At 41.1% G+C, this 72,089-nt stretch overlaps 2 protein-coding genes across 3 annotated transcripts in view; one reads left to right on the top strand and one right to left on the bottom strand.

The window, feature by feature from the left end:
* The window catches only part of LOC110510244 (relaxin receptor 2), a 185,448-nt gene extending 170,861 nt beyond the window's left edge, over positions 1–14,587 (top strand). For both annotated transcript variants that reach the window (XM_090226478.1, XM_036967526.2), the window contains one exon: positions 12,840–14,587. In XM_090226478.1, coding sequence (XP_090082604.1) covers positions 12,840–12,989 — 150 coding nt within the window. In that variant the 3' untranslated portion in view covers positions 12,990–14,587. The remainder of the gene's footprint in view (positions 1–12,839) is intronic.
* Positions 14,588–42,353: 27,766 nt separating this feature from the next.
* On the bottom strand, positions 42,354–58,904 carry LOC110509390 (NEDD4-binding protein 2-like 1). Its single transcript, XM_036967879.2, has 5 exons — positions 58,685–58,904; positions 47,206–47,333; positions 45,883–45,971; positions 45,742–45,809; positions 42,354–45,553 (listed from the first exon to the last, which is right to left on the bottom strand). The coding sequence occupies exons 1-5, from the start codon at positions 58,756–58,758 to the stop codon at positions 45,409–45,411; spliced, it is 504 nt and encodes a 167-aa protein (XP_036823774.1). The 5' UTR covers positions 58,759–58,904; the 3' UTR covers positions 42,354–45,408.
* Between the last annotated feature and the right edge of the window lie 13,185 nt (positions 58,905–72,089).

The following is a 72,089-nucleotide window of genomic DNA, read 5'->3' as shown; positions in this document are numbered from 1 at the left end:
TTATTCACTATTTTTGATGAACAAATAAGGTTTCATATGTAAGATGGCTAAATAAAGAGCAAAATTAATTATTATTATTATATTATTATTTGTGCCCTGGTCCTATAAGAGCTCTTTGTCACTTCCCACGAGCCGGGTTGTGACAAACTCACACTCATTCTTACGTTTAATAAATGCATCGTATAGTGTGTGTGTGTGTGTGTGAGTGTGTGTGAGTGTGTGTGAGTGTGTGTGTGTGTGTGTGTGTGTGTGTGTGTGTGTGTGTGTGTGGCAGGCTTACAATGATGGCAAAAAAACAACATTTGAGAGTGCACTGACCATGGTGCTAGAGGTGGTACGCAGCTGGAGGCGGAATGGTGGAAGGGGAACGGGACTATAAAAAGTTTGGGAACCACTGCTCTACACGCAATACCCCATAATGACTAAGCAAAAACAGGTTTTTAGAAATTGAAAAAAACGGAAATATCACATTTACATAAGTATTCAGACCTTTTACTCAGTACTTTGTTGAAGCACCTTTGGCAGCGATTACAGCCTAGAGCCTTGTCTGGTATGACGCTACAAGCTTGGCACAGCTGTATTTGGGGAGTTTCTCTCGTTCTTCTCTGCAGATACTCAAGCTCTGTCAGGCTGAATGGGGAGAGTCGCTCCAGAGATGTTCAATCTGGTTCAAGTCCTGGCTCTGGATGGGCCCCCCAAGGACATTCAGAGACTTGTCCCGAAGCCACGCCTGCGTTGTCTTGGCTGTGTGCTTATGGTCGTTGTCCTACTGGAAGAAAAACCTTTGCCCCAGTCTGAGGTCCTGAGTGCACTGGAGCATGTTGTCATCAAGGATCTCACTATACTTTGCTCTGTTCATTTGTCCCTTGATCCTGATTAGTCTCCCAGTCACTGCCGCTGAAAAACATCCTCACAGCATGATGCCACCACCATGTGTCACCGTAGGGATGGTGCCAGGTTTCATCCAGATGTGACGCTTGGCATTCAAGCCAAGTTCAATCTTGGTTTCATCAGACCAGAGAATCTTGCTTCTCATGGTCTGAGAGTCTTTAGATGCCTTTTGGGAAACTCTAAGTGGGGTTGTGCCTTTTACTGAGGAGTGACTCTACCATAAAGGCCTGATTTCTGCAGAGATGGTTGTCCTTCTGGAATGTTCTCCCATCTCCACAAAGGAACTCTGGAGCTCTAGGAAGAGTCTAGGTGCTTCCAAACTTCTTCCATTTAAGAAAGATTTAGGCCACTGTGTTCTTGGGGACCTTCAATGCTGCATAAATGTTTTGGTACCCTTCCACAGATCTGTGCCTCGACACAATCCTGTCTCGGAGCTCTACAGACAATTCCTTCGACCTCATGGCTTGGTTTTTGCTCTGACATGCACTGTCAACTGTGGGACTTAATATGGACAGGTGTGTGCCTTTCCAAATCATGTTCAATCAATTGAGTTTACCACAGGTGGACTCTGATCAAGTTGTAGAAACATGGATGACCAATGGAAACAGGATGCACCTAAGCTCAATTTCAAATCTCATAGCTAAGGGTCTGAATACTTATGTAAATCAGGTATTTCTGTCTTTATTTTTTGTATATATTTGCAAACATTTCTAGAAACCTGTTTTTGCTTTGTCATTATGGGGTGATTTTGTGTAGATTGATGAGGAACATTTTTTATTTAATACATTTTAGAGTAAGACTGTAACATAACAAAATGTGGAAAAAGTCAAGGGGGGTCTGAATATTTTCCCGACTGCACCGTACACTGTATATACTGTATATTTGTATACAGTACCAATCAAAAGTTTGGTCGCACCTACTCTTTCCAGGGTTTTTCTTAGCATTCTCTCAACCAGCTTCACGGGGTAGTCATCTGGAATGCATTTCAATTAACAGGTGTGCCTTGTTAAAATATAATTTGTGGAATTTATTTCCTTAATGCGTTTAAGCCAATCAGTTGTGTTGTGACAAGGTAGGGGTGGTATACAGGAGATAGCCCTACTTGGTAAAAGACCAAGTCCATATTATGGCAAGAACAGCTCATGTAAGCAAGAGAAACGACAGTCCATCATTACTTTAAGACATGAAGGTCAGTCAATAAGGAACATTTCAAGAACTTTGAAAGTTTTTTCAAGTGGAGTCGCAAAAACCATCAAGCGCTATGATGAATCTGTCTCCATGAAGTAACCTAAAAAGTGTTAAACATATCTAAATATATTTTATCTTTTAGATTCTTCAAAGTAGCCACCCTTTGCTTTGATGACAGTTTTGCACACTCTTGGCTTTCTCTCAACCAGCCTCATGAGTTTGTCACCTGGAATGCATTTCAATTAACAGGTGTGCCTTGTTAAAAGTTCATTTGTGGATTTTTTTTCCTTCTAAATGCATTTGAGACAATCAGTTGTGTTGTGACAAGGTAGGGGTGGTATACAGCCCTATTTGGTAAAAGACCAAGTCAATATTATGTCAGGAACAGCTCAAATAAGCAAAGAGAAATGACAGTCCATTATTTTCAGACATGACGGTCAGTCAATCCGGAAAATGTCAAGTTCTTTGAAAGTTTCTTCAAGTGCAGTCACAAAAACCATCAAGCGCTATGATAACTGGCTCTCATGAGGACCTCCACAGGAAAGGAAGACCAAGTTACCTCTGCTGCAGAGGATAAGTTCATTAGTTCATAAGTTCATTTCTGGTGACACTGTCTGTGATTTTTTTAGAATTCAAGGCACACTTAACCAGCATGTCTACCACAGCATTCTGCAGCGATACGCCCGCCCATCTGGTTTGCGCTTAGTGGGACTTTTTCAACAGGACATTGACCCAAAACACACCTCCAGGCTGTGTAAGGGCAATTTGACCAAGAAGGAGAGTGATAGAGTTTTCCATCAGATGACCTGGCCTCCACAATCACCCAACCTCAACCCAATCGAGATGGTTTGGGATGTCTTGAACCGCAGAGTGAAGGAAAAGCAGCCAACAAGTGCTCTGCAAATGTGGGAACTCCTTCAAGACTGTTAGAAAAGCATTCCTCATGAAGCTGGTTGAGAGAAGGCCAACTGTCATCTAGGCAAAGCTGTCATCTAGACAAAGGGTGGGTACTTTGAAGAATCTCAAATATAGAAAATATTTTGATTTGTTTCACACTTTTTTGGTTACTTCATAATATGTGTTATTTCATAGTTCTGATGTTTTCACTATTATTCTACAATGTAGAACATTGTAAAAAGGAAAAAAAAGAAAGACAAAGCCATGAATGAGTAGGTGTATCCAAACTTTTGACTGGTACTCTATATTTTATAACTATTTGTATTTTGCCATTATCAACAGTTTTTCTTAATCATTTTTTTTTTTACAATATTGGCTATTTTCATGGCAATGTTCACATGACACAGAACTAACTCAGTGGCCTAATGCAAAACATTAAAATACATTTTCAAAATGGAGATGCCTTCTCAAAACATAAATACATTAATCTATACGAAATGATAAGTCAAAATTGCCATCACATGAATCAGAAGAACACCACTTACTGAAAAAAGACTGGCACAAACACTTCAGTCTTCAGTGGACAAAACAGAAAGTTAACCTGTCTTTTAAAAGTCCCAGTCGATCAACTGATTTTCTTTGCAGTCATTACATCATGATGATGCAGCTATAGAAAGGTGCAGAATTATGGGTAATTAACAATTACAATTTCATACACAATCAAATCAAGTATTAGTCCTGATTAAAAAGAAAATGGAAAACGAAGTACATTGTGTGCAAAATTCATTCACTGTTATCATCACAATTCAATTCAGTTTACAATGTACACTACCTTCAGAGGTTTGGGGTCACTTAGAAATGTCCTTGTTCTTGAAAGAATCTACTTTTCTGTCCATTAAAATAACATAAAATTGATCAGAAATACAGTGTAGACATTGTTAACGATCTAATGTTAAATACTGTTCAAGTAATATGGCTACAGGTTCATCTGCCTCAACTAAAGCCCATTCCTGTGGGAAGCTGCTATAGACCACCATGTGCTAACCGTCAGTATCTGGATAATATGTGTGAAATGCTTGATAATATATGTGATATCAACAGAGAAGTATATTTTCTGGGTGATTTAAATATTGACTGGCTTTCATCAAGCTGCCCACTCAGGAAAAAACTTCAAACTGTAACCAGTGTCTGCAACCTGGATCAGGTTGTCAGTCAACCTACCAGGGTAGTTACAAACAACACAGGCATTAAATAATCAACTTGTATTGATCACATCTTTACTAATGCTGCAGATATTTGCTTTTAAGCAGTATCTAAATCCATAGAATGTAGTGATCACAATATAATAGCCATATCTAGGAAAACCAAAGTTCCAAAGGGTGGGCCTAATATCGTGTATAAGAGGTCATACAATAAGTTTTGTACTTATTCATATGTTGACGATGTAAAGAATATTTGATGGTCTGGGGTGTGTAATGAGGATCAACCAGACGCTGCTCTTGACGCATTTATGAAACTACTTATTTTAGTTACTAATAAGACTGCGCCCATTAAGAAAATTACTGTAAAAACGGTTATATCCCCTTGGATTGATGAGTAATTTAAAAATTGTATGGTTGAGAGGCAAAAGGTATGGCAATTAAGTCTGTCAGCCCAGGTGATTTGGCAAACTTACTGCAAATTAAGAAATCAGGTGACCAACCTAAATAAAAAAGAATTTATAACATTTATGAAACAAAGATAACTTATAAAAGAATAAAGAATGATAGTAGAAAGCTTTGGGGCACCTTAAATTACATTTTGGGAAAAAAAGCTAACTCGGCTCCTTCATTCATTGAATCAGATGGCTCATTCATCACCAAGCCCACTGATATCGCGAACTACTTTAATGTGTTTTTCATTGACAAGATAAGCAAACTTAGGGATGACATGCCATCAACAAATGCTGACACTACACATCCAAGTATATCGGAACAAATTATGAAAGACAAGAATTGTGGTTTTGAATTCCGTAAAGTCAGTTTGGAAGAGGTGAAAAAATGATTGTTGTCCATCAACAATGACAAGCCACCGGGGTCTGACAATCTAGATGGAAAATTACTGAGGATAATGGCAGACTATTTCCACTCCTATTTGCCACATCTTCAATTTAAGCCTACTAGAGAGCGTGTGCCCTCAGGCCCGGAGGGAACCTGAATTAATTATCCTACTCAAGAATAGTAAAGCCCCCTTTACTGGCTCAAATAGCCGACCAATCAGCCGGTTACCAACTCTTAGTAAACTTCTGGAAAAAATGGTGTTTGACCAGATACAATGCTATTTTACAGTAAACAAATTGACAACATAATTTCAGCACGCTTATAGGGAAGGACACTCAACAAGCACAGCACTGTATGTAAGTCTTATTACATACAGCTGGGAAGAACTATTGAATATAATAGAATTGTCAACTTACCAACATTATGACCAGGAATATGACTTTCCCGAAGCGGATCCTCTGTTTGGACCACCATCCAGGACAATGGATCGGATCCCTGTAGGCGACCCAAAACAACAGTGCCGCAGATGGGGCAGACAGAGCGGTCTTCTGGTCAAGCTCCGTAGACAGGCACATTACTCACTGATCCAGAGTATACTACTCGCCAATGTCCAGTCTCTTGATAAGGTAGATGAAATTCGAGCAAGGGTTGCCTTCCAGAGAGACATCAGAGATTGTAACCTTCTCTGTTTCACGGAAACATGGCTCACTCGGGATACGTTATCAGAGTCTGTACAGCCACCCGGTTTCGTCACACATCGCGCTGACTGAAACAAACACCTCTCTGGTAAGAAGGGCGGGGGTGTATGCCTTATGATTAACAAGTCATGGTGTAATCATAACAACATACAGGAACTCAAGTTCTTTTGTTCACCTGACCTAGAATTCCTTACAATCAAATGCTGACCGCATTATCTACTAAAAGAATTCTCTTCGATTATAATCATAGCCGTGTACAGTATATCCCCCCACAAGCAGACACCGCGACGGCCCTGAAAGAACTTTGGACTCTATGTAAACTGAAAACCATATATCCTGAGGCTGCATTTATTGTAACTGGGGATTGTAAGAAAGCTAATCTGAAAACAAGGCTCCCTAAATTTTATCAGCGTATCGAATGTGTGACCTGGGCTGGCAGCATTCTGGATCATTGCTACTTTAAAACCAGTTGCTCCTATCTGAGACGCAGATGTCTCAACTAGGCACCTGGAAATGCAAATGCGCTACGCTAAATGCTAAATGTACTCGTTAAAACTCAAACGTTCATTAAAACACACATACAGGGTATTGAATTAAAGCTACACTCGTTGTGAATCTAGCCAACAAGTCAGATTTTTAAAATGCTTTTCAGCGAAAGCATGAGAATCTGATAGCATGCAACACCCCAAAATGCCTGAAGGCGACGTAAACAAAATAATTAGCGTAGCCGGCGCTACACAAATAGCAGAAATAAAATATAAAACATTCATTACCTTTGACGAGCTTCTTTCTTGGCACTCCTATATGCCCCATAAACATCACTATTGGGTATTTTTTTTCGATTAAATCGGTCCATATATACCCAAAATAGCCATCTATGGAAACTGTGTAATTCAGAAAAAAACATTGTTTCAAAACGCTGCGTCATTTTTTAAAATTAAAAAAGTTGACGATAAACTTTCACAAAACACTTCTAAATACTTTTGTAATCCAACTTTAGGTATTAGTAAACGTTTATAATCTATCAAAATGATCACGGGGCGATGTGTATTCAATAGCTCCACGTCTTGAAATCATGGTCGAAAATCTCTCCTCCAAAACATCCTGTCGGAGACCGGAAGAAATGGAATCTCTTTCCTTTGTTCGACCAAGAAATAACTCTCAGGAAAATGACGACACTGGCGACATCGTGTGGAAGCTGTAGGAATTGCAATCTCTGCCTTATTTAATTTGGTGTCCTTTAAACAATACATGCAAGTGGCGCATGGATATTATTTTCAGCTTTCAGTGACCAGTTTTTCTTGCGCTTTTCGATGAAACACACGCTCTGTTATAGTCACAGCCGTGATTTAACCAGTTTTAGAAACTTCAGAGTGTTTTCTATCCACACATACTAATCATATGCATATACTATATTCCTGGCATGAGTAGCAGGACGCTGAAATGTTGCACGATTTTTAACAGAATGTTCGAAAAAGGAGGGGGTAAGCTTAAGATTAACTTCCGCGACGCATACCAAGCCTACCCTCACCCTCCTTTCGGCAAATCTGACCACGACTACATTTTGTTGCTCCCCGCCTATAGACAGAAACTAAAACAGGAAACGCCCGTGGTCTGTTCAACGCTGGTCCGACCAATCTGATTCCACGCTTCAAGATTGCTTCCATCATGTGGACTGGGATATGTTCCGGATAGCCTCAGACAACAACATTGTGTACGCTGATTCGGTGAGCAAGTTTATTAGCAAGTGCATCGGTGTTGTTGTACCCACGGTGACTATTAAAACCTTCCCCAACCAGAAACCGTGGATTGATGGCAGCATTCGCGCAAAACTGAAAGTGTGAACCACTGCCTTTAATCATGGCAAGGCGACCGGAAACATGACCGAATACAAACAGTGTAGCTATTCCCTCTAAGGCAATCAAACAAGCTAAGCGTCAGTATAGGGACAAGGTGGAGTCGCAATTCAATGGCTCAGACATGAGACGTATGTGGCAGGGTCCACAGTCAATCACGGATTACAAAAAGAAAACCAGCCCCGTCGTGGACACCGACGTCTTGCTCCCAGACAAATTAAACAACTTCTTTGCTCCCTTTGAGGACAATACAGTGCCACAGACACAGCCCGCTACCAAAACCTGTGGGCTCTCCTTCACTGCAGCCGAGGTGAGTAAAACATTTAAACGTGTTAACCCTCGCAGGGCTGCAGGCCCAGACGGCATCCCTAGCCGTGCCCTCAGAGCATGCGCAGACCAGCTGGCTGGTGTGTTTACGGACATATTCAATCACTCCTTATCCCAGTCTGCTGTTCCCACATGCTTCAAGAGGGTTACCATTGTTCCTGTTCCTAAGAAAGCTAAGGTTACTGAGCTAAACAACTATCGCTCGATGCACTCACTTCCTTCATCATGAAGTGCTTTGAGAGACTAGTCAAGGATCATATCACCTCCACCCTACCTGACACCCTAGACCCACTCCAATTTGCTTACCGCCCCAATAGGTCCACAGACGACGCAATCGCCATCACACTGCACACTGACCTAACCCATCTGGACAAGAGGAATACCTATGTTCATCGATCACAGCTCAGCATTTAACACCATAGTGCCCTCCAAACTCGTCATTAAGCTCGAAACCCTGGGTCTCGACCCCGCCCTGTGCAACTGGGTCCTGGACTTTGACGGGCCGCCCCCAGGTGGTGAGGGTAGGAAACAACATCCCACCCCGCTGATCCTCAACACTGGGGCCCCACAAGTGTGTGTTCTCAGCTATCTCATGTACTCCCTGTTCACCCATGACTGTGTGGCCATGCACGCCTCCAACTCAATCATCAAGTTTGCAGACGACACTACAGTGGTAGGCTTGATTACCAACAACGACAAGACATTCTACAGGGAGGAGGTGAGGGCCCTCGGAGTGTGGTGTCAGGAAAATAACCTCACACTCAACATCTACAAACATTTTAAAAGGCTAATTGATCATTAGAAAACCCTTTGCAATTATGTTAGCACAGCTGAAAACTGTTGTCCTGATTAAAGAAGCAATAAAACTGGCCTTCTTTAGACTAGTTGAGTATCTGGAGCATCAGCATTTGAGGGTTCGATTACAGGCTCAAAATGGCCAGAAACAAAGAACTTTCTTCTGAAACTTGTCAGTCTATTCTTGTTCTGAGAAATGAAGGCTATTCCATGCGATAAATTGCCAAGAAACTGAAGATCTCGTACAACGCTGTGTACTACTTCCTTCCCAAACGGTCTCTAACCAGAATAGAGAGAGGAGTAGGAGGGCCTGGTTCACAACTGAGCAAGAGGACAAGTACATTAGAGTGTCTAGTTTGAGAAACAGATGCCTCACAAGTCCTCAACTGGCAGCTTCATTAAATAGTACCCGCAAAACACCAGTCTCAACGTCGACAGTGAAGAGGCGACCCCGGGATGCTGGCCTTCTAGGCAGAGTTGCAAAGAAAAAGCCATATCTCTATATCCTAGTCTGTGTTCTTTTGCCCATCTTAATCTTTTCTTTTTCTTGGCCAGTCTATGATGGTTGCTGATAATGGGCCTCTGTACGCCTATGTAGATATTCTATTCCATAATCAAATCAGCCGTTTCCAGCTACAATAGTCATTTACAACATTAACACTGTCTACACTGTATTTCTGATCAATTTGATGTTATTTTAATGGACAACAAAATGTGCTTTTCTTTCAAAAACGAGGACATTTCTAAGTGACCCCAAACTTTTGAACGGTAGTGTAGGTGCACAGGTTGAGAGAATGTGGAGTTATCAAGGTGACAGACAGTGACACATTCAATACCACCTTGCACTCTCTTGCCTGCATCTAGCTGATCTAGGGTGTAATCATTAGTCCAGCAGTTGCAAATTAGAGTTTTATTGGACAAATTCATGTTTATCCCGCATTTTGTTCTGTTTTCTTTCTCTCTCGCCTCTCATTTTGTAAGAACTGAATTGAATTGTCTGTCTCTCTCTTTGAGTCAACTACTCACCACATTTTATGCGCAGTGCTAGCTAAGCTGTAGCTTATGCTTTCAGTTCTAGATTCATTCTCTGATCATTTGATTGGGTGGACAACATGTCAGTTGTTTTATTTAACCTTTATTTTACTAGGCAAGTCAGTTAAGAACAAATTCTTATTTACAATGACGGCCTACCAAAAGGCAAAAGGCCTCCTGCAGGGGGGCAAAACACACATCCCGACAAGAGAGACAACACTACATAAAGAGAGACCTATAAGACAACAACATTGCAAGGCAGCAACACATGACAACACAGCATGGTAGCAACACAACATGGCAGCAGCACGACATGGTAGCAGCACAAAACATGGTACAAACATTATTGGGCACAGACAACAGCACAAAGGGCAAGAAGGTAGAGACAGCAATACATCATGCAAAGCAGCCACAACTGTCAGTACGAGTGTCCACGACTAAAGTCTTTGAATGAAGAGCAAGAGCTCTGAAGTGGTCATAATAACTGTGTAAGTCAATGGACGGGGGTGAGAACCAGGGCCAAAAATGAACATCCGCCATCTGCCAAATGAGCGTAGATTTTGGCATAAGATGTTTATTTCACCAGACATGTTGGCGGGTGGTCAGGGCTCCACCGTGTGAGCATTTCACTCGCATTTATGAATAAGTATGATCACATTTATAGTCCAATAAATACCGCAGTAACTGTTTTCAAAGTATTTCTGTAACACTGCCTGGCTGGGGGCTGTGCGAACATAAGAGCTGAGTGAAAGATTCACTGCAAACATTGATAAAAGTTGGTCTAATTTACTTGAAACAAAAGTCTACTGAGACTTTGTCCTTCAGTTTCTTAGCTATTTACATTGTTTTGCTCACAAGCTAGCTTGTTTTTTCTATTTTTTGAGTTTCAACTGCTAGAGAAGAGAAGACAACGCTTCCACTGGTCAGACTCAACCCTACAGGCAGAAACATGACTCAAGTTGCATTACCACGGTAACCTCCCGCCCTTAAAGGGGCAGGAGAAAATTCTTGTTTCATCTGTGATATTTTGGTTGAGACTCAGGTCACAAATGTTTTTATTAAACAATATACCACATGACTTCTCACTAGTAATACATGTGTTGTTTTAGAAACATTACAAATCATGCTCATCCGTTTTTGTTTAGTGTCATTTTAGATTTTAAAAATATATGTTTTGGCTGGTAAGAAATCTGAGTGGCTGGTGGATTTTTAAATTGGAAACCAGCTGTCCTCTGGCTACACCATGGTGCTACCCTACAGAGTGCTGTTGAGGCTACTATAGACCATTGCAAAACAGTATGTTTTAATCAATTATTTGGTGACTTTAATATATTATATAGTATAGTTTTATCTAAAAATGATCACTTTAATGTTTCACTATGAAACCCTTCAGCCTCCACTGCAATACATAGGCTGGTCTGCTCTGTACGTTTGTAGATTTCCCATTGGCAAGCACAAACACAATCTCCAATAGAAATAAGGAATAGTGAATACAGTAGAGGAACCCAACTGAATGTATAGGACGTAATCCCCATCAAAGCAAAGCTCTGTAACGGAAGGTCACAATGTTGGAGATGACAACTTGTCTTAGAAGTACTTAAAAGGAACTCAACTTCATTTCTCTGCATGTCCCCGATGTTGTAAAGAATCATAGAAATTGCCTAGATCTTTCCCTATATTCTACCTGGTGTACTCCTGACTCAGGTCCATGTGCAGTAGTATTTCCTGATTGCTGGAAGCAGGGAACATATTGCAACTTTTTCCTCTACTGTTAAAAAACAATGTTTTGATATTTCGTTAACGAAACACTTCAAAGTGATTTTTTTTTAAATTCATTGATGACAATTGTATTTAAAGTTCTTAAGATATGAAATCTAGGTACAAAACAAGAACATGATCAGACAATCTGCAAATGTATTTGAGCATTTTATAATTTTGCTATAAGTACTGTTAGGTTCTAGATTTCTGGTACAAACTCGAGGCGGACACCAAAAAAGCTCAAACTAGATTTATTACACCCGAGACTGACTGAATGCTTCAGCGGAGAACATACATTCAGGACAGTGTCCATTTATATTATTATAATTGTAATTTAACCTGTATTTAACTAGGCAAGTCAGTTAAGAACTTATTCTTATTTACAATGACGGCCTACTGGGAAACAGTGGGTTGTTCAGGGGCAGAACGACAGATTTTTAGCTCGACCTTTCGGTTACTGGCCCAACGCTCTATCCACTTGTCGCGTTCGTCGTAACGAGGAGACCAAGGCGCAGCGGGATAAGAATACATTTTTATTTAACTTAAACGAAGAACACTCAACAAACTAACAAAAACGACCGTGACGCTATACAGACAACTACACAATAACCCACAAAACCCAAATGGCAACCTAAATAGGATCCCCAATCAGAGACAACGATAAACAGCTGCCTCTGATTGGGAACCAATGCAGGCCACCATAGACCTACATATACCTAGACATACAAAAAAAAAACATAGAATTACAAAAACCCTAGACAGGACAAAAACACACATACCCACCCTCGTCACACCCTGACCTGACCAAAATAATACATAAAACATAGATAACTGAGGTCAGGGCTACCTGCCGCCTTATACCTTGAGCTCTCACCCCCTCCTTTCCACTAAGATGTGTTTCAGTACTTTTCCATCACCCAGTATTTCTCAGTGCTTCTCCGAGCATATCGCAGGTCTTCTCATCAGTCAGAAGAGGCCTTGAGTTATAGGGAGTACGCAGTGTTACAATCTGCTGCAGTCCCACTACATAATTACACTTCTCATACACAAAGAGCTTAAAACCTAACACTTCTTTCAATCTCTAAGGCTATATAAAAACCATCTATTCATACTAGGAGTATAGAATTTTATCTAAAAAAAAAGTAAAGATGTTAAACAGTAATGTACAACCTATCAGCCCTAACCCATAACATGATTATTACTACTGAGATGCAAATTATACAGACAGTACGTTTAACCACAGAAAAGAACTGCAACCAGTTAAGTCATTGAGAACACGTTCTCTTTTACAATAACGACCTGAGAATTTATATGAAATGATTGATTTTTTTCTTCTGTCATCGGTTTAACAATAACAGGTGGAGGTGCTGCTGTGTCGCTGGCAGAGGCGGTCGACCTTGAAGAAGAACAGGAAGAGCCTGACCTCCTCTATCATACATGGAGGCCTCACGGAATACATCCTATCACCCCCCAGTCTACCTACTGATATGGACCCTCGCTATGGGTGAGGGAAGGAGGGAAAGACATACTACCACCCCCCTTCATATCTGCCCAGAATTTAATTGGATCCTGACTGTGGGTAGAAAGGGGGAGAGTGGAGTAAAGAGGAAGAACATTATTCATTTACCCACCCCCTGAATCCACTGACTGAGATATGAAGGCATCTCTCCAACTGGGGAAGGAGAGGATATATTTTACCACCCCCTGAATCCCACTGACTGAGATATGAAGGCATCTCTCCACCTGGGGAAGGAGAGGATATATTTTACCACCCCCTGAATCCCACTGACTGAGATATGAAGGCATCTCTCCACCTGGGGAAGGAGAGGAGATATTTTACCACCCCCTGAATCCCACTGACTGAGATATGAAGGCATCTCTCCAACTGGAGAAGGAGAGGAGATATTTTACCACCCTCTGAATCCCACTGACTGAGATATGAAGGCATCTCTCCACCTGGGGAAGGAGAGGATATATTTTACCACCCCCTGAATCCCACTGACTGAGATATGAAGGCATCTCTCCACCTGGGGAAGGAGAGGAGATATTTTACCACCCCCTGAATCCCACTGACTGAGATATGAAGGCATCTCTCCACCTGGGGAAGGAGAGGAGATATTTTACCACCCCCTGAATCCACTGACTGAGATATGAAGGCATCTCTCCACCTGGGGAAGGAGAGGAGATATTTTACCACCCCCTGAATCCCACTGACTGAGATATGAAGGCATCTCTCCACCTGGGGAAGGAGAGGGGATATTTGACCGATCTATTGCTCCTCTCTCCACACCTCCCTGCAGCTCCAGCCAGAGGACTAGAGGACTACTGCTTAATGAACCATTCATTTAATACCATTAAGACCAGGGCTGCCCTGGAGAGGGCTGTTTCAGATTATTACTGCTGCAAATTGATTGCTTTTTAGGGACAATATGGATTTGTGCTCAAAGCTCCAAGCTCTTCACTGTACAGTATGGGAGAAATTCACCTCACCCACCTCATCCACTACAGTACTTACTATGTCGCAGGGTTGGAGCCAATTCGAATTGAAGGTAGTCAATTCAGGAAGTGATTTGAATTTGAACTTCAATAAATGGAAAAACTTTAGAAATAAACAGCTTTCACTTATAGTTTCTTGAGAAGCAATTTCAAATAGATGGCCCTTTTCGAATGCCTTCAATTCGAATTGACCCCAACCATGCTATGTAGCGCCGATAAATGCTGGGACTGGGAGGATGTAGGACCTGTTTACATATGGACTCCTTATCAACAAACCTCTTTGTTTGTTTGTTTGCTTGTACATAAACAACTGAACTGTGTGATTGTTTAATAATCTAGCTCCCTTTGGTTGTGTGTGTGTCACAAATGGCCCTTTGTTCCCTTTGTAGTACACTTCTTTTGGCCATGTTGGGACGTGGACTTTCTTCTTTGTGGAGTCTGTTAATCTAACATGAAGAGAAGACTCTTACCCGTGGTCACATGTCTGTGTACTGTACATGCCCACTGGGCACAAACTGGTTGAATCTATGTTGGGGGGTTTTTTCAACATCATTTGTCAACGTATTGTGATGTGGAATCTACGTATAAAAATACATTGAATTTGCAAAAAGTGTTGTTTTGAGGTGGAATTTCAATCACATGATTATGTCATAATTGTAACACATTTTCAACATAGACAAACCTTGTAAAATATGTTACATTTCTAACTTTGGAAAAATGTCAGATCTTTAACGTTATATTCACTAGCAGACAGAAAAGCAATGAAGGTCGGCCAGCACCTCCTACTGGAGAGTTGGTCTATCTACAGCTATCCCTTTGGTCTCCCATACAGGGTTTTAAACAAGCCCAGCTTAGCTTTGATATTTCTTACAAACAATTACCAATGTGCTATCGTGAGAATCAGGGGCGCAACTTTGGTTTTAGAAGTGGGGGGGGCATAACTATTATTATTTTATTTTTATTTTTTTTAAATCGAGATAAACACTCCAAACAGCCTACCTTACCGCTTGGAGGCGTCCGCATGGTCCTAAAGCAAACTGTTGCCTTGTTTTGTATCACATTCCAATTATAAAATTGGCCAGGACAAAAATGCAATTTCAGAACATGGGGGGGGGACGACATGTCCCGGAAGTTGCTCCCCTGGTGAGAATGATATAGAGATCTCCAATTAAAAACAAAATACATTCACTGTTGCTATGAAAGTCATTTCAAAGGGTGGGTTTAACAGAGCAAATGAAACACTGTAGAACGATACTTTATAAGTCATACATCATCAATGAGACTATTTAGGCCTATATAGTATTTGCAAAGTTCCAGGTGGAACCCTTTTGGGTTCCAATGTAGAACCCTTTCCTGAAGAGTTCTACCTGGAACCAAAATGGGTTCTACCAGAAACCAAAAAGGGTTCTCCTATGGGAACAGCAGCAGAACCCTTTTGGAAGCCTTTCCTGAAGAGTTCTACCTGGAACCAAAATGGGTTCTACCAGAAACCAAAAAGGGTTCTCCTATGGGAACAGCAGCAGAACCCTTTTGGAAGCCTTTCCTGAAGAGTTCTACCTGGAACCAAAACGGGTTCTACCAGAAACCAAAAAGGGTTCTCCTATGGGAACAGCAGCAGAACCCTTTTGGAAGCCTTTCCTGAAGAGTTCTACCTGGAACCAAAATGGGTTCTACCAGAAACCAAAAAGGGTTCTCCTATGGGAACAGCAGCAGAACCCTTTTGGAAGCCTTTTTTTTCTAATTTAATTTAAATTTAAATTTCATGAGGAATATATTGGATTCACGTCTCCATCTCAACCAAAAATCTAAGTTAAATGAATACTACTTTATTAAAAATGTGTTTGATTTAGTCCTATTCTTTAACTTAGATTTTTTTGGTTGAGATGAAGGGCGTGAACCCAAACTGGAATTAAAACCAAACGAATGCCCAGATTCAATCAGATCGAGCGTTAACCATCGTTGGCCGACATCCCCACAGCAGATATTTTGACGGTGTTGGAGCTGTATCTACAGTATGAGCTGATACGTACTGTAGGTGAGTGGCTGCTTTTTGTGTGTCACAAACCACTCCCTTCCTTAGAAGTATTAAGTGTAGTCTGTATCAATGTTAGAAATAACTCTCAAGTGTCAAACTGTTGATGTCAAACCAGTGAGCCGTTCGCAGTGTCACTGTACCGGCCCTGTGTACTTAGACTTGCATGGCTGAATCTTTGAGACAAACATATGTTAGGCTAATGCATGTTTAAATGTTCATTTTGGAGGAGCGGATTTATAGCCTGTCAGTCGAATTCAAGTTTTTGGAAATTGTAATGAGGCTGTGTTGGATTTGTCGGTTTATAGTCAGGGTGTGGTTTCATTGCATGCAGTGTCTATGATAAGGTAAGGCAACGAGCCACTTGTGGATTTGACAGCTCTAACGCAGTTCCACCTCTGACACCTCCATACAACAACCACCATGCGGATGTTATTGAATCCATCCCTTAGTAAGTGGCACAGATTAAACTATCCAAGAAGAAGATAATCTCCTTCAAATGTGGATATTTGGTTACGTTTTCAACCAAACAGTATTCAATATGACTTTTGTAATACAGTAAATATCCTAAAGTGAAGGTTATTTTACAAACTAATGTACACATCCATGGCCATATTTTGAGGTTACTGTAGCTTTAAATGTCTTATTATAATCAAAGCATGCATGTTCAAGATAGCGTACAAAGGTCGCAGGTCGGTGGAGATCTTCACTATTACTGTAATAATCTCTGCAGAATCTCCAACGGCGTTGATCACTTGCACCATGTACTTTTTAAATGTAATCTCAACTGTAATCTAGTTATTTTGGTTCTGCTTTTAAGATAAAGCAAAGTGACAACACATTACATTGTTGTATAAATAAACCAAATATCTGGCATTGTATTCCCATTTGAACTTCGTTGTGTTTTTGTTTTTTTTAATGGCTGAAAGTGCAGTGGTAACACATTTTAGGTGACGACTATACCAAAATGCAGACAGAATTGTGCTTTTATTTTGGTTGACAGCATGATAACACATTACGAATTCAACAAACTTGTCTTTTGACAAGCTCATTGATCAACGCCTCAACAAAATATTACCCAATTGTTGACGTTGATACAGTTGACCTGTATCTCACCTGTCCACCTGACCTTACTATGTAGAGTATAGGTATCTCACTTGACACGAGACTTATCCAAGCCAGAACAGCCAACAAGACTACTTCTGTGACATGAGGCATCTTGAATGTACAAGTACACCCCCATTGGACTGGACGTGAATCTACTGCAGGGCCTGCACATACTTACATGTATATTACTTGGGTCTGTATATGTGAAACATGGGAAACATTCCATACTGTACATATTTGCCCATAGTAGTGGTCAGAAAGATATTTTTCAGACCTGAATTCCAAACCCATTTTTTTTTTAACCTTTATTTGACCAGACAAGTCAGTTAAGAACAAATTCTTGTTTTCAAAGACGGCCTGAACTGCCTGTTCAGGGGCAGAACGACAGATCTGCTCGGGGGTTTGAACTTGCAACCTTCCGGTTACTAGTCCAACGCTCTAACCACTAGGCTACCCTGCCCCCCCCATTCAGGAGCTGCTTAAAGTTGAACCATTTTGCATACCCCGTGGCTTCATCACTGGAAAATATTTAGGTTTGATGTCATTTAGAAGCTTACCAACAGGGTTGTTAAACAATTTAATAATTTCTTGATTTTATGTTTTACCTTTAACGTCAATTATCTAAAAAATATATTTGCATATGTTGTAGCTTAGACCCTATTTCACATGGGTTTCTGTGTTATGCCACACCGTCGGTTGAGACACAACATGCTCTTCAATACAGGGTGGGTGTCATTTCAGTCATAGAAATATAATTCCTAGAATGGACCTATCCCTTCAGACCACTGCAATGCAGCCGGTACACCGGTGATAATTGAAATTGAAAATACATTTGAACTTCTAATTAGTACCACAAAGATGACCGCTGCTCCACCCACCGTTAAACGTCAAATTAAAGATGCACTATGTAGAAATCGCTCTGCCGTTTCCTGGTTGCTAAACTTCTAATAGTTTGCCTAATTTCAGTTTATGTGACACAACAAGCAAAGTTTGGTGTAGAGAATCATTGTACCATCTAAACTGCTATGAACTATATTTTCTATAAAAATATTGTATTTTCAGATGTTTGAAGCTGGTGTACACAATTGAAAGTAAAATAATGGGAAAGTAAGAATGGGAAGCATAGAAATAGCACACGTAGAGCGCACATAAAACAGATCTACCGCTTCTTAGATTTGCGTTCAATGAGAATGACTGATCTATAACACAAATTTCTATGTGAATTTGGTCAGGTCGGCCAGAGTCTTACATATTGCAGCTTTAAATGGTATATATTCCCAATTCAAGTCAACTTTCCCTGATGTGTGTGGTCTTTCAACCATCTTTATGGTACCATTTGAAAGTAAAAATGTCCATTTTATTCCAATGTATTATTCCCAAAACATGACACCCACATAGCAGTACTCAAGAGCATGTTGTGTCTCAACTGATGGCTGGCACAACACAAAAACATCACTTAAAGGCCTGGTGCATCAAAAACGTGATTTTTCTGTGTTTTATTTAAGTGATAATGCCAACAAAGCCGGTGTTTGGAGGATCTATTGGCACAGCAAACTGTGGGGTTTGTTGAGGGCCAGCAAACCGTGTCAATATATCCTCCAAACACCAGCTTTGAGGGCATTATCCCTTTTATAAAACAGGTTACCAACATATTCAAATAATGGTTGACATATTTTCATTAAAAACATTATTTAGATTAATTTATTCTTACTATTTCATCCTTCCACAAGATATAGTCCTGACACAAATCTAGGGTTGCTACCCAAGCCGGCTGGTCATTCGTTCTATCGGTTCGGCTGTTGGTTGACCCAGTCATTCAGTCTTTTTGTTCTGTATCTATGGCGACCCAGTCGTTCAGTCTTTTTGTTCTGTATCTATGGACCCGACCCAGTCATGCAGTCTTTTTGTTCTGTTTCTATGGACGCGACCCAGTCATTCAGTCTTTTTGTTCTGTATCTATGGACCCGACCCAGTCATGCAGTCTTTTTGTTCTGTATCTATGGACGCGACCCAGTCGTTCAGTCTTATTGTTCTGTATCTATGGACCCGACTCAGTCGTTCAGTCTTGTTGTTCTGTATCTATGGACCCGACCCAGTCGTTCAGTCTTTTTGTTCTGTATCTATGGACCCGACTCAGTCGTTCAGTCTTGTTGTTCTGTATCTATGGACCAGACCCAGTCGTTCAGTCTTTTTGTTCTGTATCTATGGACGCGACCCAGTCGTTAAGTCTGTTTGTTCTGTATCTATGGACGCGACCCAGTCGTTCAGTCTGTTTGTTCTGTATCTATGGACGCGACCCAGTCGTTAAGTCTGTTTGTTCTGTATCTATGGACGCGACCCAGTCGTTCAGTCTTATTGTTCTGTATCTATGGGAGCGGCCCAGTCGTTCAGTCTTATTGTTCTGTATCTATGGACGCGACCCAGTCGTTAAGTCTGTTTGTTCTGTATCTATGGACGCGACCCAGTCGTTAAGTCTGTTTGTTCTGTATCTATGGACGTGACCCAGTCATTCAGTCTTTTTGTTCTGTATCTATGGACCCGACCCAGTCGTTCAGTCTTTTTGTTCTGTATCTATGGGAGTGGCCCAGTCATTCAGTCTGTTTGTTCTGTATCTATGGACGCGACCCAGTCGTTCAGTCTTTTTGTTCTGTATCTATGGACCTGACCCAGTCATTCAGTCTTTTAGTTCTGTATCTATGGACGCGACCCAGTCGTTCAGTCTTATTGTTCTGTATCTATGGACGCGACCCAGTCGTTCAGTCTTATTGTTCTGTATCTATGGACGCGACCCAGTCGTTCAGTCTTATTGTTCTGTATCTATGGACGCGACCCAGTCGTTCAGTCTTATTGTTCTGTATCTATGGACGCGACCCAGTCGTTAAGTCTGTTTGTTCTGTATCTATGGACGCGACCCAGTCGTTAAGTCTGTTTGTTCTGTATCTATGGACGCGACCCAGTCGTTCAGTCTTTTTGTTCTGTATCTATGGACCTGACCCAGTCATTCAGTCTTTTAGTTCTGTATCTATGGACGCGACCCAGTCGTTCAGTCTTATTGTTCTGTATCTATGGGAGCGGCCCAGTCATTCAGTCTTTTTGTTCTGTATCTATGGACGCGACCCAGTCGTTCAGTCTTTTTGTTCTGTATCTATGGACGCGACCCAGTCGTTCAGTCGTATTGTTCTGTATCTATGGGACGCGACCCAGTCATTCAGTCTATTGGTTCTGTATCTATGGGACGCGACCCAGTCATTCAGTCTTTTTGTTCTGTGTTTATGGACACGACCCAGTCGTTCAGTCTTTTTGTTCTGTATCTATGGACGCGACCCAGTCATTCAGTCTGTTTGTTCTGTATCTATGGACGCGACCCAGTCGTTCTGTATCTATGGACGCGACCCAGTCGTTCTGTATCTATGGACGCGACCCAGTCGTTCTGTATCTATGGACACGACCCAGTCATTCAGTCTTTTTGATCTGTATCTATGGACGCGACCCAGTCGTTCTGTATCTATGGACGCGACCCAGTCGTTCTGTATCTATGGACGCGACCCAGTCGTTCTGTATCTATGGACGCGACCCAGTCGTTCAGTCTTATTGTTCTGTATCTATGGACACGACCCAGTCATTCAGTCTTTTTGTTCTGTATCTATGGACGAGACCCAGTCGTTCTGTATCTATGGACGTGACCCAGTCATTCAGTCTGTTTGTTCTGTATCTATGGACGCGACCCAGTCGTTCAGTCTTTTTGTTCTGTATCTATGGACGTGACCCAGTCGTTCAGTCTTTTTGTTCTGTATCTACGGGAGTGGCCCAGTCATTCAGTCTGTTTGTTCTGTATCTATGGCGACCCAGTCGTTCAGTCTTTTTGTTCTGTATCTATGGACGCGACCCAGTCGTTCAGTCTTTTAGTTCTGTATCTATGGGAGCGGCCCAGTCATTCAGTCTGTTTGTTCTGTATCTATGGACCCGACCCAGTCGTTCTGTATCTATGGACACGACCCAGTCATTCAGTCTTTTTGTTCTGTATCTATGGACCCGACCCAGTCATTCAGTCTGTTTGTTCTGTATCTATGGACGCGACCCAGTCGTTCTGTATCTATGGACGCGACCCAGTCGTTCTGTATCTATGGACACGACCCAGTCATTCAGTCTTTTTGTTCTGTATCTATGGACGCGACCCAGTCATTCAGTCTGTTTGTTCTGTATCTATGGACGCGACCCAGTCGTTCAGTCCTTTTGTTCTGTATCTATGGGAGCGGCCCAGTCATTCAGTCTTTTTGTTCTGTATCTATGGACGCGACCCAGTCGTTCTGTATCTATGGACGCGACCCAGTCGTTCTGTATCTATGGGAGCGGCCCAGTCATTCAGTCCTTTTGTTCTGTATCTATGGACGTGACCCAGTCGTTCAGTCTTTTAGTTCTGTATCTATGGGAGCGGCCCAGTCATTCAGTCCTTTTGTTCTGTATCTATGGGAGCGGCCCAGTCATTCAGTCTTTTAGTTCTGTATCTATGGACGCGACCCAGTCATTCAGTTTTTTTGTTCTGTATCTATGGACGCGACCCAGTCATTCAGTCTTTTTGTTCTGTATCTATGGGAGTGGCCCAGTCATTCAGTCTGTTTGTTCTGTATCTATGGCGACCCAGTCGTTCAGTCTTTTTGTTCTGTATCTATGGACGTGACCCTGTCGTTCAGTCTTTTTGTTCTGTATCTATGGGAGCGGCCCAGTCATTCAGTCTGTTTGTTCTGTATCTATGGACGTGACCCAGTCGTTCAGTCTTTTTGTTCTGTATCTATGGACGTGACCCAGTCGTTCAGTCTTTTTGTTCTGTGTCTATGGACCCGACCCAGTCGTTCAGTCTTTATGGACGTGACCCAGTCGTTCAGTTTGTTTGTTCTGTATCTATGGACCCGACCCAGTCATTCAGTCTGTTTGTTCTGTATCTATGGACGCGACCCAGTCATTCAGTCTTTTTGTTCTGTATCTATGGGAGCGGCCCAGTCGTTCAGTCTTTATGTTCTGTATCTATGGCGACCCAGTCGTTCAGTCTTTATGTTCTGTATCTATGGCGACCCAGTCGTTCGTTCTAAATGTTCCATTGCCATACCGGCTGGCAACGTTCTAAATGTTCCATTGCCATACCGGCTGGCAACGTTCTCAGCAAACCATTGTTGTTTACTCACCTTTCCCTTCGATATTTTATGGTTTTCTTTTTCTTTTTTTTTCGTAGATATGGCCTGTCTTTTAACCAACATGCATATACACAAAATAAGCATATTTTCCATCATTTTGGTCTAACTTGGCCATTAGCTAACAAAAATCTCTTTCTCAGACAGTTTAGATCAGTGTGAGGATCCGACATTCTTGGCCAGAGATATAATGGGACCAACGGGACAGGAGTAGTTGCTCTAGTGATAGATTTAGGCAGTGGTGTAAAGTACTCAAGTAAAAAATACTTGAAAGTACTACTTAAGTAGTTTTTTGGGGTATCTGTACTTTACTATTTATATTTTTGACAATTTTTACTTTTACTTCAATACATTCCTAAAAAAAAAAGTACTCAATATATTTTGAATTTTTAGAAAGACAGGAAAATTGTGCAATTCACACACTTATCAAGAGAACATCCCTGCTCATCCCTACTGCCTCTGATCTGGTGGACTCACTAAACAGAGAACATCCCTGCTCATCCTTACTGCCTCTGATCTGGTGGACTCACTAAACAGAGAACATCTCTGGTCATCCCTACTGCCTCTGATCTGGTGTACTCACTAAACAGAGAACATCCCTGCTCATCCTTACTGCCTCTGATCTGGTGGACTCACTAAACAGAGAACATCTCTGGTCATCCCTACTGCCTCTGATCTGGTGGACTCACTAAACAGAGAACATCCCTGCTCATCCTTACTGCCTCTGATCTGGAGGACTCACTAAACAGAGAACATCCCTGCTCATCCTTACTGCCTCTGATCTGGCGGACTCACTAAACAGAGAACATCTCTGGTCATCCCTACTGCCTCTGATCTGGTGGACTCACTAAACAGAGAACATTCCTGGTCATCCCTACTGCCTCTGATCTGGTGGACTCACTAAACAGAGAACATCTCTGGTCATCCCTACTGCTTCTGATCTGGTGGACTCACTAAACAGAGAACATTCCTGGTCATCCCTACTGCCTCTGACCTGGTGGACTCACTAAACAGAGAACATCTCTGGTCATCCCTACTGCCTCTGATCTGGTGGACTCACTAAACACATGCTTCGTTTGTAAATTATGTTTTGGTGTTGGAGTGTGCAATAACATTTTCTTTTGATATTTAAGTACATTTAAAATCAAATACTTTTAGACTTTTACTCAAGTTGGATTTTACTGGATGACTTTCACTTTTACTTTAGTTATTTTCTATTAAGGTATCTGTACTTTTACTCAAGTACGAAAATGTTGTCCTTTTTCCACCACTGGATTTAGGCCAATCACGACCCAGATCATTGTTTCAAAAGAATGAGGGTGGACCTCAAATTGCCCAAAAGAGGGCACCATTACGCCATACAACAACAAGCAACAGACCTTTATTTCACGACCACTTTTCTTGCCAGCTGATTCATGATTTCGACTGGCTGAGAAACGGTGCCTGCCTGTCTGTCTAGTTCCGGCTCCCGACACTATGGGGCAGCTGGAATTCGAATTTGAATATTGAAACAATGTTGTAAATGTCAGAGAGACAGACAGCAAGGTTTATTCAAATCTCCACTGTTGAAAACTAAAGTTAGTGTAAAAGAAATGTGAGATAATGTCTAGATGGTTTTTATAGTGGAGATCAAGTATATAAATTGCCTGGCTGGGCTGATGAGACAGTGTTTTGCACTGTCAGATGGAACAGAGTAAATAGGCATTTTAACGTCATTGATTTAGCCAGTGGTAACTTGTGGAATAGACACCGTCTGAAATGCGGTTTTAACCAATCAGCATTCAAGATTAGACCCACCCGTTGTATAAATATATTTACACACTATGAAGTTCGAACAAAACTGTGAAATTGTAAAATTGATGAAAATGGATGTTTTGTTTTTGTGGGTTTAAAAGACATGCGTTATTACATCAATCAGATGTATATTAACCTGACCTGGATTCACCTGGTCAGTCTATGTCATGGATTCACCTGGTCAGTCTATGTCATGGATTCACCTGGTCAGTCTATGTCATGGATTCACCTGGTCAGTCTATGTCATGGATTCACCTGGTCAGTCTATGTCATGGATTCACCTGGTCAGTCTATGTCATGGATTCACCTGGTCAGTCTATGTCATGGATTCACCTGGTCAGTCTATGTCATGGATTCACCTGGTCAGTCTATGTCATGGATTCACCTGGTCAGTCTATGTCATGGATTCAAATGATCAGTCTATGTCATGGATTCACCTGGTCAGTCTATGTCATGGATTCAAATGATCAGTCTATGTCATGGATTCACCTGGTCAGTCTATGTCATGGATTCACCTGGTCAGTCTATGTCATGGATTCAAATGATCAGTCTATGTCATGGATTCACCTGGTCAGTCTATGTCATGGATTCACCTGGTCAGTCTATGTCATGGATTCACCTGGTCAGTCTATGTCATGGATTCACCTGGTCAGTCTATGTCATGGATTCACCTGGTCAGTCTATGTCATGGATTCACCTGGTCAGTCTATGTCATGGATTCACCTGGTCAGTCTATGTCATGGATTCACCTGGTCAGTCTATGTCATGCAAAAGAGCAGGTGTTCATAATGTTTTGTACACTCAGTGTACAATGACAACCATGTGTACTGTGGGAATATACACTGAGTGTACACAATAACAATAATAATAAACAATAAAAATATTAGGTAGGTGTTCTTAATGTGCAACTCATTATTAGGTAGGTGTTCTTAATGTGCAACTCATTATTAGGTAGGTAGGTGTTTTTAATGTGCAACTCAATATTAGGTAGGTAGGTGTTTTTAATGTGCAACTCATTATTAGGTAGGTAGGTGTTTTTAATGTGCAACTCATTATTAGGTAGGTAGGTGTTTTTAATGTGCAACTCAATATTAGGTAGGTAGGTGTTTTTAATGTGCAACTCATTATTAGGTAGGTAGGTGTTTTTAATGTGCAACTCATTATTAGGTAGGTGTTCTTAATGTGCAACTCATTATTAGGTAGGTAGGTGTTTTTAATGTGCAACTCATTATTAGGTAGGTAGGTGTTCTTAATGTGCAACTCATTATTAGGTAGGTAGGTGTTTTTAATGTGCAACTCATTATTAGGTAGGTAGGTGTTCTTAATGTGCAACTCAATATTAGGTAGGTGTTCTTAATGTGCAACTCAATATTAGGTAGGTGTTCTTAATGTGCAACTCAATATTAGGTAGGTAGGTGTTTTTAATGTGCAACTCATTATTAGGTAGGTAGGTGTTCTTAATGTGCAACTCAATATTAGGTAGGTAGGTGTTTTTAATGTGCAACTCAATATTAGGTAGGTAGGTGTTCTTAATGTGCAACTCAATATTAGGTAGGTAGGTGTTTTTAATGTGCAACTCAATATTAGGTAGGTAGGTGTTCTTAATGTGCAACTCATTATTAGGTAGGTAGGTGTTCTTAATGTGCAACTCAATATTAGGTAGGTGTTTTTAATGTGCAACTCATTATTAGGTAGGTGTTCTTAATGTGCAACTCAATATTAGGTAGGTGTTCTTAATGTGCAACTCAATATTAGGTAGGTAGGTGTTTTTAATGTGCAACTCATTATTAGGTAGGTAGGTGTTCTTAATGTGCAACTCAATATTAGGTAGGTAGGTGTTCTTAATGTGCAACTCAATATTAGGTAGGTGTTCTTAATGTGCAACTCAATATTAGGTAGGTGTTCTTAATGTGCAACTCAATATTAGGTAGGTGTTCTTAATGTGCAACTCAATATTAGGTAGGTGTTCTTAATGTGCAACTCAATATTAGGTAGGTGTTCTTAATGTGCAACTCAATATTAGGTAGGTAGGTGTTTTTAATGTGCAACTCATTATTAGGTAGGTAGGTGTTCTTAATGTGCAACTCAATATTAGGTAGGTAGGTGTTTTTAATGTGCAACTCATTATTAGGTAGGTGTTCTTAATGTGCAACTCAATATTAGGTAGGTAGGTGTTTTTAATGTGCAACTCAATATTAGGTAGGTGTTCTTAATGTGCAACTCAATATTAGGTAGGTAGGTGTTCTTAATGTGCAACTCAATATTAGGTAGGTGTTCTTAATGTGCAACTCAATATTAGGTAGGTAGGTGTTCTTAATGTGCAACTCAATATTAGGTAGGTGTTCTTAATGTGCAACTCAATATTAGGTAGGTAGGTGTTTTTAATGTGCAACTCAATATTAGGTAGGTAGGTGTTCTTAATGTGCAACTCAATATTAGGTAGGTAGGTGTTTTTAATGTGCAACTCAATATTAGGTAGGTAGGTGTTTTTAATGTGCAACTCAATATTAGGTAGGTGTTCTTAATGTGCAACTCATTATTAGGTAGGTAGGTGTTTTTAATGTGCAACTCAATATTAGGTAGGTGTTCTTAATGTGCAACTCAATATTAGGTAGGTAGGTGTTCTTAATGTGCAACTCATTATTAGGTAGGTGTTCTTAATGTGCAACTCAATATTAGGTAGGTAGGTGTTTTTAATGTGCAACTCAATATTAGGTAGGTGTTCTTAATGTGCAACTCATTATTAGGTAGGTAGGTGTTTTTAATGTGCAACTCAATATTAGGTAGGTGTTCTTTATGTGCAACTCAATATTAGGTAGGTGTTCTTAATGTGCAACTCATTATTAGGTAGGTAGGTGTTTTTAATGTGCAACTCATTATTAGGTAGGTAGGTGTTTTTAATGTGCAACTCAATATTAGGTAGGTGTTTTTAATGTGCAACTCATTATTAGGTAGGTAGGTGTTCTTAATGTGCAACTCAATATTAGGTAGGTAGGTGTTTTTAATGTGCAACTCATTATTAGGTAGGTGTTCTTAATGTGCAACTCAATATTAGGTAGGTAGGTGTTTTTAATGTGCAACTCATTATTAGGTAGGTAGGTGTTTTTAATGTGCAACTCAATATTAGGTAGGTGTTTTTAATGTGCAACTCAATATTAGGTAGGTGTTCTTAATGTGCAACTCAATATTAGGTAGGTGTTCTTAATGTGCAACTCAATATTAGGTAGGTAGGTGTTTTTAATGTGCAACTCATTATTAGGTAGGTGTTCTTAATGTGCAACTCAATATTAGGTAGGTAGGTGTTTTTAATGTGCAACTCATTATTAGGTAGGTAGGTGTTCTTAATGTGCAACTCAATATTAGGTAGGTAGGTGTTCTTAATGTGCAACTCAATATTAGGTAGGTGTTCTTAATGTGCAACTCAATATTAGGTAGGTGTTCTTAATGTGCAACTCAATATTAGGTAGGTAGGTGTTCTTAATGTGCAACTCATTATTAGGTAGGTAGGTGTTCTTAATGTGCAACTCAATATTAGGTAGGTGTTTTTAATGTGCAACTCATTATTAGGTAGGTGTTCTTAATGTGCAACTCAATATTAGGTAGGTGTTCTTAATGTGCAACTCAATATTAGGTAGGTAGGTGTTTTTAATGTGCAACTCATTATTAGGTAGGTAGGTGTTCTTAATGTGCAACTCAATATTAGGTAGGTGTTCTTAATGTGCAACTCAATATTAGGTAGGTGTTCTTAATGTGCAACTCAATATTAGGTAGGTGTTCTTAATGTGCAACTCAATATTAGGTAGGTGTTCTTAATGTGCAACTCAATATTAGGTAGGTGTTCTTAATGTGCAACTCAATATTAGGTAGGTAGGTGTTTTTAATGTGCAACTCATTATTAGGTAGGTAGGTGTTCTTAATGTGCAACTCAATATTAGGTAGGTAGGTGTTTTTAATGTGCAACTCATTATTAGGTAGGTGTTCTTAATGTGCAACTCAATATTAGGTAGGTAGGTGTTTTTAATGTGCAACTCAATATTAGGTAGGTAGGTGTTCTTAATGTGCAACTCAATATTAGGTAGGTGTTCTTAATGTGCAACTCAATATTAGGTAGGTAGGTGTTTTTAATGTGCAACTCAATATTAGGTAGGTAGGTGTTCTTAATGTGCAACTCAATATTAGGTAGGTAGGTGTTTTTAATGTGCAACTCAATATTAGGTAGGTGTTCTTAATGTGCAACTCATTATTAGGTAGGTAGGTGTTTTTAATGTGCAACTCAATATTAGGTAGGTGTTCTTAATGTGCAACTCAATATTAGGTAGGTGTTCTTAATGTGCAACTCATTATTAGGTAGGTGTTCTTAATGTGCAACTCAATATTAGGTAGGTAGGTGTTTTTAATGTGCAACTCAATATTAGGTAGGTGTTCTTAATGTGCAACTCATTATTAGGTAGGTAGGTGTTTTTAATGTGCAACTCAATATTAGGTAGGTGTTCTTAATGTGCAACTCAATATTAGGTAGGTGTTCTTAATGTGCAACTCATTATTAGGTAGGTAGGTGTTTTTAATGTGCAACTCATTATTAGGTAGGTAGGTGTTTTTAATGTGCAACTCAATATTAGGTAGGTAGGTGTTTTTAATGTGCAACTCATTATTAGGTAGGTGTTCTTAATGTGCAACTCAATATTAGGTAGGTAGGTGTTTTTAATGTGCAACTCATTATTAGGTAGGTAGGTGTTTTTAATGTGCAACTCAATATTAGGTAGGTGTTTTTAATGTGCAACTCATTATTAGGTAGGTAGGTGTTCTTAATGTGCAACTCATTATTAGGTAGGTGTTTTTAATGTGCAACTCATTATTAGGTAGGTAGGTGTTTTTAATGTGCAACTCAATATTAGGTAGGTGTTTTTAATGTGCAACTCAATATTAGGTAGGTGTTTTTAATGTGCAACTCATTATTAGGTAGGTAGGTGTTTTTAATGTGCAACTCAATATTAGGTAGGTAGGTGTTTTTAATGTGCAACTCAATATTAGGTAGGTAGGTGTTTTTAATGTGCAACTCATTATTAGTTAGGTGTTTTTAATGTGCAACTCAATATTAGGTAGGTAGGTGTTCTTAATGTGCAACTCATTATTAGGTAGGTAGGTGTTTTTAATGTGCAACTCAATATTAGGTAGGTGTTTTTAATGTGCAACTCATTATTAGGTAGGTAGGTGTTTTTAATGTGCAACTCATTATTAGGTAGGTAGGTGTTTTTAATGTGCAACTCAATATTAGGTAGGTGTTTTAAATGTGCAACTCATTATTAGGTAGGTACGTGTTTTTAATGTGCAACTCAATATTAGGTAGGTGTTTTTAATGTGCAACTCATTATTAGGTAGGTAGGTGTTCTTAATGTGCAACTCATTATTAGGTAGGTGTTTTTAATGTGCAACTCAATATTAGGTAGGTGTTTTTAATGTGCAACTCAATATTAGGTAGGTAGGTGTTTTTAATGTGCAACTCATTATTAGGTAGGTGTTTTTAATGTGCAACTCAATATTAGGTAGGTGTTCTTAATGTGCAACTCAATATTAGGTAGGTAGGTGTTTTTAATGTGCAACTCAATATTAGGTAGGTAGGTGTTTTTAATGTGCAACTCATTATTAGGTAGGTGTTTTTAATGTGCAACTCATTATTAGGTAGGTAGGTGTTTTTAATGTGCAACTCAATATTAGGTAGGTAGGTGTTTTTAATGTGCAACTCAATATTAGGTAGGTAGGTGTTTTTAATGTGCAACTCATTATTAGGTAGGTAGGTGTTCTTAATGTGCAACTCATTATTAGGTAGGTGTTTTTAATGTGCAACTCATTATTAGGTAGGTAGGTGTTTTTAATGTGCAACTCATTATTAGGTAGGTAGGTGTTTTTAATGTGCAACTCAATATTAGGTAGGTAGGTGTTTTTAATGTGCAACTCAATATTAGGTAGGTAGGTGTTTTTAATGTGCAACTCATTATTAGGTAGGTAGGTGTTCTTAATGTGCAACTCATTATTAGGTAGGTGTTTTTAATGTGCAACTCAATATTAGGTAGGTGTTTTTAATGTGCAACTCATTATTAGGTAGGTAGGTGTTTTTAATGTGCAACTCAATATTAGGTAGGTAGGTGTTTTTAATGTGCAACTCAATATTAGGTAGGTAGGTGTTTTTAATGTGCAACTCAATATTAGGTAGGTAGGTGTTTTTAATGTGCAACTCAATATTAGGTAGGTAGCAGTTCTTAATGTGCAACTCATTATTAGGTAGGTAGGTGTTTTTAATGTGCAACTCAATATTAGGTAGGTAGGTGTTTTTAATGTGCAACTCAATATTAGGTAGGTAGGTGTTCTTAATGTGCAACTCAATATTAGGTAGGTGTTTTTAATGTGCAACTCAATATTAGGTAGGTAGGTGTTCTTAATGTGCAACTCAATATTAGGTAGGTAGGTGTTTTTAATGTGCAACTCATTATTAGGTAGGTAGGTGTTTTTAATGTGCAACTCAATATTAGGTAGGTGTTTTTAATGTGCAACTCATTATTAGGTAGGTAGGTGTTCTTAATGTGCAACTCAATATTAGGTAGGTAGGTGTTCTTAATGTGCAACTCAATATTAGGTAGGTGTTTTTAATGTGCAACTCAATATTAGGTAGGTAGGTGTTCTTAATGTGCAACTCAATATTAGGTAGGTAGGTGTTTTTAATGTGCAACTCATTATTAGGTAGGTAGGTGTTTTTAATGTGCAACTCATTATTAGGTAGGTAGGTGTTCTTAATGTGCAACTCAATATTAGGTAGGTAGGTGTTCTTAATGTGCAACTCAATATTAGGTAGGTGTTCTTAATGTGCAACTCAATATTAGGTAGGTAGGTGTTTTTAATGTGCAACTCATTATTAGGTAGGTAGGTGTTCTTAATGTGCAACTCAATATTAGGTAGGTAGGTGTTCTTAATGTGCAACTCAATATTAGGTAGGTGTTCTTAATGTGCAACTCAATATTAGGTAGGTGTTTTTAATGTGCAACTCAATATTAGGTAGGTGTTCTTAATGTGCAACTCAATATTAGGTAGGTGTTTTTAATGTGCAACTCAATATTAGGTAGGTGTTCTTAATGTGCAACTCAATATTAGGTAGGTAGGTGTTTTTAATGTGCAACTCAATATTAGGTAGGTAGGTGTTTTTAATGTGCAACTCAATATTAGGTAGGTGTTTTTAATGTGCAACTCATTATTAGGTAGGTAGGTGTTTTTAATGTGCAACTCAATATTAGGTAGGTAGGTGTTCTTAATGTGCAACTCAATATTAGGTAGGTAGGTGTTTTTAATGTGCAACTCAATATTAGGTAGGTAGGTGTTCTTAATGTGCAACTCATTATTAGGTAGGTGTTTTTAATGTGCAACTCATTATTAGGTAGGTGTTTTTAATGTGCAACTCATTATTAGGTAGGTAGGTGTTTTTAATGTGCAACTCATTATTAGGTAGGTAGGTGTTCTTAATGTGCAACTCAATATTAGGTAGGTAGGTGTTTTTAATGTGCAACTCAATATTAGGTAGGTAGGTGTTCTTAATGTGCAACTCAATATTAGGTAGGTGTTTTTAATGTGCAACTCAATATTAGGTAGGTAGGTGTTTTTAATGTGCAACTCATTATTAGGTAGGTAGGTGTTTTTAATGTGCAACTCAATATTAGGTAGGTGTTTTTAATGTGCAACTCAATATTAGGTAGGTAGGTGTTTTTAATGTGCAACTCATTATTAGGTAGGTAGGTGTTCTTAATGTGCAACTCAATATTAGGTAGGTGTTTTTAATGTGCAACTCAATATTAGGTAGGTAGGTGTTCTTAATGTGCAACTCATTATTAGGTAGGTGTTTTTAATGTGCAACTCAATATTAGGTAGGTGTTCTTAATGTGCAACTCAATATTAGGTAGGTGTTTTTAATGTGCAACTCAATATTAGGTAGGTAGGTGTTCTTAATGTGCAACTCATTATTAGGTAGGTGTTTTTAATGTGCAACTCAATATTAGGTAGGTAGGTGTTCTTAATGTGCAACTCAATATTAGGTAGGTAGGTGTTTTTAATGTGCAACTCATTATTAGGTAGGTAGGTGTTTTTAATGTGCAACTCAATATTAGGTAGGTGTTTTTAATGTGCAACTCATTATTAGGTAGGTAGGTGTTCTTAATGTGCAACTCAATATTAGGTAGGTAGGTGTTCTTAATGTGCAACTCAATATTAGGTAGGTGTTTTTAATGTGCAACTCAATATTAGGTAGGTAGGTGTTCTTAATGTGCAACTCAATATTAGGTAGGTAGGTGTTTTTAATGTGCAACTCATTATTAGGTAGGTAGGTGTTTTTAATGTGCAACTCATTATTAGGTAGGTAGGTGTTCTTAATGTGCAACTCAATATTAGGTAGGTAGGTGTTCTTAATGTGCAACTCAATATTAGGTAGGTGTTCTTAATGTGCAACTCAATATTAGGTAGGTAGGTGTTTTTAATGTGCAACTCATTATTAGGTAGGTAGGTGTTCTTAATGTGCAACTCAATATTAGGTAGGTAGGTGTTCTTAATGTGCAACTCAATATTAGGTAGGTGTTCTTAATGTGCAACTCAATATTAGGTAGGTGTTTTTAATGTGCAACTCAATATTAGGTAGGTGTTCTTAATGTGCAACTCAATATTAGGTAGGTGTTTTTAATGTGCAACTCAATATTAGGTAGGTGTTCTTAATGTGCAACTCAATATTAGGTAGGTAGGTGTTTTTAATGTGCAACTCAATATTAGGTAGGTAGGTGTTTTTAATGTGCAACTCAATATTAGGTAGGTGTTTTTAATGTGCAACTCATTATTAGGTAGGTAGGTGTTTTTAATGTGCAACTCAATATTAGGTAGGTAGGTGTTCTTAATGTGCAACTCAATATTAGGTAGGTAGGTGTTTTTAATGTGCAACTCAATATTAGGTAGGTAGGTGTTCTTAATGTGCAACTCATTATTAGGTAGGTGTTTTTAATGTGCAACTCATTATTAGGTAGGTGTTTTTAATGTGCAACTCATTATTAGGTAGGTAGGTGTTTTTAATGTGCAACTCATTATTAGGTAGGTAGGTGTTCTTAATGTGCAACTCAATATTAGGTAGGTAGGTGTTTTTAATGTGCAACTCAATATTAGGTAGGTAGGTGTTCTTAATGTGCAACTCAATATTAGGTAGGTGTTTTTAATGTGCAACTCAATATTAGGTAGGTAGGTGTTTTTAATGTGCAACTCATTATTAGGTAGGTAGGTGTTTTTAATGTGCAACTCAATATTAGGTAGGTGTTTTTAATGTGCAACTCAATATTAGGTAGGTAGGTGTTTTTAATGTGCAACTCATTATTAGGTAGGTAGGTGTTCTTAATGTGCAACTCAATATTAGGTAGGTGTTTTTAATGTGCAACTCAATATTAGGTAGGTAGGTGTTCTTAATGTGCAACTCATTATTAGGTAGGTGTTTTTAATGTGCAACTCAATATTAGGTAGGTGTTCTTAATGTGCAACTCAATATTAGGTAGGTGTTTTTAATGTGCAACTCAATATTAGGTAGGTAGGTGTTCTTAATGTGCAACTCATTATTAGGTAGGTGTTTTTAATGTGCAACTCAATATTAGGTAGGTGTTCTTAATGTGCAACTCAATATTAGGTAGGTGTTTTTAATGTGCAACTCAATATTAGGTAGGTAGGTGTTTTTAATGTGCAACTCATTATTAGGTAGGTAGGTGTTCTTAATGTGCAACTCAATATTAGGTAGGTAGGTGTTCTTAATGTGCAACTCATTATTAGGTAGGTAGGTGTTTTTAATGTGCAACTCATTATTAGGTAGGTGTTCTTAATGTGCAACTCAATATTAGGTAGGTAGGTGTTTTTAATGTGCAACTCATTATTAGGTAGGTGTTCTTAATGTGCAACTCAATATTAGGTAGGTAGGTGTTTTTAATGTGCAACTCAATATTAGGTAGGTAGGTGTTTTTAAAGTGCAACTCAATATTAGGTAGGTAGGTGTTTTTAATGTGCAACTCATTATTAGGTAGGTAGGTGTTCTTAATGTGCAACTCATTATTAGGTAGGTGTTTTTAATGTGCAACTCAATATTAGGTAGGTGTTTTTAATGTGCAACTCATTATTAGGTAGGTAGGTGTTTTTAATGTGCAACTCAATATTAGGTAGGTAGGTGTTTTTAATGTGCAACTCAATATTAGGTAGGTAGGTGTTTTTAATGTGCAACTCAATATTAGGTAGGTAGGTGTTTTTAATGTGCAACTCAATATTAGGTAGGTAGGTGTTTTTAATGTGCAACTCAATATTAGGTAGGTAGGTGTTTTTAATGTGCAACTCAATATTAGGTAGGTAGGTGTTCTTAATGTGCAACTCATTATTAGGTAGGTAGGTGTTTTTAATGTGCAACTCAATATTAGGTAGGTGTTCTTAATGTGCAACTCAATATTAGGTAGGTAGGTGTTCTTAATGTGCAACTCATTATTAGGTAGGTAGGTGTTTTTAATGTGCAACTCAATATTAGGTAGGTAGGTGTTCTTAATGTACAACTCAATATTAGGTAGGTAGGTGTTTTTAATGTGCAACTCAATATTAGGTAGGTAGGTGTTCTTAATGTGCAACTCATTATTAGGTAGGTGGGTGCTCTTAGTGTTCTTAATGTTTTGTTCACTCAGTGTATATTGTACAGTACAGTACAGATTACCTGTGAACTACTGTATGTCTGTCTGACAGGCATATCATGGTACGATAATTGCCCTGACTGGCAATGCACAAACAATACTTAAAAAAATATAAACAATATAATTATAGAGAAACTCAAAATACCAACATGTGAGAAATACTGTACTTTATTCATGTTTCAATGGAAGCAAACAAAATAATTTATTGATTTAATTAAAAATCAATGTCCTCCAAATCAAGGTTTCACAATTAATGGCACCCTTAAAGATTACTGTAAATAACATCTACCAAAATTGAACCCACAAATTAAATTCCACTTATTTAAGTTTAAGTCTTAAGGAACTATATTGAGCCATTACATCACTTCCTGTTTCACTAGGGTATAAAAATGAGGTAACACACATGCAATATCCCACTGTCATCCAACACCATGAAGAAAACAACAGAACTGGCAGTTCAAAAGAGACAGATGGTCGCAGACCTTCATAAATCTGGTAATGGCTACAAGATCCACAAATGATTGAATATACCACTGAGCACTGTCAAGGCAATTATTATAAAATTCAAAAGATATGGAACAGTTGAAAACCTCAGGGTAGAGGACGCAAATACATCCCCCCCCCCCCCCCCCCCCCCCCCCTTGGATGAGGAGGAGGATGGTGAGAGAAGCAACAAAATCCCCAATAATCACTGTGAAAGAATTGCAGGCCTTGGTAGCGTCTTGTGGTCACCAGGTTTCAAAAAGCACCGTCAGACGCCACATCCACAGGCTCATTGGAAGGGTAGCCCTTTCTGACCCCAAGACAGACGCAAGCGCTTGGAGTTTGCCAAACCTCATTTAAATTATGACTGGAAGAAGGTTCTCTGGTCAGATGAGACCAAAATTGAACGTTTTGGTCAGATACAGCATCGGCATGTTTGCCGTCAAAACAGAGATGCATACAAGGAGAGGCACCTCATACCCACGGTGAAACAGAGATGCATACAAGGAGAGGCACCTCATACCCACGGTGAATCAGAGATGCATACAAGGAGAGGCACCTCATACCCACGGTGAAACAGAGATGCATACAAGGAGAGGCACCTCATACCCACGGTGAAACAGAGATGCATACAATGAGATGCACCTCATACCCACGGTGAAACAGAGATGCATACAATGAGATGCACCTCATACCCACGGTGAAATATGGAGGGGGGCAGTGATGTTTTGGAGCTGTTTTAATTCCAGAGGTCCAGGGGCACTGGTTAAGATTGATGGCATAATGAATTCTACCAAGTATCAGGCAATTTTGGCTGACAATCTGGTTGCCTCTGCCAGAAGGCTGGGACTTGGCCGTAGGTGGACTTTCCAACAAGACAATGACCCGAAACATACCACAAGATCCACACAGAAATGGTTCTGTGACAACAAAATCAATGTTCTGCCATGGCCATCTCAGTTGCTGGACCTCAATCCAATCAAAAACTTGTGGGCTGAGTGGAAGAGGGGCAGTTGATAAGCGCAAACCCAAGAATATGAAGGATCTTGAAAGGATCTGCATAGAGGAATGGTCCAAAATTAACCTTGTCAAACATTACAGGAAAAGACCATGCTGTTATCCTTGCCAGAGGTGGTGGCACTAAGTACTAAATGAGGAGTGCCAATAATTATGAAACCTTGATTTTGGTTGTATTAAATAATTAAATAATTAAATTAAATAATTGAATGATTTTGGTTGGTTCCATTGAAACATTAATAAAGTACACTATTTGTCACATGTTGGTATTTTGAGTTTATCTCCATAATTATATTGTTTATATTTTTTTAAGTATTGTTTGTGCATTGCCAGTCAGGGGTGCCAGTAACTTTAGAGCCCACTGTAACATGGCAGCAACACATGGAAACACGGCATGGTAGCAACACAACATGACAACAACATGGTAGCAACACAACATGACAACAACATGGTAGCAACACAACATGACAACAACATGGTAGCAACACAACATGACAACAACATGGTAGCAACACAACATGACAACAACATGGTAGCAACACAAAACATGGTACAAACATTGTTGGACACAAGACAACAGCACAAAGGGCAAGAAGGTGGAGACAACAATACATCATGTGAAGCAGCCACAACTGTCAGTACGAGTGTCCATGATTGAGTCATTGAATGAAGAGATGGAGATAAAACTGTCCAGTTTGAGTGTTTGTTGCAGCTTGTTCCAGTCGCTAGCTGCAGCGAACTGAAAAGACGAGTGACCCAGGGATGCGTGTGCATTGGGGACCTTTAATAGAATTTGACTGGCAGAACAGGTGTTGTATGTGGAGAATGAGGGCTGCAGTAGATATCTCAGATAGGGGGGAGGGAGGCCTAAGAGGGTTTTATAAATAAGCATCAACCAGTGGGTCTTGCGATGGGTATACAGAGATGACCAGTTTACAGAGGAGTATAGAGTGCCGTGATGGGTCCTACTAAGGAGCATTGGTGGCAAATCTGATGGTCGAATGGTAGAGACACATCAAGCCGCTCAAGGGCACCCTTACCTGCCGATCTATAAATTATGTCTCCGTAATCTAGCATGGGTAGGATGGTCATCTGAATCAGGGTTAGTTTGGCAGCTGGGGTGAAAGAGGAGCTATTACGATAGAGGAAACCAAGTCTAGCTTTAACTTTAGCCTGCAGCTTTGATATGTGCTGAGAGAAAGACAATGTGCCGTCTAGCCACACTCCCAAGTCCTTGTATGAGCTGACTACCTAAAGCTCTAAACCCTCAGAGGTTGTAATCACACCAGTGGGGAGAGGGGCCTTCTTCTTCCCAATCCACATGACCTTTGTTTTGTAGGTGTACAGAACAAGGTTAAGGGCAGAGAAAGCTTGTTGGACACTAAGAAAGCTTTGTTGGAGAGCGTTTAACACAAAATCCTGACTTAAGGATGAGTGTTTAGAATACTGATGTTAAGCTTTCGTGTTATAACCTTTCATTGCGAGAGACAGAGAGAGCGAGAGAGCGAGGGAGCGAGAGGGAGAGCGAGTGAGAGAGAGAGAGAGAGAGAGAGAGAGACAGGGAGAGCGAGAGAGCGAGAGAGCGAGAGAGAGGGAGAGCGAGTGAGAGAGAGGGAGAGCGAGTGAGAGAGAGGGAGAGCGAGTGAGAGAGAGAGAGAGAGAGAGAGAGAGAGAGAGAGAGAGACAGGGAGAGCGAGAGAGAGAGACTGTTGGAGCAATAAATTAATTAATGGCGAAATGGCACCCTCTTTTGGGCAATTTGAGGTCCGCAATCATCAATCTTTTGAAACAATGATCTGGGTAATGAATGGGCCCAATCTACCACTAGAGCATCTACTCTTGTCTCCTTGGTTCCAATATCTCTTCCTAAGAACGTCAGATCCTCACAGGTTATTGTTCAGAAGTGTCTTTCTGAGTAGTCAGCGAGTTAATCTGTCTGAGAAAGGGATTTTTGTTAGCTAATGTCCAAGTTAGACCAAAATTGTGTACCATATGCTAATTTTGTGTGTATGCATGTTGGTTAAAAGACAGGCCGTATCTCCATATTTATTTATTTTTTAAGTAAACCATAAAGTATTGAATGGAAAGGTGAACAAACAACAATGGCTTGCTGAACACATACATGGAGAAAACACCTCTACAACAGATTCACATGTATCACGGCACTATTCCACAGACAGTTTTAACACAAATATTCATGGAGAAAACACCTCTACAACAGATTCACATGTATTACTGCGACTGCTTATTACTGCAATTTTCCACAGAGAGTTTTAATACAAATTGAATAGACTGAATAGAAGGGAAAAGCAGATAATAATTCTAAAAACAAAACTTTTCATTATTTAAACAGTAGCATGTTCTACACTTAAGCAATAAAATCTGGAACCTGTCATTTAACAGAAGCGAAGCACTTAAATTCTGTCTTGAGCACAAAATGAAAAAGTAAGGAGTCATCCAATAGTGAAATGAAGGGTTATCTAAGCAAAAAGACTAGAGGGGGTGTGGTATATGGCCAATATACCACGGCTAAGGGCTGTTCTTAGTCACGACGCAACGTGGAGTGCCTGGATACAGCCCTTAGCCGTGGTATATTGGCCATATACTACAAACCCACAAGGTGCCTTATTGCTATTATAAACTGGTTACCAACGTAATTAGAGCAGTACAAATACTTGTTTTGTCATACCTGTGCTATACGGTGTGATATACCACGTCTGTCAGCCACTCAGCATTCAGGGCTCGAATCACCCATTTTATAATTAAGCAATAAGGCTGTCAAGAGCAGTGGGCTAAGGTCCAGTTCTCTGTGACATTTTAGAGACACATTTGCATATACCCACGCACACACACGATGAAGCTCCACTTTCACACACACACACACACACACACACACAAACACACACACACACACACACACACAAACACACACACACACAAACACACACACACACACACACACACACACACACACACACACACACACACACACACACGGAGCACAAGGAATGAATGTTGAGAGACAATTGACATTGAAAAAATATAAAAATAAGTTACATAAATAAATTGGGACTGGAATTTACATAAATAATGATTAGGTTAAATAATTGACAGAAACAATGATTAGGTTAAATAATTGACATAAATAATGATTAGGTTAAATAATTTACATAAATAATGATTAGGTTAAATAATTGACAGAAACAATGATTAGGTTAAATAATTGACATAAATAATGATTAGGTTAAATAATTTACATAAATAATGATTAGGTTAAATAATTGACATAAATAATGATTAGGTTAAATAATTTACATAAACAATGATTAGGTTAAATAATTGACATAAATAATGATTAGGTTAAATAATTTACATAAATAATGATTAGGTTAAATAATTGACAGAAACAATGATTAGGTTAAATAATTGACATAAATAATGATTAGGTTAAATAATTTACATAAATAATGATTAGGTTAAATAATTGACATAAATAATGATTAGGTTAAATAATTGACATAAATAATGATTAGGTTAAATAATTTACATAAATAATGATTAGGTTAAATATGTTAAAAGTTAAAGTTTGAAAGCATTGGGGGAAATGTATAGCGAAAGATATTATTAACAGGTGAATAGAGGAATGCAGTTAATGGTTAACAATGTTAAAATGTTGTTTGCTTTAAGGTACGATGCATATAGACTAGGTTCGTTAAAGCTTAGAAGGTTATAATGTTGTTTGCTTTAAGGTACGATGCATATAGACTAGGTTCGTTAAAGCTTAGAAGGTTAAAATGTTGTTTGCTTTAAGGTACGATGCATATAGACTTGGTTCGATGCATATAGACTTGGTTCGTTAAAGCTTAGAAGGTTATAATGTTGTTTGCTTTAAGGTACGATGCATATAGACTTGGTTCGATGCATATAGACTTGGTTCGTTAAAGCTTAGAAGGTTATAATGTTGTTTGCTTTAAGGTACGATGCATATAGACTTGGTTCGTTAAAGCTTAGAAGGTTATAATGTTGAACTGTTATAACGATGAAATGTTTAAATTGGTGGAACTTAAATATGTAATGGGAGTGATACATTGAGTTGGAGTAAGATTGTAATTGAGTGGTCTAAGGAAGAATAATGTTAAAGAATGAATGTTTAAAAGTTAAGGTTTATAATAAGGTACATTAAGGATGTTAGCTTGATCTGGAAATCCCCCAGTTAGAACGGTTAGGGGTGAAGCGGGTGGAAGTCCTGCTTAGGTGAAAAGTGGGGCCTAAAGGAGGCTGGAAAAGCACCCTTTTTTTAACGAGGACAGCATTCGATGTTCACCACTAGATGTGTCGTTAGAGTAGGTGTTAACCACAATGAGTTAGCAGAAAGGAAAATGGAGGGTATAAAATAATAAAATGATCTACATTATGAGCTCGCTGGAAGAACTTGTCGTCTGCTGGAAGAAGATTTTTGTTGGAGATTTTTAAGTTTAAAATATATTGTGATTTGTTTTATATATATTGGCCGTATTCCACACCCCCTCGGGCATTTTTGCTTAAATAACCATTTCACTATTAGATGACTCGTTGCCTTTTAATTTTATGCTCAATAAAGAATATAAGTGCATTGTGTACCACAGGTTTATTTTTACTGTTCTAATTACGTTAACCAGTTTTATAAGAGCAATAAGGCACGAAGGGGTGTGGTAAATGGCCAATATACCACGGCCAAGGGCTGTTAAGCTCGACGCAACGCGGAGTGCCTGGATACAGCCCTTAGCCGTGGTATGTTATCCATATAGCACAAACCACTGAGGTGCCTTATTGCTATTATAAACTGGTTACTAACGTAATTAGAAAAGTACAAATAAACCTGTGGTGTACAACGTAATATCCCACGGCTTTCAGCCAATCAGCATTCAGGGCTCGATCCACCTAGTTTATAAAACCATATAGTCTGTATGTTTCATACTGTATGTGTGTTTAATACCCTTGTGGGTTACACGTTAGAGCTATGCTCAAGGCCTGTGTTAGTTATGGTAAATATTCTAAACTTGGATTCAAGTCTTTGTCAAATTGTTCTCAACTATCTTCATACCAACTCTCTTAATAGCTACTATCTTCATACCGACTATCTTCATACCGACTGTCTTCATACCGACTGTCTTCATACCGACTGTCTTCATACCGACTATCTTCATACACTCTTAGAAAAAAGGCTTCCAAAAGGGTTCTTCAACTGTCCCCATAGGAAAACCCTTTTAGGTTCCAGATAGAACCCTTTCGAGTTCCAAATAGAACCCTTTGTGGGGTTCCTGCAGAGCAGGTGAAGGAGAAGACCAGGAGGAGGAGGAGAAGAAGAATACGGGAAAAAAAAAGAAGAAGAAGTGGAAAAAGAAAGACTGCTTCTCTACCCGACTGTGCTCGGCCCTCTCCAGGTGAAGAGGAAGTAGAGGAAAAGGAGCAGCCAGTGAACCAGCCACATCATATGCACAGACATTTATATTCACAATTTAGCATAACAAATACATTTTAAAAACGTAGGACTCTGATTATGTTTAAATGCACAATATTTGCAATCGCTTTAAATCATGTAATAATTCGGACAAAAACAGACAATTTGGGCCACCCAAGTAGTGCAGGGGTCTAAGGCCAGGGGTCTGAGGCATTATTACAGACCCAAGTTTGATCCCTGGCTGTATCACAACCGGCCGTGATCGGGAGTCCCATTGGGCGGGACACAATTGGCCCAGCGTCGTCCTGGTTAGGGGAGGGTTTGGCCAGGGGTGCTTTACTTAGCTCATTGCACTCTAGCGACTCCTTGTGGTGGGCCGGGCACCTACAGGCTGACCTTGGTCGTCAGTTGAACAGTGTTTCCTCCGACAATGTCCAGCTGGCTTCCGTGTTAAGCGGGCGGGGGTTAAGAATTGCGGTTTGGCGGGTCATGTTATGGACGACGCATGACTCGACCTTCGCCTCCCAGGCCCATTGGGGAGTTGAGGCGATGAGACAAGATCGAAAAAAGGAGTAAATAAAACACACAAAACCTTTTTTTTTTACAAGGGTTTTCATTTAATTGAACAACATCTGGAATGTGAGCACAAAGCAACGGGATGAAAAAGCACATGTAAAACAGCTACTAACTCTTTACTACCTGACTTGGAAAGAAATATTCTCAACACAGATTCAATACACATTTTTATGTGATGTAAACATGGATAGAAGGGAGCAGAAAATAGGTATATTATGTGTCTGAATTACTTTTGTTTTAAAAAGCTTGGCACTGCAATCCAATCTGGAAAGGAAACATTTCCTACAATAGAAGCATTTCTCGCTTAACCACAAAATCAGAAAGTGTTAACAGTTAAGAACCATCTGAGTTTTAACAGTTAAGAACCATCTGAGTGTTAACAGTTAAGAACCATCTGAGTGTTAACAGTTAAGAACCATCTGAGTGTTAACAGTTAAGAACCATCTGAGTGTTAACAGTTAAGAACCATCTGAGTGTTAACAGTTAAGAACCATCTGAGTGTTAACAGTTAAGAACCATCTGAGTGTTAACAGTTAAGAACCATCTGAGTGTTAACAGTTAAGAACCATCTGAGTGTTAACAGTTAAGAACCATCTGAGTTTTAACAGTTAAGAACCATCTGAGTGTTAACAGTTAAGAACCATCTGAGTGTTAACAGTTAAGAACCATCTGAGTGTTAACAGTTAAGAACCATCTGAGTGTTAACAGTTAAGAACCATCTGAGTTTTAACAGTTAAGAACCATCTGAGTGTTAACAGTTAAGAACCATCTGAGTGTTAACAGTTAAGAACCATCTGTGTTAACAGTTAAGAACCATCTGAGTGTTAACAGTTAAGAACCATCTGAGTGTTAACAGTTAAGAACCATCTGAGTGTTAACAGTTAAGAACCATCTGAGTGTTAACAGTTAAGAACCATCTGAGTGTTAACAGTTAAGAACCATCTGAGTGTTAACAGTTAAGAACCATCTGAGTGTTAACAGTTAAGAACCATCTGAGTGTTAACAGTTAAGAACCATCTGAGTGTTAACAGTTAAGAACCATCTGAGTGTTAACAGTTAAGAACCATCTGAGTGTTAACAGTTAAGAACCATCTGAGTGTTAACAGTTAAGAACCATCTGAGTGTTAACAGTTAAGAACCATCTGAGTGTTAACAGTTAGGAACCATCTGAGTGTTAACAGTTAAGAACCATCTGAGTGTTAACAGTTAAGAACCATCTGAGTGTTAACCGTTAAGAACCATCTGAGTGTTAACCGTTAAGAACCATCTGAGTGTTAACAGTTAAGAACCATCTGAGTGTTAACAGTTAAGAACCATCTGAGTGTTAACCGTTAAGAACCATCTGAGTGTTAACAGTTAAGAACCATCTGAGTGTTAACAGTTAAGAACCATCTGAGTGTTAACAGTTAAGAACCATCTGAGTGTTAACAGTTAAGAACCATCTGAGTGTTAACAGTTAAGAACCATCTGAGTTTTAACAGTTAAGAACCATCTGAGTGTTAACAGTTAAGAACCATCTGAGTGTTAACAGTTAAGAACCATCTGAGTGTTAACAGTTAAGAACCATCTGAGTGTTAACAGTTAAGAACCATCTGAGTGTTAACAGTTAAGAACCATCTGAGTGTTAACAGTTAAGAACCATCTGAGTGTTAACAGTTAAAGGAAAACTTTACCCAAATGTTTTATTTTGGTATTTGTTTCATTAGTAAATTGTTGACATAGTCCCAAAATGTTTTTTTGCGAGTCAGCAATCACGTTTTCAAGATATTTTTAACTTTCAAAATAGAATAATCATCCCCGTATGAGTCATTTTACATTATATGATGCTGCATTTTGCATCATAACAGGGATGATTTCTGTATTTCTGTAAACGTAGACATGGATTCAATACATGTAATGAAAGGTCAGAGCTATAGCACAATTTAAATTTAAAGGCAATGTTCCCATGTTCGAGGAAACCGGCAAAAGCTTCATGTGAAAATTTGAAAGAAACGTCCCATCTCAGGGTCCTTCATGTTCTGACATGAGGAATATATTCTATCCGACCTGGAGAAACACCTCGGTGACAATTCAAACAGCACCATTTAGGTGACATTACCTAAGTACCAGGGAACTACTATAAGGGAACTAGGGTGTGATGTCAGACCCCTCGTGGTCTCCTGAGTAGTATCATCTCACATATAGTCACCACACACAGGCACACACACACACACACAGACACACAGACACACACAGACACACACACATCCCTAACCCTAAACCTACCTCCTAACCCTTTTTCTAACCCTAATTCTAACCCTCACCCTAAACCTAACCCTAAAATAGCCAATGTCCTTATGGGCACGTGGGGAAATGTCCCCATGTGGGAGAATTTCCTTGTTTTACTATCCTTGTGGGGACTTGGGGGATTTGCAGTCTCCACAAGGATAGTAACAAACACACACATGTTAAGTTCTTCTATCCTCGTGGGGACCTAAGAATTCATTTCCAATCAAAATCCTATTTTCCCTAACCCCTTTCCCTAAACCTAACATTTCCCTTAACCCTAACCTTAACCTTATCCCATACCAAACCCTAAACCTAACCCTAGCCTTAAGCCTAACCACTAACCATTAACCCCTTACCCTAAACCTAACATTTCCCTTAACCCTATCCTTAACCTTAACCCATACCAAACCCTAAACCTAACTCTAAGCCTAACCACTAACCCCTTACCCTAAACCTAACATTTCCCTTAACCCTAACCTTAACCCATACCAAACCCTAAACCTAACCCTAGCCTTAAGCCTAACCACTAACCCCTTACCCTAAACCTAACCCTAGCCTTAAGCCTAACCACTAACCCCTTACCCTTACCCTAATTCTAACCATTAACCTAACCTCTATGCTTAACATAGCCATTGTCCTCATGGGGGTGTGGGAAATGTCATTTTCCTTGTGTTACTATCCTTGTGGGGACATTCAGGGATTTTTAGGTCCCCATAAGAATAGAAGCACCAACCAATTCACAAATACACACACACACACGCACGCACACACACACAACACAAAAGCATTGTATTGGTCTCCTGATCACCAGTGGTTCTGCAGTCTCTCTGAGCTGGGCATCCACTTGACTTTGGACTCATAGTCATAGATGACATCCCATATCTTCTTCACGGGCTCATAACCTTCGTTCATCCTCTCTAACACCTCCATGGGGATCTTAGGACACCATCTGAGAGGGAGGCATACAACGCGTCAACCACTATGCATGTGTGTGTGTGTGTATGTGTGTGTGTGTGTGTGTGTGTGTGTGTGTGTGTGTGTGTGTGTGTGTGTGTGTGTGTGTGTGTGTGTTAACAGTAGGTGACAGATGATACAAGCACAATTGTGCTTTGGTTTCTCTTCTCTTCTCATCAATACCTGTTGAGAATCTCTAATGGAAGGACAGGGAGGTCCTGAAACTCGATCCAGTAGCCTCTGCGAAACGCCTGAAAGAGACAAACACAGTATTGTCATAACAACATGTCCACACACACACACACAGGCAAAAGTAGTCCTTACCATTCTGACATAAGGCCACATCTCCCATTTCTGCAGATTGGTGTTGTCAATTACGATCGGATGGACTTTATTTTTGATGGCTTGAAGAACTGCAAGGAGCAACTCATACACATAAACATTCATCCCATCACACAATTAATGATTAAATCCACTAATTATTCAATCAACCAATCAATTAATCCATCACACAATTAATGGTCAAATTCACTAATTAATCAATCAACCAAACAATTGTTCAATCATACCATTTATAAAACATGAAGAGTTTCATTCCAAAACACTATATATCCATTTTCAAAAATGATAGTAAAATTAGATTTTTTTGTATTAATAACTTATGAAAGAGATTGACGTGTTTTTCCCCTCGAGGCATGGGGTTGTTAAAACACTTGTCTAGTTAAAGAAAGGTTAAATAAAAGTTTGTTTTTAAATTACAGACATGTATTAGTTTGAAACCTACCGCCAGATGGCGTCATTTCAGAGACAAACAATCACTATAGAATGAGGCTAGATTTATGATGAGTTGAATTTATACACTCAAGGTGCTAACTAGAACCATACAGGGTTCTTTGATTTTTCCCCATAGAGAGTAGAACCCTTTGCAGAGGGTTCTATCTAGAACTCTCTATGTAGGGTTCTTCAAAGAACCCCCTGTACAGTATATGGTTCTACATAGAACCCTCTATGAAACTGTATGTTATTTATATTTCCGTGTAGCATAAAATTAATCAACCAATCAATGTACATGAAAAAACACAGCTATTACAGTTAAACAAACAATTGTGAAAATCTCCCTTCAATAGAGCATGCTGGGAAATATTTCATATGGTTCTATGTAGAACCCTTCTTGCCTTCCAAAGAATCATCAAAGAACCCTTTCTTTCAAAAACAGTTCTTATGATATTAAAGGTTCTAGGTAGAACCCTTTGCCTTACTAAGAACCCTTGTCTTCCAAAATGTGTCCTTCTGATCAAAACAGTTCTTCGTAGAACCCTAAAAAAAACTTTTGGAAGCCTTTTTTCTAAGCGTGTATGTTAAATATACAGCAAACAAACATTAAATTCCAACTAGACAATGGATACATAGTGTTTGGAACCAAACCAATTGTCATACACATCTAACATCTATGAATAAAAAAATCTGAGGACAGCAATATTTGACACAGAATGCCCATGAGCATAAATTTCTGATTTAAAAATAAACACAAATGTGAGAAATTGGTAGATATAGTGTTTTGGAAATCTAATACAATAAATTAATAGATCAATAAATGAATTAATAAATGAATCGATAAACATATTAACCAGTCAATCCTATACCTACCTCTTTTGCGGTTCCATACATGAGCTTTGTTCAGGGATGTATCGCGGAACCCAACCATCTTCCCGTCCACCCTGAAGTAGTCGTCTGTGCTGAAGGCTTCTCCAGAACCATACATCTCCAAGATATTACTGTAGAAAACACACACTCACACTCAACATCTACTCAGACAGAACACATACACAGCTTGTATAGAGAAGTGTGTGTGTGTGTGTGTGTGTGTGTGTGTGTGTGTGTGTGTGTGTGTGTGTGTGTGTGTGTGTGTGTGTGTGTGTGTGTGTGTGTGTGTGTGTGTGTGTGTGTGTGTGTGTGTGGTGACTATACCTGTGAGATGATACTACTCAGGACACCACTAGGGGTCTGACATCACACTCTAGTTCCCTTATAGTACCCTGGTTCGGGGTGGGGGGGGCGGGGGGTTGCAGTATCCCTACTATAGCTACCCTTCTCTTCCAGGGGCACAGGGTTGATAAGACCCAGCTTTGTCTACAGCGACGTTTCCAAACTCTGGGTGGACGTTTTGTTTTTTTAGATTGATTTAAATAATCAACTAATCATCAAGCTTTGATCATTTGAATCAGCTGTGTAGTGATGGGGGGGGGGAACAGAAACGTGGACCCATCGGGGTCCCGAGGACCGAGTTTGGGAAACACTGAGCTAGAGAGTCAGGAGAACTGAGTCTAAACCTACTCTTCTGTTGTTAACTTACTTTGATCATTTTAATCAGCTGTGTAGTGATGGGGGGGGAAAACAGAAACGTGGACCCATCGGGGTCCCGAGGACCGAGTTTGGGAAACACTGAGCTAGAGGGTCAGGAGAACTGAGTCTAAACCTACTCTTCTGTTGTTAACTTAACTACAACACCTCTTCTGAAGTATAGCCATAACACTTCCACAACACAAGGATGGAAGAGTCTAGTGACTAGAAAGGCCAATAGAAAGGTTTTGTTTTTGCTCTTAACAGTTTGAATGTCTATATGGATTGTAATTAGGGTTGAATATGTTCCCGGGTATTTTACAAATGTTCCATACCGAGAATAAATCACTTTTCTCACGGTAACCCGGATTTCCCGCAAAAACTGGAAGGGTCATTCAAAAGCATTATAAAGCGTATAAATCAGCCGACTGTATATGTCTGGATTTGTTTAGAGATTTGTCTGAAAATTCAGACCTGATGCTACCTGACTCTGATGAGCCCTACATTAAAGACATACAATGAGCCCTACATTAAAGACATATCATGAGCCCTCCATTAAATACATATAATGAGCCCTCCATTAAATACATATAATGAGCCCTCCATTAAATACATATAATGAGCCCTCCATTAAATACATATAATGAGCCCTCCATTAAATACATATTATGAGCCCTACATTAAATACATATATGAGCCCTCCATTAAATACATATAATGAGTCCTACATGAAATACATATAATGAGCCCTCCATTAAATACATATTATGAGCCCTACATTAAATACATATAATGAGCCCTCCATTAAATACATATAATGAGTCCTACATGAAATACATATAATGAGCCCTACATTAAATACATATAATGAGCCCTCCATTAAATACATATAATGAGTCCTACATTAAAGACATCTTATGAGCCCTACATTAAATACATATAATGAGCCCTCCATTAAATACATATAATGAGCCCTACATTAAATACATATAATGAGCCCTCCATTAAATACATATAATGAGCCCTCCATTAAATACATATAATGAGCCCTCCATTAAATACATATAATGAGCCCTACATGAAATACATATAATGAGCCCTCCATTAAATACATATAATGAGCCCTCCATTAAATACATATAATGAGCCCTCCATTAAATACATATAATGAGCCCTCCATTAAATACATATAATGAGCCCTACATTAAAGACATCTTATGAGCCCTACATTAAATACATATATGAGCCCTCCATTAAATACATATAATGAGCCCTACATTAAAGACATCTTATGAGCCCTACATTAAATACATATATGAGCCCTCCATTAAAGACATTTTATGAGCCCTACATTACATACATATAATGAGCCCTACATTAAATACATTAGCCAATAGGCTACATACATGATATGGGCTACTGCACATTATGCTTGACAGAAAAACATAAAAGCCCATAGATGTAGCTAGCTAGCTACATGCTCTCTTGGGTAAATAAATGAAACTAGCTCCAGTAGGCTACGGCCTAAGCCGTATTGTATTATACTGTATTTAAGCACTAGGGAGTGTGGTATATGGCCAATATACCACGGCTAAGGGCTGTTCTTAGTCAAGACGCAACACAGTGTGCCTGGATACAGCCCTTTGCCACGGCATATTGGCCATATACCACAAACCTCCAAGGTGCCTTATTGCTATTATAAACTGGTTACCAACTTAATTAGAGCAGTAAAAATACTTGTTTTGTCACACCTGTGGTATATGGTCTGATATACCACGGCTGTCAGCCACTCAGCATTCAGGGCTCGTGGTATACAGTCTGATATCCAGGTTGTATCACATCAGACCGTGATTGGGAGTCCCATAGGGCGGCGCACAATTGGCCCAGCGTCGTCCAGGTTTGGCCAGGGTAGGCCGTCATTGAAAATAAGAATTTGTTCTTAATTGACTTGCCTAGTTAAATAAAGGATAAATCAAATTAAAATTAAAAATAAAAATTATATATATACCATGATGAGATGCTAGATCTGTGAAGTCTGCGCTCCACACTGAGATTGGCTGTCTGTCGCCACCTTGAGCGTTGATGATTCATCATGCAGACCACATTTAAACATTCCATATCATTTAACAGTTCCATTTCATGCCATGCTGTTCATGATAATAATGTATTATAATTTACTGGTTTCTCTCCGTTACTTATCCCCGGAAACACCATTCAACCCTAGATTATATAGGTATCCTGTGCAGCCCAATTCTGAGCTTTTGCCCTATTATTGGCCAAAGATGTGATGTAATTGGTCAAAAGACCATAAGATCAGAATTGTAAAAACAACCATAAGGCTCAGTTAAAAAGAGTAATAAATAAAATGACACAAACGGCCATGGGACCCTGAAAAGACAAGGTGAAAAATCAGTCGATGTTCCCTTGAGCAAGGCCCTTAACACTAATTGCTCCTGTAATTGCTCCTCTGGATAAGAGCGTCTGCTAAATGACAAAAATGTTTTGAAGGTTATGGGTGACTGTGAGAGGCAAGCATCCCTCTCTGCAGACAGTGTTTTTAACCAAACATTATCAGACAAGTGCATAAGATGGCTTCAAGCCCCTCCCATGTACTTCTCTCTGATGATCAGCTCCTCCCTTCAGGCGGACGCTCTAGATAACATGTAAACAGCCTAACCAGCTCTGCTAGGGCGAGTAGAATGGTCAGAGTGAGGCAGTGGCGGTCGGCGATGTTCATGACGAGGGAGGACGTTTTTGTTTTTCATGAGCACGGCCTTATTTCTATTACAGCACATTGGATGACTGCCATTCATATTCCATTCACCCAGTTCAATGTAACAGCGATAGGTTTAGGCTACCACACGATACTCTAAATTTCCCTATAGCCACCTATCAATCAAAGTCTACAGCATGGGTGCACACAGGTGGAGAGAACATTTTGAGTTCCCTTTCATAGCAGCCACGTTGCATTTCTTCTCGTACCTTAGGCGCTCTCCTCCTCTCTGCTTTTCCCTTCATTGGTGGACTTCAATGCACAACCCATCAGCTGCATGTGACCAAGTGAGAAAAAATTAATAAAAAGGAAAACCATATCATAACCACTGCACACGGCCTACATCATTGTCACCATATTAGCTAATGATGGCAGGCCCAACTGTCTGTAAACACACGGCCTACATCATTGTCACCATATTAGCTAATGATGGCAGGCCCAACTGTCTGTAAACACACGGCCTACATCATTGTCACCATATTAGCTAATGATGGCAGGCCCAACTGTCTGTAAACACACGGCCTACATCATTGTCACCATATTAGCTAATGATGGCAGGCCCAACTGTCTGTAAACACACGGCCTACATCATTGTCACCATATTAGCTAATGATGGCAGGCCCAACTGCCTGTAAACACACGGCCTACATCATTGTCACCATATTAGCTAATGATGGCAGGCCCAACTGTCTGTAAACACACGGCCTACATCATTGTCACCATATTAGCTAATGATGGCAGGCCCAACTGTCTGTAAACACACGGCCTACATCATTGTCACCATATTAGCTAATGATGGCAGGCCCAACTGTCTGTAAACACACGGCCTACATCATTGTCACCATATTAGCTAATGATGGCAGGCCCAACTGTCTGTAAACACACAGTCCAGTTCAAAGTGAATGATGACAGGCCCAACTGCCTGTAAACACACGGCCTACATCATTGTTACCATATTAGCTAATGATGGCAGGCCCAACTGCCTGTAAACACACGGCCTACATCATTGTTACCATATTAGCTAATGATGGCAGGCCCAACTGTCTGTAAACACACGGCCTACATCATTGTTACCATATTAGCTAATGATGGCAGGCCCAACTGCCTGTAAACACACGGCCTACATCATTGTCACCATATTAGCTAATGATGGCAGGCCCAACTGCCTGTAAACACACGGCCTACATCATTGTCACCATATTAGCTAATGATGGCAGGCCCAACTGCCTGTAAACACACGGCCTACATCATTGTTACCATATTAGCTAATGATGGCAGGCCCAACTGCCTGTAAACACACGGCCTACATCATTGTTACCATATTAGCTAATGATGGCAGGCCCAACTGCCTGTAAACACACGGCCTACATCATTGTTACCATATTAGCTAATGATGGCAGGCCCAACTGTCTGTAAACACACGGCCTACATCATTGTTACCATATTAGCTAATGATGACAGGCCCAACTGCCTGTAAACACACGGCCTACATCATTGTTACCATATTAGCTAATGATGGCAGGCCCAACTGCCTGTAAACACACGGCCTACATCATTGTTACCATATTAGCTAATGATGGCAGGCCCAACTGTCTGTAAACACACGGCCTACATCATTGTTACCATATTAGCTAATGATGACAGGCCCAACTGTCTGTAAACACACGGCCTACATCATTGTCACCATATTAGCTAATGATGACAGGCCCAACTGTCTGTAAACACACGGCCTACATCATTGTCACCATATTAGCTAATGATGGCAGGCCCAACTGTCTGTAAACACACGGCCTACATCATTGTCACCATATTAGCTAATGATGGCAGGCCCAACTGTCTGTAAACACACGGCCTACATCATTGTCACCATATTAGCTAATGATGACAGGCCCAACTGTCTGTAAACACACGGCCTACATCATTGTCACCATATTAGCTAATGATGACAGGCCCAACTGTCTGTAAACACACGGCCTACATCATTGTCACCATATTAGCTAATGATGACAGGCCCAACTGTCTGTAAACACACGGCCTACATCATTGTCACCATATTAGCTAATGATGGCAGGCCCAACTGCCTGTAAACACACGGCCTACATCATTGTCACCATATTAGCTAATGATGACAGGCCCAACTGTCTGTAAACACACGGCCTACATCATTGTCACCATATTAGCTAATGATGACAGGCCCAACTGTCTGTAAACACACGGCCTACATCATTGTCACCATATTAGCTAATGATGACAGGCCCAACTGTCTGTAAACACACGGCCTACATCATTGTTACCATATTAGCTAATGATGGCAGGCCCAACTGTCTGTAAACACACGGCCTACATCATTGTTACCATATTAGCTAATGATGGCAGGCCCAACTGTCTGTAAACACACGGCCTACATCATTGTTACCATATTAGCTAATGATGGCAGGCCCAACTGCCTGTAAACACACGGCCTACATCATTGTTACCATATTAGCTAATGATGGCAGGCCCAACTGCCTGTAAACACACGGCCTACATCATTGTTACCATATTAGCTAATGATGGCAGGCCCAACTGCCTGTAAACACACGGCCTACATCATTGTTACCATATTAGCTAATGATGGCAGGCCCAACTGTCTGTAAACACACGGCCTACATCATTGTTACCATATTAGCTAATGATGACAGGCCCAACTGCCTGTAAACACACGGCCTACATCATTGTTACCATATTAGCTAATGATGGCAGGCCCAACTGCCTGTAAACACACGGCCTACATCATTGTTACCATATTAGCTAATGATGGCAGGCCCAACTGTCTGTAAACACACGGCCTACATCATTGTTACCATATTAGCTAATGATGACAGGCCCAACTGTCTGTAAACACACGGCCTACATCATTGTTACCATATTAGCTAATGATGACAGGCCCAACTGTCTGTAAACACACGGCCTACATCATTGTCACCATATTAGCTAATGATGGCAGGCCCAACTGTCTGTAAACAAACGGCCTACATCATTGTCACCATATTAGCTAATGATGGCAGGCCCAACTGTCTGTAAACACACGGCCTACATCATTGTCACCATATTAGCTAATGATGACAGGCCCAACTGTCTGTAAACACACGGCCTACATCATTGTCACCATATTAGCTAATGATGACAGGCCCAACTGTCTGTAAACACACGGCCTACATCATTGTCACCATATTAGCTAATGATGGCAGGCCCAACTGTCTGTAAACACACGGCCTACATCATTGTCACCATATTAGCTAATGATGACAGGCCCAACTGTCTGTAAACACACGGCCTACATCATTGTCACCATATTAGCTAATGATGACAGGCCCAACTGTCTGTAAACACACGGCCTACATCATTGTCACCATATTAGCTAATGATGGCAGGCCCAACTGCCTGTAAACACACGGCCTACATCATTGTCACCATATTAGCTAATGATGACAGGCCCAACTGTCTGTAAACACACGGCCTACATCATTGTCACCATATTAGCTAATGATGACAGGCCCAACTGTCTGTAAACACACGGCCTACATCATTGTCACCATATTAGCTAATGATGACAGGCCCAACTGTCTGTAAAGACACGGCCTACATCATTGTCACCATATTAGCTAATGATGACAGGCCCAACTGTCTGTAAACACACGGCCTACATCATTGTCACCATATTAGCTAATGATGACAGGCCCAACTGTCTGTAAACACACGGCCTACATCATTGTCACCATATTAGCTAATGATGACAGGCCCAACTGTCTGTAAACACACGGCCTACATCATTGTCACCATATTAGCTAATGATGACAGGCCCAACTGTCTGTAAACACACGGCCTACATCATTGTCACCATATTAGCTAATGATGGCAGGCCCAACTGCCTGTAAACACACGGCCTACATCATTGTCACCATATTAGCTAATGATGGCAGGCCCAACTGTCTGTAAACACACGGCCTACATCATTGTCACCATATTAGCTAATGATGACAGGCCCAACTGTCTGTAAACACACGGCCTACATCATTGTCACCATATTAGCTAATGATGACAGGCCCAACTGTCTGTAAACACACGGCCTACATCATTGTCACCATATTAGCTAATGATGACAGGCCCAACTGTCTGTAAACACACGGCCTACATCATTGTCACCATATTAGCTAATGATGACAGGCCCAACTGTCTGTAAACACACGGCCTACATCATTGTTACCATATTAGCTAATGATGACAGGCCCAACTGTCTGTAAACACACGGCCTACATCATTGTCACCATATTAGCTAATGATGGCAGGCCCAACTGCCTGTAAACACACGGCCTACATCATTGTCACCATATTAGCTAATGATGGCAGGCCCAACTGTCTGTAAACACACGGCCTACATCATTGTCACCATATTAGCTAATGATGACAGGCCCAACTGTCTGTAAACACACGGCCTACATCATTGTCACCATATTAGCTAATGATGACAGGCCCAACTGTCTGTAAACACACGGCCTACATCATTGTCACCATATTAGCTAATGATGACAGGCCCAACTGTCTGTAAACACACGGCCTACATCATTGTCACCATATTAGCTAATGATGACAGGCCCAACTGTCTGTAAACACACGGCCTACATCATTGTCACCATATTAGCTAATGATGACAGGCCCAACTGTCTGTAAACACACGGCCTACATCATTGTCACCATATTAGCTAATGATGACAGGCCCAACTGTCTGTAAACACACGGCCTACATCATTGTCACCATATTAGCTAATGATGACAGGCCCAACTGTCTGTAAACACACGGCCTACATCATTGTCACCATATTAGCTAATGATGACAGGCCCAACTGTCTGTAAACACACGGCCTACATCATTGTCACCATATTAGCTAATGATGGCAGGCCCAACTGCCTGTAAAAACACAGTCCAGTTCAAAGTGAATGATGACAGGCCCAACTGTCTGTAAACACACAGTCCAGTTCAAAGTGAATGATGACAGGCCCAACTGCCTGTAAAAACACAGTCCAGTTCAAAGTGAATGATGACAGGCCCAACTGCCTGTAAACACACAGTCCAGTTCATAGTGAATGATGGCAGGCCCAACTGCCTGTAAACACACAGTCCAGTTCAAAGTGAATGATGACAGGCCCAACTGTCTGTAAACCCAGGCGACAAATATGTGCGTAAACCATGCGCACTTCTTCATTTCTACGCCAAGTGTGAGATTTATCAATGTGAACGTTTGCTTGAGAGTGTGTGTAAATTTACGCACAGCCTTGACCATGCGTACACGCAATGTTAAATGGTGGAATGAGGCAACTGTTTGTCAAAATTAGAATGGGGAAAATATATGTTGAAAATGTGTGAAATTGTGAGAGTAGTCATATAGTTATTTTTCGATTTCATTCCACTTATATTGTGAAATCATGATATGACATATATTGACAGGCTATTTCATATAATTTGATCACAGTCCATTTGTTATGATAATAATCCATATAAAGCACCGTAATTTGTTAAATTAAAGGCACGTGCGAAATATAGAAGACTGAGATAATGGGAAATCGAATGAGAGGTGGCTGATCTTGCTGTTTGAAACGCGCATTTTTATAGGTGTTTTTTTGTTGTTGCAGAAAGTACAGATTGGCTAATCAGATATTCTTTCCCAAAACCAATTTTACAGGATTTTTGAGAAGTTATAAGATCTACATCCAAGTGCTATCCACCCTCGGGTTTTTTTTGGCAACGGGTACTTTTCAGCGGGAGCTTAACGATCTGTATCTCACAGCCCTCAATAAGCCAATGTTTTTTTTGGACGCAATCATCAGCATAAAGACGCTGCTGAATGTGGTGGCAATGTGGCCAAGCGGAACACACTGCAGGAGGAAGCTGTTGAGGATGGATGGGTGTTGAGTGTTGCCTACTCATTTAAAGTATATTTACCGTTGCTAAAGCAACTTGAATTGTCCTAATGGTCCTGTCTTTGTAGCTATGTTTTTATTTTTACTGGTAAAGCCACAACGGAGAGAGCCAAATAAAACATGTTTAATTGTACTCGACCTCTGACACTAGCACGACCTATTTCAGTCAAAAATATATATAATTCGTAGTTTTTTTTTTGTCGTTGTATATTCCCAACGGGTTTTAAAGGGATGATCTGAAACATATATGATTCATTCCCTAGACCCATAACCATGTAATCTTCGTGAATGCGCGTCTAATTTATAGAGAAGTGAAAGCCTTCTGCATCCAATTCTAGTCCTATATTATTCAAGCATGTCATCAGAATGATCAGGATAAGGACAACAAACCTTATTTAATTTAACTGTCGAAAGCAAGGAAGCAACACTATAGAGAGAAAGAGGAGGTAGCCTAATAACAGGGGAAATATTATTTCAAAAGATATATATTCGCTAGCCTATAGGCCGCATGTGCTGCAACAGAATCGCATGTTCTCTCCCTGCTTTATCATAGTTTGAACGAGGTGCATAATTCCAGTCCTTATAAAACAGTATAATACAACACAGTACAATAATACAGTTTATACTAAAAAAGATTAGCCTAGCTTGTTTAATTTATTTACGCAAGAGAGCATGGCTACATCTATGTGCTTTTATGTTTTTTCCTGTGGCGTGTAATGTTTTTGTCGGAAAATAACGGGTTAAGCGGGAGAAAAGTGATTTCTTCTCTGGATTTGTAAAATACCCATATTCAAACCTCCTAAATCCTAAGTCCTAAATAGTTTGCAATTTGAGTATCCTAAAAAAAAAAAACATTTTATAGTAGGCTATGTGACATTTAAAAAATGTGTTATACTTTAAATGCCAAGATATCATACTCATTTCGGCTTTGACAACAGTTGAAAATCAGATATGGGAATATGCTATCGAAATTAACCAATAACACAAAAACAACGCAATTGCGCATGAAGCATTCTCACTATGCCACAATAGAAGGTTTTATAGTAGCCTAGGGTTTAATTGCAGGATGTTATACTCATTTCGGCTCTTCATCTGTATATGTATAGTAGAATTCGATGAACACTTTTCCACAATGAATTGGAAGAGGTGGGCTGCAAGTTATAGGCCATAGTTCTCTTCAAGTAGCCAAACAACAAAACTACCTTACTTAATTGGGAAGATGCCAATCGTGAAGCTTCTGTGGTGGTGTTCTAATGTAGGCCAAGGAGTTGTTTTCTCCTTAAAATTCTAAGGAGTATTGCATTGTAGTCGACATCTTTGAAAACAGAGGTTTTTTTAATCATCAGATCAAATCAAATGTATTTCTAAAGCCCTTCTTACATCAGCTGATATCTCAAAGTGCTGTACAGAAACCCAGCCTAAAACCCCAAACAGAAAGCAATGCAGGTGTAGAAGCACGGTGGCTAGGAAAAACTCCCTAGAAAGGCCAGAACCTAGGAAGAAACCTAGAGAGGAACCAGGCTATGAGGGGTGGCCAATCCTCTTCTGGCTGTGCCGGGTGGAGATTATAACAGAACATGGATAAAATGTTAAAATGTTCATAGATGACAAGCAGGGTCAAATAATAATAATCACAGTGGTTGTTGAGGGTGCGACAGGTCAGCACCTCAGGAGTAGTTAGATTTTTATTTTATTTTTTACAAATACATGTTAAGATGATCAATAGGCTACATCAATACTGGTGTCTAAGACAATTTTCCCCTCAGGGACAGTTCATCCTATCCTATCCTATATTTCAAAATAATTTACAGAAGCTATATCAATGTAGTCTGTGCTATAAATGAACTGAAAACTCCTGTACAAGTTTTACATTTCCGACATATCCGACAAGAATATGCTAATCAAGGATAGGATGGAGAACAATTCACACTGTATATTTAAAACTATTTATTTTGATAACGGTAAATCGAATTGTTTATTTTAGCAATGTATTTATTATCATCAAGAAAAACGACTTTTTTATCCTCCTCGTGCGATATTAAAAAAAAAGTTTACCTTGCCCGACTTGTCTTCCCTGATCCGGGGAGTCCTCTGAGAATTATGATTTTCCTTGTCCTCTTTCTCCCCATTTTCAGTTCGTTTACCGTTGCAACTACTTTATAATAATCCTTAAAACTAATTTATTACACCTTTCTGATGGTTTCTAACACCGTTGAGTGGTCGAGAGCTCCACGTCTAGTCTGTCTGTATGGTAACGTCTTCTAGAATAGCCTACTGATCAACCAATAGTTTTGCTACGGACCCAACCGCAGGAAACTACGGTACTTTCCTGTCACGTACCAGCGATTCATTACATGATGATGATGATGATGATGGTGATGATGGTGATTGACAGTTTTAGATGTACGAGGTTAAGGAATAACAGTATTTCAAAGGTTGATTTGTATTTGGGAACATATTAATTTAAATGCCTCAAGAACAACATGCTAGGCTATATGTAGCCTAAATGTAAAACAAATAAATAAGGACAGCCTAAACTCAAAGCTTTACACATTCATTTAAGCCTCCTGGTTAAGAAAACAACACATTACAGGCCTATATATTTGTGTTACTTTTTCTCTCATGGCTAACTAACAGGAAGTTAGAAAAGACAGGCTGAGTAGGCTGGGAGTTTACAGTGCATTCAGAAAGAATTCAGACTTCTTCTTGTCCTTTTCCACATTTTATTACATTACAGCCTTATTATAAAATCGATTACACCATTTTTTCCTTCATCAATCTACACACAATACCCCATAATGACAAAGCAAAAACATTCTTATTATTTTTTGCAGATGTAGTAAAAATAAACAACTGAAAGTGAGCTCAGGTGCATCCTGTTTCTACAACTTGGTTGAAGTCCACCTGTGGTAAATTAAATTTATTGGACATGATTTGGAAAGGCACACACACCGGGTGACAGTGCATGTCAGAGCAAAAACCAAGCCATGAGGTCGAAGGAATTGTCGGTAGAGCTCAGAGGAAGGATTGCGTCGAGGCACAGATCTGAGGAAGGGTACCAATAAATATCTGCAGCATTGAAGGTCCCCAAGAACACAGTGGCCTCCATCACTCTTAAATGGAAGAGGTATGGAACCACCAAGACTACTACACAAAGGTGGCATGACTATGGAAATTACAGTATTCTCAATCAGGGTAGGATGGAGAAGAAGCTGCCGTTTCTTTTAAAGGTCAGGAAATTCTGACAGAAGAACAAACACAACAATCCAGCTGTGTTTTCTTCCTTAATTAGATGTGATGTGAAATGATATTCATCCCACCATGTCACAACAGCAGGTTCAGTCAGCACACTATTGCTCTTGTCACTGCATGACAGGACACAACCACCCATGCTATTAATACTCTCCCCACCGTACAACTGACAGGCCAATTGGCACATACATTACTCTTATTGAATTTTCACGTGTGCGAGAATTTTGGACATTTTATCAAAGCCTGTTGGATGACAACTTGTATTTAACCAGGAAAGAAGAATTAATAACTGACTTTGTCCTGCATAACATAGGTATAGCAGATCCCTTTATTGCATGGGACACTTTTAAATGTGCCTTTAGAGGCCATGCAAAAAAAATATAGGTCAAAAGTCTACATGCTAACAAAGGAAATAGAAGCTCTTTCAGAACAGATAGACAGTAATAAAAACAGTATCATAGAGGCTCAGAATACGTTAGAGGAAAAACAAAAAGACATGGAGGAAATTACTCAAGAAAGAAAGAAAGAAAAATAAATCTAACTGGATTATGGGGGAAAATGCTTCTTTTTTTTCTTCAATATTCAACATAGAAATGCTACCAAAAATAATTTACTGAAATAATTGACTGAAACTGTCAGAAATGACAGCGTCACCGATGATTTACCAAACAATTTTTTGAAAGAGGAAGCAAAGTACTTTAATTAAGCATAGCTTTTCATTTCAGTCTCCTCCATCTCCACTAACCAAAGTTCATTGTAAGGATTGTTTCACTATTAATATTGTAACATTTACAGACTCATGTGAAGGCAAAATTTTTGATTAAATTAAAGCCTTTAATTCCGGGAAAACTCAGGGGCAGGATGGCATACCAGGTATACCAAACATTTGTTTATGTACTCAGAGGACTGTTACTAGCAAGTTTTAACTTTATTATTATTATTATTATTTATTCCTTTAAAAATTGTAGATTATCAGATACTCAACAGTAAGGTCTGATGTCATTATTACTGAAACAGGACCCAAGTGTAAATACACTGCTCAAAAAATAAATAAAGGGAACACTTAAACAACACAATGTAACTCCAAGTCAATCACACTTCTGTGAAATCAAACTGTCCACTTAGGAAGCAACACTGTTTCACAATAAATCTCACATGCTGTTGTGCAAATGGAATAGACAACAGGTGGAAATGATAGGCAATTAGCAAGACACCCCCAATAAAGGAGTGGTTCTGCAGGTGGTGACCACAGACCACTTCTCAGTTCCTATGCTTCCTGGCTGATGTTTTGCTCACTTTTGAATGCTGGCGGTGCTTTCACCCTAGTGGTAGCATGAGACGGAGTCTACAACCCACACAAGTGGCTCAGGTAGTGCAGCTCATCCAGGATGAGACATCAATGCGAGCTGTGGCAAGAAGTTTTGCTGTGTCTGTCAGCGTAGTGTCCAGAGCATGGAGGCGCTACCAGGAGACAGGCCAGTACATCAGGAGACGTGGAGGAGGCCGTAGGAGAGCAATAAACTAGCAGCAGGACCGCTACCACCGCCTTTGTGCAAGGAGGAGCACTGCCAGAGCCCTGCAAAATGACCTCCAGCAGGTCACAAATGTGCATGTGTCTGCTCAAACGGTCAGAAACAGACTCCATGAGGGTGGTATGAGGGCCCGACATCCACAGGTGGGGGTTGTGCTTACATCCCAACACCGTGCAGGACGTTTGGCATTTGCCAGAGAACACCAAGATGGGCAAATTCACCACTGGCGCCCTGTGCTCTTCACATATGAAAGCAGGTTCACACTGAGCACATGTGACAGATGTGACAGAGTCTGGAGACGCGGTGGAGAACGTTCTGCTGCCTGCAACATCCTCCAGCATGACCGGTTTGGCGGGTGGTCAGTCATGGTGTGGGGTGGCATTTCTTTGGGGGGCCGCACAGCCCTCCATGTGCTCGCCAGAGGTAGCCTGACTGCCATTAGGTACCGAGATGAGATCCTCAGACCCCTTGTGAGACCACATGCTGGTGCGGTTGACCCTGGGTTCCTTCTAATGCAAGACAATGCTAGACCTCATGTGGCTGGAGTGTGTCAGCAGTTCCTGCAAGAGGAAGGCATTGATGCTCTGGACTGGCCCGCCCGTTCCCCAGACCTGAATCCAATTGAGCACCAATCTGGGACATCATGTCTCGCTCCATCCACCAACGCCACATTGCACCACAGACTGGAGTTGGCGGATGCTTTAGTCCAGGTCTGGGAAGAGATCCCTCAGGAGACCATCCGCCACCTCATCAGGAGCATGCCCAGGCATTGTAGGGAGGTCATACAGGCACGTGGAGGCCACACACACTAGTGAGCCTCATTTTGACTTGTTTTAAGGACATTACATCAAAGTTGGATCAGCCCGTAGTGTGGTTTTCCACTTTAATTTTGAGTGTGACTCCAAATCCAGACCTCCATGGGTTGATAAATTTGATTTCCATTGATAATTTATGTGTGATTTTGTTGTCAGCACATTCAACTATGTAAAGAAAAAAGTATTTAATAAGAATATTTCATTCATTCAGATCTAGGATGTGTTATTTTAGTGTTCCCTTTATTTCTCTGAGCAGTGTATAAAGATCCAGTCTATTTTAAACACACCAAAAAAACACTTAAACTTCAGTGTTGTAATGGAAACATTTTAGCAAAGTGCTTAGAATTAAAAAGCTATTGTCTTTTATTATTCGTCATAATCAGACAGGTTTTTTTTTACATGGATGATACATTAGAGATAATATAATACAAGTCCTGGAAACAATAGAACGTTATCAGGAAATCTGGGAAACCAGGCCTGGCATTCAAAGCTGACTTTGAAAAGGCTTTTGATAAAGTACAACTGGAGTTTATATATAAATGCATGGAATATTTCATTTTTTAAAAATAAAAATGGGTTAAAGTTATGTATAGTAACCCTAGGTGTAAAATAGTAAGTAATGGCTACTTCTCATAAAGTTTTAAACTGTCAAGAGGAGTAAAACAAGGTTGTCCACTATCAGCATATCTATTTATTATGGCCATTAAAATGTTAACTATTAAAATCAGATCCAACACTACTATCAAGGGGTTAGTTTATCCAGGACTTAAAAACAAAGGTGTCATTGTATGCTGATGATTTATGTTTTCTTTTAAATCCACAATTTGGATCCCTCCACAGCCTCATAGATGATCTAGATACTTGTTCTAACCTCTCTGGATTGCAACCAAATTATGATATGTTTACTATATTACGTATTGGATCACAATTTTTTTGTGATCCAATGGTCTGACGGTGAAGTGGACATACTCGGTATTCCTATCCCGAAAGAAAGAAATTATATCATTACAATACATTTTAATAGAAAGTTAGCAAAAATAAGATACGATTTTGCTACGGTGGAAAGGAAAATACCTGTTCATTTGTGGAAAAATCATCCTGGTTCAACTTTAGTCATATCCCAGTTTACCCTGATTTAACTCTTGAGTCAAATCCCAGTTTACCTATTTGCTTATGGCCTTGCCTACACCTAGCGACATTGCATTTTATTTGGAACGACAAGCTAGACAAAATTCAACAGGCCCATTTAAATAATGAATATGAATTCGGAGGGCTTATTATTAAATATTAAATATTAAAGCATTAGACCTCTCACTAAAGGCTTCAATCATACAAAAGTTATACTTAAATCCGAACTGGTTCTCTAGCAGATTAGTAAGAATGTTTCACCCCATGTTAAAAAAATGACCTTTTTCCCTTTATTCAGATTACAACCTCTCACTTTCGGTTATTTGAAAATGAAATGATCTCCAAAATATAGCTATAGCTAAACAAACAATAGAACATGATTTGCCATTTCAGTTTAATCCATCAGAAAAGACACAACAAATAGTACAACAAATATTATGGTTAAATTCAAATAGACTAATTAATAAAAAACTACTTTTTTTCTCTTTAGATACATTTTTTTAACTGTATAACCTTTCTAAATGATATCATAAATAGGACCGGTGGAGTTATGTGACACATGCAGCTAACAAAAAATATATGGAAATGTCTGCTCTTCTCCAATCTACAGTACAAACAACTAATTGCAGCATTACCACAGAAATGGAAGAGGCAAGTGAAAGGGGGAGGAAGTAAGGAACTAGGGGGAGGAAGTAAGGAACTAGTCTGTTGGCCCTGGGGGAGGAAGTAAGGAACTAGTCTGTTGGCCCTGGGGGAGGAAGTAAGGAACTTGTCTGTCGGCCCTGTATTAAAGACCATAATTAGTTAAAGAAAATTCTGATAAATAAAGAAGTATACCAGTTTCATTTAAGGACCAAAACATTTTAAAGTTAGGAAGAGATTTTCTATGTACCGATTCCATGGCACATGGATAGACAAAACGACACTGGATTCAAAACTTCAAGTTTTTTAATTTAAATTATTATTATACCAAATTCTTAACCAATAGAATGTTATTTATATATGGTACAACCATACAACCATCCCAGCCCTCAGTAGTCTCAGTCACCACCTGACTTCATCACCACCCTGATTACTCTCTCTTCATACAGCCCTCAGTAGTCTCAGTCACCACCTGACTTCATCACCACCCTGATTACTCTCTCTTCATACAGCCCTCAGTAGTCTCAGTCACCACCTGACTTCATCACCACCCTGATTACTCTCTCTTCATACAGCCCTCAGTAGTCTCAGTCACCACCTGACTTCATCACCACCCTTGATTACTCTCTCTTCATACAGCCCTCAGTAGTCTCAGTCACCACCTGACTTCATCACCACCCTGATTACTGTCTCTTCATACAGCCCTCAGTAGTCTCAGTCACCACCTGACTTCATCACCACCCTGATTACTCTCTCTTCATACAGCCCTCAGTAGTCTCAGTCACCACCTGACTTCATCACCACCCTGATTACTCTCTCTTCATACAGCCCTCAGTAGTCTCAGTCACCACCTGACTTCATCACCACCCTGATTACTCTCTCTTCATACAGCCCTCAGTAGTCTCAGTCACCACCTGACTTCATCCCCACCCTGATTACTCTCTCTTCATACAGCCCTCAGTAGTCTCAGTCACCACCTGACTTCATCACCACCCTGATTACTCTCTCTTCATACAGCCCTCAGTAGTCTCAGTCACCACCTGACTTCATCACCACCCTGATTACTCTCTCTTCATACAGCCCTCAGTAGTCTCAGTCACCACCTGACTTCATCACCACCCTGATTACTCTCTCTTCATACAGCCCTCAGTAGTCTCAGTCACCACCTGACTTCATCACCACCCTGATTACTCTCTCTTCATACAGCCCTCAGTAGTATCAGTCACCACCTGACTTCATCACCACCCTGATTACTCTCTCTTCATACAGCCCTCAGTAGTCTCAGTCACCACCTGACTTCATCACCACATTTATTACTCTCTCTTCATACAGCCCTCAGTAGTCTCAGTCACCACCTGACTTCATCACCACATTTATTACTCTCTCTTCATACAGCCCTCAGTAGTCTCAGTCACCACCTGACTTCATCCCCACCCTGATTACTCTCTCTTCATACAGCCCTCAGTAGTCTCAGTCACCACCTGACTTCATCACCACCCTGATTACTCTCTCTTCATACAGCCCTCAGTAGTCTCAGTCACCACCTGACTTCATCCCCACCCTGATTACTCTCTCTTCATACAGCCCTCAGTAGTCTCAGTCACCACCTGACTTCATCACCACCCTGATTACTCTCTCTTCATACAGCCCTCAGTAGTCTCAGTCACCACCTGACTTCATCACCACCCTGATTACTCTCTCTTCATACAGCCCTCAGTAGTCTCAGTCACCACCTGACTTCATCACCACCCTGATTACTCTCTCTTCATACAGCCCTCAGTAGTCTCAGTCACCACCTGACTTCATCACCACCCTGATTACTCTCTCTTCATACAGCCCTCAGTAGTATCAGTCACCACCTGACTTCATCACCACCCTGATTACTCTCTCTTCATACAGCCCTCAGTAGTCTCAGTCACCACCTGACTTCATCACCACATTTATTACTCTCTCTTCATACAGCCCTCAGTAGTCTCAGTCACCACCTGACTTCATCACCACCCTGATTACTCTCTCTTCATACAGCCCTCAGTAGTCTCAGTCACCACCTGACTTCATCCCCACCCTGATTACTCTCTCTTCATACAGCCCTCAGTAGTCTCAGTCACCACCTGACTTCATCACCACCCTGATTACTCTCTCTTCATACAGCCCTCAGTAGTCTCAGTCACCACCTGACTTCATCACCACATTTATTACTCTCTCTTCATACAGCCCTCAGTAGTCTCAGTCACCACCTGACTTCATCCCCACCCTGATTACTCTCCCTTCATACAGCCCTCACCAACCTCAGTCAGGCAGTATTGGTTCTGTTTTTTGTATATTTTAAGTACAAACATATGGAGGATTGGAAGTGATGCAGACCATTATGTTGATGGAAACCATAATCTATCTGCAGTATTAAAGCTGATCTACACCCTGATATGACTCAACCTCCAATACCACCAAGTAGGAAGTCATCTCGAAACCAGCTTCAACCAGTCTTGTGGTTCGACAGATGCCGTTTAGCACTTCAACTACAAGCGCTTATGTGTGTGTGTGTGTGTGTTTTTATATGCCTGTTTGATGTGCATACGATGAGATTGATAAACTATAATGTCTTATTCCTCGCTGCCAGCTATTGCAGAGATATTTGAACTGATATTATTTTTGTGTAACTTAATTTTCATGTCATTGTCACGTCCTTTTGCACTTGAGAAGCTAAACGGCATCTGACTAACCACAAGGCTGGTTTCAAGATGACTGGAAGTGGTGCAGGAAGTGGAATCAGATCAGAGTCAGAGTTTCCTCTTGTTCAGACATGTTGAGGAGGTAGGAGGAGGAGGAGGGTGATTAATGGACAAACCCATTCACTCTGGCTGTTACATCAGATATACATGTTGATAAAGTCCCTTATCTGTTGGGTGAAATACCACAGTGTGCCATCACAGCAGCAAGATTTGTGACCTGTTGCCACAAGAAAAGGGCAACCAGTGAAGAACAAACACCATTGTAAATATAACCCATATTTATGCTTATTTATTGTCCCTTTTGTACTTGAACTCCTGGCACATGATTTACAACTCTGTTTATAGACATACTATGACATTTGAAATGTTAGTATTTTTTTGGCAATGGCAATGTAAACATATGTTTAACATGCTAATAAAGCCCCTTAAATTGAAAATTAATTTAGAGTGAGAGAGAGAGAGAGAGAGAGAGAGAAGGGGGGGGGGGGTGCTCATGAACCCAATCAATAAAACTACATTGCATTACAATGCCTTGTTCTCTTGGCTGTAACCTCATGACACTTATTTGTTTCAGGGGATTTTAACTTTAAATTAAACATGGATGGTTTTGATTGATTTGTTCTCTTTAAAAATAATTTTAGACTTACAGTAAACCAGCCTCATAGAACAATCCCATGGATGATTTTACAGTGAGCACCCTCTAGTAGGAACAGGTGTTATTCAGAGCCACTCAATAACAATGACAGCACAGTGAAACCAAGAGACAGAAAAATGTCACAGGTGGTTTTCAGCCCATAAGCACAACCACTCTGTGTTGTGGCTTGGCTTAATATCATATTCAAAATGGTCGGATACTGAAGCATTCCAGAGCTGACATAACGATAAAGTGGGGGGTTCCCTGTGATGTGTGTTTGTACTTTAAAGGCATGAGTTCCCCAGTTTAATTACAGTCCATTGGCTATCTGTCTCCTGTCTGCGTCAGGCCATATCGGGGGAAGAGGGGGAGGTACTTCTCCTCTCTCCTGCTCTGCGTCAGGCCATATCGGGGGAAGAGGGGGAGGTACTTCTCCTGTCTCCTGTCTGCGTCAGGCCATATCGGGGGAAGAGGGGGAGGTACTTCTCCTCTCTCCTGTCTGCGTCAGGCCATATCGAGGGAAGAGGGGGAGGTACTTCTCCTCTCTCCTGTCTGCGTCAGGCCATATCGGGGGAAGAGGGGGAGGTACTTCTCCTGTCTCCTGTCTGCGTCAGGCCATATCGGGGGAAGAGGGGGAGGTACTTCTCCTCTCTCTTGTCTGCGTCAGGCCATATCGGGGGAAGAGGGGGAGGTACTTCTCCTCTCTCCTGCTCTGCGTCAGGCCATATCGGAGGAAGAGGGGGAGGTACTTCTCCTCTCTCCTGCTCTGCGTCAGGCCATATCGAAGGAAGAGGGGGAGGTACTTCTCCTGTCTCCTGTCTGCGTCAGGCCATATCGGGGGAAGAGGGGGAGGTACTTCTCCTGTCTCCTGTCTGCGTCAGGCCATATCGGGGGAAGAGGGGGAGGTACTTCTCCTCTCTCCTGTCTGCGTCAGGCCATATCGGGGGAAGAGGGGGAGGTACTTCTCCTGTCTCCTGTCTGCGTCAGGCCATATCGGGGGAAGAGGGAGAGGTACTTCTCCTGTCTCCTGTCTGCGTCAGGCCATATCGGGGGAAGAGGGGGAGGTACTTCTCCTCTCTCCTGTCTGCGTCAGGCCATATCGGGGGAAGAGGGGGAGGTACTTCTCCTCTCTCCTGCTCTGCGTCAGGCCATATCAAAGGAAGAGGGGGAGGTACTTCTCCTGTCTCCTGTCTGCGTCAGGCCATATCAAAGGAAGAGGGGGAGGTACTTCTCCTGTCTCCTGTCTGCGTCAGGCCATATCGGGGGAAGAGGGGGAGGTACTTCTCCTCTCTCCTGTCTGCGTCAGGCCATATCGGGGGAAGAGGGGGAGGTACTTCTCCTCTCTCCTGCTCTGCGTCAGGCCATATCAAAGGAAGAGGGGGAGGTACTTCTCCTGTCTCCTGTCTGCGTCAGGCCATATCGGGGGAAGAGGGGGAGGTACTTCTCCTGTCTCCTGTCTGCGTCAGGCCATATCGGGGGAAGAGGGGGAGGTACTTCTCCTCTCTCCTGTCTGCGTCAGGCCATATCGGGGGAAGAGGGGGAGGTACTTCTCCTGTCTCCTGTCTGCGTCAGGCCATATCGGGGGAAGAGGGGGAGGTACTTCTCCTGTCTCCTGTCTGCGTCAGGCCATATCGGGGGAAGAGGGGGAGGTACTTCTCCTCTCTCCTGTCTGCGTCAGGCCATATCGGGGGAAGAGGGGGAGGTACTTCTCCTCTCTCCTGTCTGCGTCAGGCCATATCGGAGGAAGAGGGGGAGGTACTTCTCCTGTCTCCTGTCTGCGTCAGGCCATATCGGGGGAAGAGGGGGAGGTACTTCTCCTCTCTCCTGTCTGCGTCAGGCCATATCGGGGGAAGAGGGGGAGGTACTTCTCCTCTCTCCTGTCTGCGTCAGGCCATATCGGAGGAAGAGGGGGAGGTACTTCTCCTGTCTCCTGTCTGCGTCAGGCCATATCGGGGGAAGAGGGGGAGGTACTTCTCCTCTCTCCTGTCTGCGTCAGGCCATATCGGGGGAAGAGGGGGAGGTACTTCTCCTGTCTCCTGTCTGCGTCAGGCCATATCGGGGGAAGAGGGGGAGGTACTTCTCCTGTCTCCTGTCTGCGTCAGGCCATATCGGGGGAAGAGGGGGAGGTACTTCTCCTCTCTCCTGTCTGCGTCAGGCCATATCGGGGGAAGAGGGGGAGGTACTTCTCCTCTCTCCTGTCTGCGTCAGGCCATATCGGGGGAAGAGGGGGAGGTACTTTTCCTGTCTCCTGTCTGCGTCAGGCCATATCGGGGGAAGAGGGGGAGGTACTTCTCCTGTCTCCTGTCTGCGTCAGGCCATATCGGGGGAAGAGGGGGAGGTACTTCTCCTGTCTCCTGTCTGCGTCAGGCCATATCGGGGGAAGAGGGGGAGGTACTTCTCCTCTCTCCTGTCTGCGTCAGGCCATATCGGGGGAAGAGGGGGAGGTACTTCTCCTCTCTCCTGTCTGCGTCAGGCCATATCGGGGGAAGAGGGGGAGGTACTTCTCCTGTCTCCTGTCTGCGTCAGGCCATATCGGGGGAAGAGGGGGAGGTACTTCTCCTCTCTCCTGTCTGCGTCAGGCCATATCGGGGGAAGAGGGGGAGGTACTTCTCCTCTCTCCTGTCTGCGTCAGGCCATATCGGAGGAAGAGGGGGAGGTACTTCTCCTGTCTCCTGTCTGCGTCAGGCCATATCGGGGGAAGAGGGGGAGGTACTTCTCCTCTCTCCTGTCTGCGTCAGGCAATATCGGGGGAAGAGGGGGAGGTACTTCTCCTGTCTCCTGTCCGCGTCAGGCCATATCGGGGGAAGAGGGGGAGGTACTTCTCCTGTCTCCTGTCTGCGTCAGGCCATATCGGGGGAAGAGGGGGAGGTACTTCTCCTCTCTCCTGTCTGCGTCAGGCCATATCGGGGGAAGAGGGGGAGGTACTTCTCCTCTCTCCTGTCTGCGTCAGGCCATATCGGGGGAAGAGGGGGAGGTACTTCTCCTGTCTCCTGTCTGCGTCAGGCCGTATCGGGGGAAGAGGGGGAGGTACTTCTCCTCTCTCCTGTCTGCGTCAGGCCATATCGGGGGAAGAGGGGGAGGTACTTCTCCTCTCTCCTGCTCTGCGTCAGGCCATATCAAAGGAAGAGGTGGAGGTACTTCTCCTGTCTCCTGTCTGCGTCAGGCCATATCAAAGGAAGAGGGGGAGGTACTTCTCCTGTCTCCTGTCTGCGTCAGGCCATATCGGGGGAAGAGGGGGAGGTACTTCTCCTCTCTCCTGTCTGCGTCAGGCCATATCGGGGGAAGAGGGGGAGGTACTTCTCCTCTCTCCTGTCTGCGTCAGGCCATATCGGGGGAAGAGGGGGAGGTACTTCTCCTCTCTCCTGCTCTGCGTCAGGCCATATCAAAGGAAGAGGGGGAGGTACTTCTCCTGTCTCCTGTCTGCGTCAGGCCATATCAAAGGAAGAGGGGGAGGTACTTCTCCTGTCTCCTGTCTGCGTCAGGCCATATCGGGGGAAGAGGGGGAGGTACTTCTCCTCTCTCCTGTCTGCGTCAGGCCATATCGGGGGAAGAGGGGGAGGTACTTCTCCTCTCTCCTGCTCTGCGTCAGGCCATATCAAAGGAAGAGGGGGAGGTACTTCTCCTGTCTCCTGTCTGCGTCAGGCCATATCGGGGGAAGAGGGGGAGGTACTTCTCCTGTCTCCTGTCTGCGTCAGGCCATATCGGGGGAAGAGGGGGAGGTACTTCTCCTCTCTCCTGTCTGCGTCAGGCCATATCGGGGGAAGAGGGGGAGGTACTTCTCCTGTCTCCTGTCTGCGTCAGGCCATATCGGGGGAAGAGGGGGAGGTACTTCTCCTGTCTCCTGTCTGCGTCAGGCCATATCGGGGGAAGAGGGGGAGGTACTTCTCCTGTCTCCTGTCTGCGTCAGGCCATATCGGGGGAAGAGGGGGAGGTACTTCTCCTCTCTCCTGTCTGCGTCAGGCCATATCGGGGGAAGAGGGGGAGGTACTTCTCCTCTCTCCTGTCTGCGTCAGGCCATATCGGAGGAAGAGGGGGAGGTACTTCTCCTGTCTCCTGTCTGCGTCAGGCCATATCGGGGGAAGAGGGGGAGGTACTTCTCCTCTCTCCTGTCTGCGTCAGGCCATATCGGGGGAAGAGGGGGAGGTACTTCTCCTGTCTCCTGTCTGCGTCAGGCCATATCGGGGGAAGAGGGGGAGGTACTTCTCCTGTCTCCTGTCTGCGTCAGGCCATATCGGGGGAAGAGGGGGAGGTACTTCTCCTCTCTCCTGTCTGCGTCAGGCCATATCGGGGGAAGAGGGGGAGGTACTTCTCCTCTCTCCTGTCTGCGTCAGGCCATATCGGAGGAAGAGGGGGAGGTATTTCTCCTGTCTCCTGTCTGCGTCAGGCCATATCGGGGGAAGAGGGGGAGGTACTTCTCCTCTCTCCTGTCTGCGTCAGGCCATATCGGGGGAAGAGGGGGAGGTACTTCTCCTCTCTCCTGTCTGTGTCAGGCCATATTGGAGGAAGAGGGGGAGGTACTTCTCCTGTCTCCTGTCTGCGTCAGGCCATATCGGGGGAAGAGGGGGAGGTACTTCTCCTGTCTCCTGTCTGCGTCAGGCCATATCGGGGGAAGAGGGGGAGGTACTTCTCCTCTCTCCTGCTCTGGGAGAAAACAATAAGAATGTGACTTAAAAATGAGCTCCGTCTTGATTTACTCTTTCCTGTGACTGTGGTCAGATCTTTCAGGAA

Source organism: Oncorhynchus mykiss, chromosome 29 (assembly GCF_057628025.1).
Source record: "Oncorhynchus mykiss isolate SJ-2025 chromosome 29, ASM5762802v1, whole genome shotgun sequence".
In the NCBI taxonomy this organism is placed as follows: domain Eukaryota; kingdom Metazoa; phylum Chordata; class Actinopteri; order Salmoniformes; family Salmonidae; genus Oncorhynchus; species Oncorhynchus mykiss.
This window is presented reverse-complemented; position numbering and strand designations above follow the sequence as displayed.

Bases quoted from the DNA above. Each gene is read 5' to 3' on its own strand.
- LOC110509390 (XM_036967879.2), bottom strand. From the start codon at position 58,758: ATGGGGAGAAAGAGGACAAGGAAAATCATAATTCTCAGAGGACTCCCC. The intron at 45,972-47,205 runs GTAGGTATAGGA...TGCTCCTTGCAG, and splicing joins TGTATGGAACCGCAAAAGAG to TTCTTCAAGCCATCAAAAAT. The intron at 45,554-45,741 runs GTATTGATGAGA...CCTCCCTCTCAG, and splicing joins CCATTAGAGATTCTCAACAG to ATGGTGTCCTAAGATCCCCA.